The sequence below is a fragment of the Pelophylax lessonae genome (genome assembly GCF_965119305.1).
Source record: "Pelophylax lessonae genome assembly, chromosome: 7".
Taxonomy (NCBI): domain Eukaryota; kingdom Metazoa; phylum Chordata; class Amphibia; order Anura; family Ranidae; genus Pelophylax; species Pelophylax lessonae.
In genome coordinates, this window is record NC_138774.1 from 202,280,816 (window position 1) to 202,352,687 (window position 71,872).

General features: G+C 44.5%; 3 protein-coding genes across 4 annotated transcripts in view; 2 read left to right on the forward strand and 1 right to left on the reverse strand.

The window, feature by feature from the left end:
* Positions 1 to 16,326, forward strand: part of CDK16 (cyclin dependent kinase 16) — a 74,487-nt gene extending 58,161 nt beyond the window's left edge. For both annotated transcript variants that reach the window (XM_082262992.1, XM_082262991.1), the window contains 5 exons: positions 5,805 to 5,910; positions 5,995 to 6,037; positions 8,751 to 8,841; positions 12,235 to 12,306; positions 15,810 to 16,326. In XM_082262992.1, the coding sequence (XP_082119118.1) occupies positions 5,805 to 5,910; positions 5,995 to 6,037; positions 8,751 to 8,841; positions 12,235 to 12,306; positions 15,810 to 15,850 (353 nt within the window). In that variant the 3' untranslated portion in view covers positions 15,851 to 16,326. The remainder of the gene's footprint in view (positions 1 to 5,804; positions 5,911 to 5,994; positions 6,038 to 8,750; positions 8,842 to 12,234; positions 12,307 to 15,809) is intronic.
* A 9,285-nt stretch (positions 16,327 to 25,611) lies between these two features.
* LOC309559649 (ER membrane protein complex subunit 3-like) lies at positions 25,612 to 40,805 on the reverse strand. The gene is made up of 8 exons (XM_082262998.1): positions 40,565 to 40,805; positions 35,994 to 36,051; positions 33,403 to 33,496; positions 32,589 to 32,693; positions 32,305 to 32,386; positions 32,133 to 32,212; positions 30,334 to 30,416; positions 25,612 to 25,806 (listed from the first exon to the last, which is right to left on the reverse strand). The coding sequence occupies exons 1-8, from the start codon at positions 40,717 to 40,719 to the stop codon at positions 25,705 to 25,707; spliced, it is 759 nt and encodes a 252-aa protein (XP_082119124.1). The 5' UTR covers positions 40,720 to 40,805; the 3' UTR covers positions 25,612 to 25,704.
* On the forward strand, positions 40,761 to 54,809 carry UXT (ubiquitously expressed prefoldin like chaperone). Its single transcript, XM_082263001.1, has 6 exons — positions 40,761 to 40,942; positions 43,130 to 43,211; positions 46,087 to 46,154; positions 50,663 to 50,770; positions 50,855 to 50,918; positions 54,579 to 54,809. Exons 1-6 carry the CDS (start codon positions 40,881 to 40,883, stop codon positions 54,612 to 54,614), a joined length of 420 nt encoding a protein of 139 aa, XP_082119127.1. The 5' UTR covers positions 40,761 to 40,880; the 3' UTR covers positions 54,615 to 54,809.
* Positions 54,810 to 71,872: the final 17,063 nt, after the last annotated feature.

Genomic DNA, 71,872 nt, shown 5'->3' on the forward strand with positions numbered 1-71,872 from the left:
TTTTTTTTTTACCAAAAATATATAGCAGAAAACAAATTGGCCTACAATGTTAAAAAATTTAGATTTTTTTTAAATTTTTTTTTTAAATGTCATACAGCAGAATGTGAAAAATGTTTTTTTTTTTGTTTTTCAAAATTGACGCTCTTTTTTTGTTTATAGCGCAAAAAATAAAACTCACAAAGGTGATCAAATAACACCAAAATAAAGCTCTATTTGTGGGAAAAAAAGGACATCAATTTTATTTGGGTACAGCGTCGCACGACCGCGCAATTGTTAAAGTAACGCAGTGCCGAATCGCATAATAGGGCCTGGTCATTAAGGGGGCAAATTCTTCCAGTCTTAAAGTGGTTAACTGACAATTGCGCGGTCAAGCGACGCTGTACCCAAATAAAATTTATGTCCTTTCTTTCTCACAAATGGCTTTCTTTTGATCATCTCTGAGGTTTTTATTTTTTGTGCTATAAACAAAAAAAAAAAGTGATAATCTTGGGGGGGGGGGGGGGTGGGGAGGATATATATATATATATATATATATATATATATATATATATATATATATATATATATATATATATATATATATATATATATATATATATATATATATATATATATATATATATATATATATATCTTTTTTTTTTTTAAAAAATCTAAGTTTTTTTTCATTTCGGTCAATATTTATTCTGCTACATATTTTTGTAAAAAAAAATCCCAATAAGTATAGATTGATTGATTGCGCAAATATTAGAGCGTTTACAAACGATGCAACATTTTTATGGAATTTTTTTTTTTTACTAGTAATGGCAGTGATCTGAGATTTTCAGCGGGACTGTGATATTGTGGTGGACGAATCAGACTTTTGACACTTTTTGGGGACCAGTGACACTAATACAGTGATCAGAGCTAAAAAAAAAAAAATTATACTGTCACTGTACTAATGACACTGGAAGGAAAGGGGTTATCAGGGGTGATCAAAGGGTTAAGTGTGTCCCTTGGGGGTGCTGACTAACTGTGGGGGTTACACTGACTAGGGAAAGACAGAGATCCTGGTTCCTGCTTAGCAGGAACAGAAGATCTTCATCTTGTCCCCTTGTAGATCGCCGTTCTGCCTCTCCCGGGGATGATCGCGCGATGTCGGCCTGACCCATTGATTGACATCCCCACTAGCCAATCACGATGTGATTGCTCCTCCAGCGGCGTGATGGCTCCATCTAGTGGCTATTGAACTAAATGACGTATAGGTAGTTTATATGCGGCGGCCAGTCGGCAAATGGTTAAGTAAACTGAGCATGTATGTCGCATATTACTGCAGCCCTATAATGAGATTGTATTCTTGGGAACCAAAGTGTAAAGATCAGAGTAGCATTAGGAGCAGTAAGCTGTTTAGATTTATATGCCTAATATTGCAGTTAGGACATGCAGATATAATAAACTCTAAAATATGTATATTCCTAATTTTATATTTATCTTTCGTTCATTGACGTACACAGCTCCTGATCTTCTTAACCATTGGGTTATACTATATAATTGTTCCTGTGCTTGAGACTTAAAGATAGAGAACGCAGCTGCAACTGCGATGGAGGCGCAGGTTCCCGTTGGCACTTACAAACCATCCAGAGCGGCAAAGGTGTAACCTTTCCCCTCCTATTTTGACAGAATTGTCACTACAGAGTGGTAATGACTAAAGCGTCCTCTATGGGTCCCTAACCGCTTTGCTAGGCGATACCCCTATAAGGAGTCCCTTCTTAAGAAATGGACTGTTCCACCGGTGGTGGACCCTCCTGTTTCCAGATTAAACAAAGCGATTGAAGAGCCCCCAACCTTTAAGGACCCGGCTGACAGGAAGACGGAGGCTGTGGCCCGCAATGTGTATACCCTGGCTGGTTCGGCACTAAGGCCGATATTCACCCTTGCCCTGGTGTCGCAGACTCTAATCGAATGGGCTAAGCTTTTGTGCAGTGACCTGGAGGGGGAGTAGCTCCCCCCCGCCTTTGCTGAGCTGGTGGACCAGCTGATCCAGGGGCTGCAGTTTATCTGTGATGCCTCTTTGGCGGCTCCCCTAGTGGCTCAGCTCTCTGTTTCGGCAGTGGTCCTTTGGCGTGTCTTTTGGCTCAAATGCTGGTCTGCGGATCAGACTTCTCAAAAGGCCTTGAGTGATCTTCCCTTTCAAGGAGATCGCCTGTTTGGTGCTACTCTGGATGACATCATTAAAGGACTCACAGGAGGGAAGAGTACCTTTCTTCCGCAGGCTACTAAGGGCAAGGACCCTTGTCGTAGACATGGGCCCTCCTTCTCGGTTCATAAGAAGTTTTTTTCATCCCTCATTGTCGACTGAAAAGGGACCGAAGCCCTCCTCAAGAGGATCCAAGTGAACTTAGTCTGGCAAGTCAAGAGCGGGCTTCTCCAGACCCAAGGACAAGGCCCCTTCAGCAGGAAGGTGTGCCCTCACCCGTCTCTGAGGTGGGGGGACGTCTTCGCTGGTTCCCAGACCCGTGGATTTCCCTGATACAAGACAAGTGGGTCCATGAGGTCATACGGTCTGGCTACAAGATCGGGTTTCGTTCTTACCCTCCGGTAAGGTTCTTCCTTCCAACGTGCCACTGTCCCCGGTCTGCTTACAGGCTCTTTTTGGGGCGGTGCAAGACATTTTACTTCAAAGGGTGATTGTCCTGGTTCTGACTTCCGAACGTTTTCAGGGGTTTCTACTCAAACCTGTTTACAGTCCCCAGGAAGGAAGGCAAGGAGTGTCCAATTCTGGACCTCAAGGCGCTGAACTGCTTTGTGCAGAAGTTCAGAATGGAGTCCATTCGCACGGTGGTGGCTTCCATGCATCAGGAATTTTCTTGTCTCCATCGACATCAAGGACGCTTACCTTCACATTCCAATATGTGTCAGTCACCAGCGCTTCCTCCGCTTTTCCGTGGGAGAGGAGCATTATCAGTTTTGTGGCGTTACCTTTTGGTCTCGCCTCCGCTCCTTGGGTTTTCACGAAAGTGTTGGCCCCGGTGCTAGCATTGTTACGCCAATGGAGTATCGTGGTACTGGGCTACTTGGACAACTTCCTTCTGCAAGTGGAATCTCTTACTGCTCTGGTGGAAAACCAGGAAATCACCTTACGAACTTTGAGGGAGTTTGGCTGTATTCAGAATTTTCAGGAGTCTGCTCTGGTTCCGCCCACAAAGCTGGACTATCTGGGTCTGACTCTGAACTCGGCCTTAGCCAGAGTGCTCCTTTCTCTGGATAAACTCCAGAAACTGCAGGCTGTAATTTTTCTCCTGCAGTCCAGCAGATGGTCATCCCTCCGGACTTGCATGCGGGTGGTGGGCCTGATGGTGTCTACCTTTTTAGGCGGTTCCGTTTGCACAGTTCGACAAGGTCCCTGCAAGGGAGATTCTGGCCAAATGGGACAAGAATCTGCAATCTCTGGACAATCGTATCCGGTGCTTCAGCTGGGCAAATCCTTCTTCCTCTTGTATTGGACAATGATCACCACAAATGCCAGCCTAACCGGCTGGGGAGGCCTCCTCGGCAAAAATTTTGCTCAGGGGATCTGGTCACTGGAAGAGTCCAGAATACTGATCAATGTTTTGGAACTCAGTGATCAGACTGTGCCTAAAACATTGGACGGATCATCTTCAGGGATGTCCAGTGCACATTCAATCGGACAATGCCATAGCCGTGGCTTCTGTCAATCACCAGGGGGGCACAAGAAGTGTCCCGGCTCTGGAGGTAGCCGGCATTCTAAGGTGGGCAGAATAGTTCTTTCCAGCCCTCTCCGCCGTACACATTCCAGTGGTGGAAAACTGGCAGGTGGATTACTTCAGTCGGCAGGCATTGGACCAAGGGGAGTGGTCCCTTCATCCGGATGTGTTTCATCAGTTGTGTCTCAGGTGGGACATCACTGAGGTGGATCTGTTGGTGTCTCGTCTCAACAGAAAGGTGCAGAGGTTTGTGACTCAGTCACGGGATCCTCTGGCGGATGCCACAGATGCGCTGGTGGCCCTATAGGGTCAGTATCTTCTGATTTACACCTTCTATACAGGATCGAGGCAGAAGGGATTCCTGTAATGTTAGTGGCCCTGGACTGGCCTCGTGAGGCTTGGCATGCTGATCTGGTGCAGCTGGTTGCCGACGTTCCTTGGAAGCTTTCTCTCAGGGAGGATCTGCTGTCCTAAGGACCAATCTTCCATTCCTCTTTACAGTTGACGGCTTGGCTGTTGAACGCCAGATGCTGATGAATAGAGGTTTTGTCTGAGTCTGTGATTCCAACGCTGTTAAAAGCTAGGAAACCTACTTCTAGGAAGATCTACCATCGTGTGTGGGAGACGTTCATTGCATGGTGTGAGTCTCTTGGGGTTCATCCTTGCTCTCTTTTTCGGTGGCTCGGATCTTGACCATCCTTCAACAGGGGGTTGAGCAGAAACTGGCCTTGAGTACTATCAAGGGTTGGGTGTCGGCCTTAGCGGTCGTCTTTCAACGTCCCTTGGCCACATACTCCCTGGTACGTGCTTTTCTTCAGGGAGTTGGGCACTTGACCCCTCCAATGCGATCTCTGTTGCCGCCTTGGGACCTCAACTTGGTGCTCTGTCTTCCAGAAGCCTCCTTTTGAGAATATTCAGGAGATTTCCCTGCTTACGCTGTTCCAGAAGGTGGCCTTTTTGGTGACTATCACCTCTGCGTGCAGGGTGTTGGAATCGGCAGTGTTATTCTGTTGTTCACCTTACCTGGTGGTTCACAGAGATAAGGTGGTTCTTCGCCTCTGTCCGTTGTTCCTTCCTCAGGTTGTCTCTGATTTTCATTTGAATGAGGACATTGTGTTGCCTTCCCTGTGTCCCAGGCCAAAACTTCAGAAGGAAAGTGCTTTGCATGCCTTGGATGTGGTCCGGGCAATTAGGGTGTACCTGGCAGCTACGGAGTCATTTAGGAAGTCAGACTCCCTATTTGTGCTCACAGATGGGCCTCGGAAAGGATTGACCGCATCCTCTGTGACCATTTCCAGATGGATCACACAGACGGAGGTTCAGGTCTATTCCATCAAGGGTCAGGTTCCTCCTTTCCCTGTCAAGGCGCATTCTACTAGGGCCCTCAGTGCCTCCTGGGCTTTGCATCATCGGGCGTCAGTGACGCAGGTTTGCAAGGTGGCTACCTGGTCATCGGTGAACACTTTCACAAAGTTCTATAAAGTGGATGTGTTGGCACCTGCAGATGCTTCCTTTGGCCGCAAAGTTTTTGCAGTCTGCTGTTTAGAGGAATTGGTCCTCTTTGAGGGTGTATTGTTTTTTTCAGGTGAGCTCCAGTTTTGGTTGAACTCCTGTTTACCTGGTTGGCTATAGATAGCCTTGGGAGTTTATTTTTTGCTGGTCCCACCCCTCATGTTTTAATACTGCTTTGGGACGTCCCAATGGATAGGAAGATCGGGAGCTGTGTCTGTCAATGAATGAAAGAGAAAATAGGATATTTGACTTACGGTAAAATCAATTTCTCTGATGTTCATTGACAAACACAACATCCACCCCTCTGTGGAGTTGTATTTCTTCTGACACTGCTTGTAACAAAACTGAGTACTCATAGCAGAGAGAGGGAGTATACCTCCTGGGACTGCAAAAGGCGTGGCCAGAGTTTTTTTCTGCCTAGTGTCCTACTCTTGTATGGGGCAGTATAACCCAATGGTTAAGAAGACCAGGAGCTGTGTACGTCAGTGAATATCAGACAAATGGATTTTACGTTAAGTCAAAAATCCCATTATTTGGACTATTCAGATAGAGCCTTCATTTAACGAGCGACCCTATGTTCTTTTTCAGGGACACCCACTGAAGAAACGTGGCCCGGTATCCTATCTAATGAAGAATTTAAATCCTACAGTTATCCCAAATATTTTCCAGATCCTATCCAGAAGCACGCACCCAGGTATGGGCTGCAAAGATCCACATTTTTTCATTATTCCATTTGACACTTACTGCCATCTAAATTCACTTTCCTTTATCTCCATAGGCTGGATTCAGATGGGGCAAATCTTGTCTCTAAGCTCTTACAGGTCAGTAATAGAGAGGAGAAGGGACTAACTATAAGTGGTAATGATCATTTGAACAATGAATACACCATTGTAATTTAAATAACCATCAACTGTTATCCTGCTGCTCATACTAAATTGAACCATGCCCAACAGCCTGCAATCTTAAAATCATTATCTTTGTAATCTAAAACTTCCCTAAAAATAGCAGTGGCTGGCAGCTGAATGGTTAACAGAGTTGTCTTGAGGACAGACTGACAGCATGTGTTCCTACTGTTGTGTGATTGAGAGCATGCCCACAAAGCTGGCATAATATATAAAGGTGATATGACGCAATATATGGGGTTTACTGTAAATAGAAAATAAATAAAATTGCATAATCTCCCCAAAAAAGTCCATATGATAGCCCAATATGTCCATAGGCTAATCCATCAAGAGTCTGTATGCATGTCCAAAGAAGCACATATAGTAGGCAGCTCCACCAGAGAGTCAGGAATCAATCTCTGAAATATTGTGAAAAGACACAAAGGGGGGCGCCAACTAAGTGCAGTATTAATAGTAAACTTTAATAAAACAGCCAAATAGAAACTTGCATCAGATGGAAAGCGCTTGTCAGTAGATTAAAAGATGTTACAGAGATTAGTCAGCCCGGGGGGAAACTTCAAGCGGAGTTCCGGGCACAAAATCGACCTAATCGATTTTGTGGCCATCCGCCTCCTTTGCTTCACCTGAAAAGGAATTGGATAGTTAGGATTATTTTTTTTTTTTTACTTACCTTGTAATTGTAGAAAGAAATACTCACCTTTTTTCACTTCCTCCCTCTGTGGCCTCGGCCCGCGCCGTCTCTTCCGGCTTGCATTGATTCCTGGGAGCTGAACATCATCGCTCCCAGGAATCAATGCGACGGCACCGACCCCGCTCGTCACTTCCGGTGCGACGCCGCATTCCCTGCTTAACAGCTTCTGGGCATGCCCAGAAGCTGTGTAGGAATGCGGCGCCACGCCGGAAGTGATGAGAGGGGCCGGCGAAGGCGCATTCTGGGAGAAGAAGACGCAAAAGAGGATCGCGCTGGCTTCAGCTGCCCACAACAGAGATGGCAACGCTGTGGAAGAAATTTTATAAGTGAGTATTTCTTCTTGCAGGTAAATGCGAACCGGGACAGATGAGAGGCTAGCCATTGTGGAATGTACTAGCCCTGACTGTCCCGGGGGTATGTTCATTTAAAAAATGTTTTTGTGCCCGGAATTCCGCTTTAAGTAGCCGCTGGCGTAGTGGAGAGAGCCGTGAAGCCACTTATCAGCCAAAGCAGGAAGTCTCAGAAACCACCATGGAGCGCGGCACTGGAAGTGATGTCACATCGGGAGAAAGCCTGGTTGGCCTGTGACCATGGTTACAGGCCGCCCCCCTGGTGTGATGTCACTTCCAATTCTGCGCTCTACAGTGGTTTCCAGAAATCCCTGTTTTGGCTGGTGAGCGGCTCCACGTCTCTCTCCACCATACCAGCTGCTATTGAAGTGTCTCTCCTGGCTGACTGATCCATGCAATGACAAACTCATTGCATCTGATCTATGCGAGTTTTCATTTGGCTGTTTTATTAAAGCTAACTATTTATACTGAACTTAGTTGGCGCCCCCTTGTGTCCTTTTGCCACAAAGCTGGCATGTAGCAGCTCTATATAAACACAGATTTCAAGTCCTTACATTAGCTGAAATGGAAATACATTTTTATGCCTTGTGAAAAAATGCATTCATGAATAACCCTGAAGGTGCTAAGATGTGGCAGACAGCTATACGATGTAGTGTTGAAGCTCATTTTCTTTGATGGTAATGGGCTGCCTCTGCTGTTCTTGCTTGAAGCAGTTGCACATGCTCAGGTACAAGGGAGCACATGGAAAGCAACCCGGAAATACTGTGGAGAAGTGTGTAGAAATTAAACTTATATCTTTCTTAAGGGAAGTGGGGGAGGGTATATTTTGCTGTCTTTTAGGACCAGTTCACACCACTTGCAGTGCAGGAAATGCGTTTCCACAAGCATTTCCAGCACAGAAACACACTGCCTATTGCAGACACATGAGGGTGCCATTAATTGTTAATGCCACCCCCTGGCACCTAGCAAATCATCTAGGGAGGAAACACAGGCGCCACTCTGAGTGCAGTAACTTGAGATTTATTGAATAAAATCAATGGAACAAGGGGTACTCACAAATTAGATGAAAATAAAAGCTCATGACAACACTCCGGTCGGATCAGGATGGCTGGAGCGGTAACGGTCGACAGGCTGTAAGCGGTAGCTGGCCGTTCTTCCTGGTCCCGGGGACACTCAGAAGCCGATCCGTCGTCACTTCCGGTAGCGTGATGACGTCAAGGCACCGGCGACGCGTTCTCGGAGCATGCGCTCCTTCCTCAGACCGATCAGATCATCATTTGTATTGGTTGTTGTGTTTAGTGACACTTGTGAAGTCCCTGGTGATACTTTCATTGCCCGTTGTGCGCCAGCTGTTTTTATTTTTATTTTATTACCTAGCAAATCATGCCTGCTGTACTTTTTGCTCACATTTGGTAGCCCATTGAAATAATGGGCTGTCTTAAATACATTGTGTGGGAGCCAGCAAAACCACGCCTTTTATGTTGTGAACCGGCCCTAAATCTTTGCATGACAGATCCTCTTTAGCCAAAGAAAGTAGAATGCAGATCTATTAGCACTGTGTGTGAGTTAATGCTTTATTTCTGTGTTACAGTTGGAGGGAAGAAGGAGGATCTCTGCGGATGAAGCCATGAAACATTCATACTTCCAGGAACTGGGCGAACGTATTCACAAATTGCCAGACAGTAAGAGCTCTATCCTGCTCATGGTTGTCCATTTCTTTTTTTGCACATTCTAAGTAATTAGCAGTGGGAAGAAAAGCAAAGCAGTTTGGACATTTTTCCTTTAAGTGCCGATCCACACTAGCACGACTTGTCAGCCTGACAAGTCGCGCTCCCTCGCGGTCCATTGACTGCTACAGGACCTGTTTTAATAGGAGCGACACAAGTCACTCCGACTTAGAAAAAGGGTCCTGTACTACTTCGGGGCGACCTCGGAACGACTTGCATAGACATTCATTATAGGAAGTCCCTGCAAGTCGCTCTGAAGTCGTGGTGCATGGGAAAGCACAAGTCGCCCCTGAAGTAGTACAGAGTCGTGTCGCCTTAATGTGAACCGACTCTAAATCTCTAACTGTAGCCAGAAGCTGCCTGGAATTGGGAGCTTTGGATTACTCTGTGCCTAGGCACTGCAGAGAGGTGTTCCATGTGGCAATATAATCCTTACATTATCAAAATATATATTTTAATCGTACAGAACAGGACACAAGTTATATGCTTCTACCTTAGGTGATTGCTTTGGTAAACAGCAGTTAGTTTTTTTTTTGTTTTTTTTTTTTATGTTAGCCACTTGCCTACCCCGGCCAACTTTCAGCTTTCAGCAGTGTCTCGCTTTGAATGACAATTGCGCGATCATGCAACATTGTACCCATAAGGACTTTCTTTTCTTTTTTTTTTTTCTTTTTTTGAGGCGGCTGGAGCTTTTTTTTTTTTTTTTTTGGTGGCATTTATTCACCACTGGGTTTTTTAATTTTTGGTAAACAAATAAAAATATACCTATAAAATTTTGTGAAAAAGTAATTTTTCTTCTTCACTGATAGGCGCTGATGAGGAGGCACTGATAAGGGGACACTGATGTGCACTGGTAGGCAGCACTGATAGATGCACCGATGGGTTGGACTGATAGGCACTGATGAGCCACTGATGGGTGGCACTGATATTCAGGGCACTGATTATCAGTGTAAATGTGCCTGTCAGAATTGCCAGTTACCGCCTCTCCTTTTCCCACGCTGTGACAACGTGTAAGGAAAAGACTGCCAATAACTGGGAAGTCTGATAACAATGTAATCAGCTGTGATTGGCCACAGCTGGTCACATGGTAAAGGGCTGCTGTGATTGGCCCTTTACCTCTATCTGTGATTAGTTGTGCCCAAAGGACACAACGACCACAGAGGGCACCTGATGCGCTCCGAAGGGTTCTGGGAGGACGTCAATGGACACCATCATAGTTGGACTGGGATTTGTTGAGCCCTGCCATAGCCAGAACAGGGAGTGGGAGTATTTACCTGCAAATAAATCTCTTGGGGTTCCCCATGTCATCAGAACTAGTGTCCCCTTTGTAAGATTTCGCCTCTATTACTTTTCCAGGGACAACCCAACATATGGGACAGCAATAAACATCTAATCTGATTTAATCATCTACAATCTGTCCCAAACTAAAAAGTTTTGCACTTTAAAGCTTGGTCAGCAGCACCCTAGTGAAATTTGCCTTTTGGGCATGTTCTTTTGAAGGTAAGCTCCGCTTTGGAAATTCTCTTGAGATGGCTACTCAGGGAAGGGAGTTGTTGTATTATGTGAGGTAGTTCTCAGTGTGACAGATAGGAACTCAATCCTAGCAATTGTTCCAATTTCTTATCCTGCAACTTCATCTGTTTAGATTTGCAAAAGCCTAGGCCTTGATATCTGGCAGGTCTTGGTTAGGCCTTGTATATCCTCTTCCTAATACCTTAACTTTGCACTCTTGGCGCACTCCATTTTGCAAGAAGTAGCATTTCTTCATCACCGTTGCGATTTTCTGTGCACCTCTTGGGACATACTCAGATGCTTTTGCCCACGCAGAGCCCTTTTTTTGTGCTTAAAGGGTAAAGTTAGTTCCTTGTAAGGGCCTCTGTAGGAATGAAACCACCTTCTATCCATCAGCCCTAATAGTTGTTTGGACTTCTGCTGGTCTCTGCTTGGGCTACAACTTGCTTCTGCTGTCTTCTTCTGTCTGTTCATGTATGTTGACCCTTCTTGTTCTTTCTGTGGGCCTGTTGCTGCAAATTTGGCTGTTTTTGCTGCCCACCCCTCAATTTATTTCTTGATGAAGAATCAGCTCCTGTGTCCTGTACTGTAAATTATAGCAGTTGTAAAGTCACTGATCGCAAATTCCCTCTGACGTCAGATGGGAGAAGAGCGGCAGAAGGTCACGTGACCGCACAGTGGCGCTCTAAAACACAGTACTGCTGCATACGTTTTAAAAAACACAGACCCTGCTCTGTATATTGTGCTGTAACGGGGGATTTAAGAATTTGTGATCAGTGACTTTGCAGACACAGGGGAATAGTGGCGAGAGGGGCGGGGAAGAGATGGCTCTCACATACAGAAAGGGAGAGACTGCTGGATGACGGAGGCACGTAAACTGACCATGGTATCATGGTAGCCATGATTACTGTGGTCAGTTCACATAGGGGGACATAGGAACAGGCAGGATCAACTGGGTATTTTACAGCATAGAGAGGGACAAATTACACAGCACAAGCACTATGCTATATATCGTGCTTTAAAGGAACTTTTTTTTTTCTTTTGCGTTGCATAACTGTAAATTTCATATCTCGGAGAACAATATAGAACTCAGGTCCCTCCCACCTTCCTTTGTGATCTCCTTAGTGCTTTTAAAATACTGGAAAATCACAGAGTGGGTGGGATTATATGGATAAACTGGGGGTGTTCCCATCAAAGATTTTGCCAGTATCCAATCGCCTGAAGGTAGCATTAGTATAACCCATGGTCTAGGAATAACCACCTGTGTCCTGACTGTACTTTAAGATATGGAATTTACAGGTGCATCAGAATTTGAATTTTTGGCAGTAGATACAATAAGCAGGCTGTACTTACCTACCTTGTGCTCCTCCCGCTGCCCTCATCCAAGGGGATGACCCAGTATTCCCCAGTGGTGCAGGTGTGCTTGGCATGTTAAAATGTACGCCTAAATGCACGCAACAGAGCCTTGCTATTGGCCACTTAGATACTAAGCATTGCATTATGGGGAGGTACCGGGAAGTGTCACAAGTTGCTCCATAGGCAGAAGCAACTTGTATTTCTCTAGTCATCCAATGATGGTGCAAAGTGGTCTTTGGGAAGTATTAACTCTTTATGGTCTCTCCTTTTAATATGAGCCTTCTACTTTAGGAAAAGAACAGGTTCACTTGTAGTCTTTGTATAGTCCGAGGAAGCAGAATTTATGGCTCTTTGCCTTCTCTGATTTTGGTCAATGTATCCTCTAAATATTGTTCTTGCCTGTCCTGCCTGTGCAGAAAAATTCATTTCTGGCAAAGCCCTCGTAATGGTTGGTAACTAGTATTTTTTTCTCTTTTGCAGCTACTTCCATCTTTGCACTGAAAGAGATTAGTCTGGAGCCAGAGAACAAGCACAGGGCAGTCCCAGACCCAGGTAAGATGATTCAACTTCAAGTAAGCCTCTGCTTTGCCCATGATTCCCACTCTCAGCACATGTTCATCAGCATGGGGAAGCATGTGACTGGGCCCATCACCAAGCATCGGTGCTCTTGCATGGAGAGAGTCCATAGCCCTGTGTAACCTAGAACTTAAGCAAAACATAACTAGGTTGCATCTCCTGTTCCTGGCAGCCAAACACAGGGGTGGGGAGCAAAGGAAAGGTGAGTATATGCTCCTGCGGAGGAAGGGGGATTAAAATGAACCTTTCGCTTTGCCCTGCATAGAAAGGACACACGTTTTTTTCTTAAAGGGGGCCTTGTAAAAATTGGATTTTTGACTTGCTGTAAAATCCATTTCTCTGACGGAAACAACTCCTGATATTCTTAACCATTGGGTTATACTGCCCCCTACAGGAGTAGGACACTAGGCAGAAAAAAAGTCTGGCTATGCCTATGGGCAGTCCCAGTGGGTATACGCCCTCTCTCTGCTATAGGTACTCAGTTTTGTTATAAGCAGTGTCAGGAGAATTATAACCCCACAGAGGGGTGGGTGCTGTGTCCGTCAATGAACACCATTTTCTCTTTCGTTCATTGACAGACCTAGCTCCTGATATTTTTACCATTTGGACGTCCCAAAGCAGTGTTAAACATGAGGGGTGGGAACAACAAAAAATCCCCAATCGCAACCAAAACAACTGCAGCCCACCTGAAAGAAACAATACACCCTCAAAGAGGACCAAGTCCTCTTAAAAGCAGCCTGCAACATCCTTGGGGCCAAAAGAGGCATCCGCAGATGCCAACACATCCACTTTATAGAACTTTGTGAAAGTGTGCACCGACGACCAAGTGGCCGCCTTGCAAACCTGCATCACTGACGCCTGATGACAGAAGGCCCAGGAGGCACTGAGTGCCCAAGTAGAGTGCGCCTTGATAGGGAAAGAAGGAACCTGACCCCTGATGGAATAGCCCTGAATCACGTCTGTCTGACTGTATTACCTGTCATTTTTTGGAATAAAGAATTATTTCTCAGTATCCTAAGAGTCGTCAGCATTTATCCTGGACCAGCTCATATTGTGGGTCTTTTCAGTGGGCATAGCTGATTACCTTCTCACTAGTTCAGGTTTGAAGTGGAGTCCTTCCATATGGTGGTGACCTTTTTTTAAGTCTTGAGCATGAGGTTGATTTTCCAGGCCCTCCCTCTGATTGTCTTGGCAGCTTTTCCCTGTTGGTCAAGGTGTAGGCCTCATCCAGTTCAGATTCAATGTTTTGGCCTTTCAGGTACCTCCTGGGCTGCTGACAGTCATCAGTTTTCTCTTATGCCGGTTAGCAATTGAGGCTATGTTTTCCACCCCTCAGTTGTGTTGCTTTTAGACACTCTGACAGTATCTGAACTCCTGGGTCCCTCAATGGATGAGACGCAAAACAGGATTTTTGTAGTCACTACAAATACTTTTCTTGGAGTCTATTGAGGGGCACAGGTCTTGTCCTTGTGTGTTTATGTTCATGCTTATGTTACTGCTTTCTACAGATTGAGGTATGCTGGGTAATGGAGGTGTCATCCTGAGGCTGACCTAGAGTTTTGTTTGCCATTGTCCAATTCTACCTGTAGGCCGCAGTATAACCAACAGTATCCAAATCCCTGTGTTCCTCAATATACACCAAAAAAGGATTTTACAGCAAGTAGAAAAATTACATTTTTTGATTGCTTGTTTTATTGAAGTGATACTAAACACACACTGTTTAGATTACATTGTCCCTTCTCTTTCTGTATGTATCCCTAATCGATATATAGCTGTCACATGACCCAGATCTTTCCCAGGCTGTCTGCAGGGAAACATAAGCAGGAGGAGCTTCTAGTCCTCTACTGCTGGTCACATGTTAAAAAAAATAAAAAAAACACCCTTTGGAATACAGAGTAAAAATAAATATTATCAAAAAACTGTTTTAAATTGTCAAATATATATTAGAAATCAAATCTTTATTATTTTTTTGGCAATAACAACATTGTGTGGGCAGATTTCTGCCAGTCACAGGCTGAGTCATGGTTAGTGGGCATTGAGGAGGAGGGAGGGAGTGGGCTGTCATTTACCACTGTCAGGGTTCGTACGGTCATGAAAAACCTGGAAAAGTCATAGAATTTTAAAATGGCAATTTCCAGGCCTGGAAAAGTTTTCAAAAATAATTTAACCCACAAAGTTTTGGAAAAGTCATGGAAATTTGTTTCACAATCACTGTATATTCGAATATGCAGAAAAGAGAGAAAGGCGCCACTCAGTGTAGCAGATGTAAATCATTTTATTGACACACATTAAAAACTTACATGGAGGTAAGCGTCTATCTTCATAGCTTGGCGTCCTTCCGGGTCCGTGGTGTTTCCGTCCCTGATTCTGGCCAGCACCCGGGAGATGACACTAGGGGAGAACCAAACAGGGGACTCAGTCAGATCGAGGCAGCGGTAAAGCGCATACCTCACTGGAGGGCCGCACGAACGTGATGACGCAGGGGGGGGGGGTGGTAACCGGTTTCGGAGCATGCGTGACCTGCTCCTTAGAAGCAGTTCACGCACCTTAGAGGCGGTAACTTAGGAGCGGTTCACGCATGCTCCGAAACCGGTTAACGCCCCCCCTGCATCATCACGTTCGTCCCCTGATTGGTTCTCCCCTAGTGTCATCTCCCGGCTGCTGGCCAGCCTCAGGGACGGAAAAACCGCAGACCTGGAAGGACGCTGAGCTATGAAGATAGGCACTTAACTCCATGTAAGTTTTTAATATGTGTCAATAAAATTATTTACATCTGCTACACTGAGTGGCATCTTTCTCTCTTTTCTGCCTGTTCGTGGAACTGTTGATTCGGCCTAACAAAGAGCTGCCCTCGATGTAAGCGCTGCATTTGTGCATCTGTGGCATCCATACCAGTCCGGCTGCACCTTATCCATCATGACTGTACACTACAAAGCTTTTCATTTATTTTAGTAAAAATATGCTGGGTGTAACATGGATTTTCTTCTTATTTAACATGTATGCATAGACATTTCATGAAACATTAGGTCATGAATATTTACTTGAAGTCATGGAAAAGTCCTGGAATTTTATTGGTAAAAATGTGTACGAACCCTGCTATGTATAATCCCACAAGTGTGACTCTATAGTCACATGGGCTGCTCAGATGTGATAGGGAGAAAATGCTCAGCATAGAAACTCATTAAAAATTGAATTTTCAATGAGTTGCCACCACAGCTGCAAAATCCTTAGCTGAATTGGGGACATGAACAGAAGGGTGAGATAGAGAGCAGCAGGATCAACCAGGTTCTTTGCCAAATTCAGAAAACAAATCTCATAGTAACGGAGTTTGAACAGCATGCAATACACCATTTAGTGATAGTTTTTTATGATGTGGGTTTAGTGACACTTTAAATATTTTTTATGAATGATCTTTATGTCAAGGAATGTGATAGTTTAGCCTCCATACAGTAAACCTGTTTTTGTTTTGTTTTTTGCAGTTAATGTACAGTCTCGTAGACTCAGCCTTGTTCTCGGGTGAATGCTTGGAGTCCCATCTTCAACCAGAAGAGTGTTGACCCTACAGCTGGAAACAGACTTAGGCCAGGCAGAGGCCTGAAGGACTGCAATTTGTGCCCGCAGTTGGAGGACAAGTAAAAACGTGGAATTTAGGCTGTGCCAGCATGTGGCACCTGCAGTACCCATATAATCTTTCCCGTTGCCGTGCGGACACTCTGTGCCGATCTGCTGCTGTTCCTCCGGGTATTTTTTTGCCACACTCCCTGCCGTGTGTCAACCCATACCCTCTTCCCTCCCAGCCTCCATGGTCTACCCAGTTATTGTTTCCTTTTTGTTCTTGGGAGTTCTAGAATGTGCTTAGTTCTTCAACCCCCAAAAATTGACATACAATCCTAATACCAAGAACTTTTGGAACCTTAACAGAGATCTTCTCTGTCAAGTCAGCTAACGACTCAATACATGACGTAGAAGACTCAAATACTATACTGGAGGACGGATTTCCAAAAAAAAACCTGGCATCTTGCAGGAGCTGTGAAGACCACAGTGAGCAGGGGAGAGGCTTTTGGAATTATTTTAGGAAGGCTACACTTTGCTGTGAGCTGATAAGGAGCGGTCATGAATACGAAGGGAGCGTTTTGCTGCGATCCTAGTTTTTTAAGGGCTGGTCTAGGCCTGGACCCAGTTGATCGGTAAAGGGCTTCTTGTTATTATTTTTGTAAACCCTTGTTTACTATTGAGTAAGTTATATTGTGGGTGAATCGTATCTCTCGTCCTCGTTGGTGAGCTGAAGGCCTCAACGGTGGTCGCTCTGGCGGCAAATGGGTCTCTGGTTAAGTCACTTTACTTTTCTCAGGAATAAAGAAGCAGGGCTGTGCCTGAGGCAGAAATACTCAGTATTATAAGAGAACGTCTTGTTTACTATGGTCTCCAGTAACGTGCAGGTACCAAAGCTTTGTAGGAGTCTAGATGCGGAAGGATATGTAAGAACAAAAAAAAAAAAAAACTACAGTTTTAAGTTGTGCGTAGAATCCTATTTTACCTTCCCTGTAATAATACCTTTTAGTTTGACACCCAGGGGAGGAGCAAGGCAGAGGCTCCACTTCTCTTCCTGCAACATATCGGATGTATGAACAACCAATAAAACAGTGAAACTCAAAATCAGCATTTAGTCATGCATTCCTTTATTGACCACTGTTTCTCTTATTTATGTGATACTGAATGATACCCAGTACATCATAATTTTACATCAGGGCTTCCGCTTTGCTGGGTCTATGGGTCTAACAGTCGTACTCATTCACGGCAAATCTAGAGGTAATCAAAGCAGCTGGAGGAACCTGTATGACCTCTAGGTTCGGGGACTTAAGCAAGGATGGAGTCCCTGTGGAAAACCAAACCTCTAGCTTGGCAACCAGGATCCAGCATATATTGAATAGTGTAGGCCGATGGTCCAAGCATTAGAGTAATTTGCACAAGAGACACCGTGGAGGCCATTTCTGATCTACTTTTGAAAATGCTGTGGTTTGAATCGTATGGATTCAATATATTTGATCTCATACTTCGTTTTTATCACAAACCAGGAGTACTGACATCACTTGCTGCAGGCTCGTTATTGGTCAACCAACTAGTTTTAGTTCCCACAGTGCACTGTGAAAACTTATAAAGGAGTTTGTAATAACATTTACAAACTTACAAGGATAAACCACTCCAAAAAATTAGGTGGATTACAGTGTCCAATGAAGCTTATAGTATGTGGTTGTGGTGGTCAACTCAAAAAATATAAGGGCCGAAACATGCCCGGAGGGCTACACAATAGCATTAATTGTCACAAATTTGCTAATTTAATTACTTTACGTTGCGATGCACCCAGGAAAAATGTTTGTGCAAAACAGTGAAGTGGAACTTGCAAACAAAAAAATTCCCCTATAAAATCCTGATACTAGCACATTATGAAATACTTCCCTTAGAACAAAGCCCTCCATCTGCATGCCGTCACCGCTTCCATCTTCAGCTGGTCTTCCTTCCGGGTTTATAGGCTCCAGCTGAGAGTGGCCGGGGCCGCTATGACGTCACTCCAGCGCATGTGTGGGGGAGCCCCGCAGGCTCCAGCACAGTATGCCGAACCTTCAGAGTAGGGATAAACCAATATGGGTTTTTTTCAGGGCCGATACTGATATTTTGGTCACTAAGTATTGGTATCGGCCGATATTTTGTACATTTAAAGTTTTAAAAAATAAAGACAATTTTTGACAAAAATCTGGTACTGAACATGTGGGGTAGGTCTTTTAGCTGTAATGTGCGGTCTTCCCTTCCCTCCCTGCCAGGAATCCCGTGTGAACCTAGTTTAGTATCATTAAAATCCTAGAATCCACTTTATTAGTGTTTTATATAATGTCCAGTGTGTGTTTTTGTAATAGAATAGTAGGAAATACCTTCATTACATCGCTGCTCCGGGCTCTCCTCGCTAATCTTCCACTCTGCTGTTTTCTCCTCTCATAGCTGTCAGAGGAGGATCTCATCCTCTCCCCTCTGCAGTGTACATAGAAGCGCCGGGTATTAGATTAGAATAGTGTGAAATACCTTTGTTACATCTCCCGCTCTGCTGACCTTCTCTCCTCCCCCACTGATAGCTGGGGGTCATGGAAGGGCCGAGCGGTGAGGTAATGAAGGTATTTCACACTATCAGATTACAAAAACACACACTGGACATTATATAATACACTAATAAAGTGGATGCTAGGATTTTACGTACATTAATATCGGTAATATAGGCCAGTTCCAGGGCCGATACCGATATACTGGTTGATCCCTACACCGGCTGCATCAAGTATGAATATCTCCTAAACACGACACGTTTAGGAGATATTCAATGTACCTACAGGTAAGCTTTATTATAGGCTTACCTGTAGGTACAAGTCAAAAAATGCCTTTACTACAACTTTATTCAGACAGTTGAGGTTGATCTGCTGACAGCCTTAAAGTGGAATTAACCCCTCCTATCCTTTAGTCGAGGAAGCTGCTTCTGTTTGATCTGCAATTAACATGCTGCACATGTAATCAGTTATGACACCAGACATTTTACGGTATGACAGTTTGGTTGAGGACACAAGCAAATGTGACAGTTAGCAATCCCAGTATTCCAGGAATGTAACTTTTTTGATTGGTTTAGATCCACTTTATGATTTACTGCTGTTCAGGGGCTCTAGACTTCACCAAATGGCAGCCTCCAGCAAGGAAAAACAGGAGCAATGCTGGAGGCAACTTACATCACAGTGATTTTGGTAGCATGATTATTAATGTGGAATGTTTGTTCCTTGCTAAAGAACATTGTTTTTTATCAAGTTGTTTTGGTTAAAATTCTGCTTTAACAAACTAGCAGGACTTAAAGGATAAGTTCACCTTTGGTAACGTGATTCCAAGGCTGCAGCCGCTACCATGCCTGCCCACATGACCTCATCATATACACACTGCTCAGTGTGTGAATGAAGTACAAGTACCGACATCCTTTGCGGTTGTCAGCTTGTAGTTTTCAATAAACTACCAGGGGGAGCTGTGGAGCGCTGTGGTAGTTTGATTTCTTCCTGTCAGTGTATCTGTGTACGGGTACACAGATCTACTGACAGATATGGAGACGACCTGCATGACACCAGTGATCTGCTAATCACTGGTGTAATGTTTTCCAGGCTCCAAAAGAAAAAAATGCACATTTTATTTTTTTTCTTTACCTGCAATAAAAATGTGGATTTACTATTTTTTTTTTTTTTTTTCATAAAAAGGTGAACTTAGCCTTTCAATTTTCTGACTAAAGTTCCACGTTAAGTTGCTCTGCCAGCCCAATCAAAACTAAGAAGACTTAATGAAAAAAATGAGTAGTCTGTCTTAACACAACATATCCTAAGGCCCCTTTCACACAGGCAGGCTGTTCAGATCCGCCTGTCCGTTTTTTGGCGGATCTGAATGGATGCCCTATGCATCTCTATGCGCTAACATCCGATCCGATCCGTCAAATCTGGACAGATGGAAACCCAAATCGGATGAGAAAGGACAGACGGTCTGTTCTTATCCGATTCCCCCATAGAGAACAGTGGGACCTGACAGCTCTGTCTCCGCACACAGCACGGAGACAGAGCTGCCATCCGCCTGCTCACCCGGGGATCAGCGGATCGATTCCCCCGCTGAGAAAAACTGAGTCCGCCGACTGACTCCCCTGTGTGAAAGGGGCCTAACTCTTGGTACCCCACTGCATTTGAGCAACACATTGGGGTTGACTTACTGCACCTGGAGAGTGCACAATCAGCTTCTAGCTTTAGCTTGTTCAATTTAACCACTTAAGCCCCGGAAGATTTTACCCCCATTCCGACCAGGGGGTATTTTGCGATTCGGCACTGCGTGACTTTAACGGAGAATTGCGCGGTCGTGCGACGATGTACCTAAACGAATTTGGCGTCCTTTTTTTCCCACAAACAGAGCTTTCTTTTGGCGGTATTTGATCACCTGTGCGATTTTTTGATCACGCGCTATAAACAAAAAAAGAGCGTCCATTTTGCAAAAATAGCAATATTTTTCCCTTTTTTTTATATGAAATTCCCCCCCAAAAAAATGTAAAAATCAAAATTTTTTAAAATTTTCGGCCAATTTGTTTTATGCTACCTATGTTTGGTAAAAAAAATCGCAAAAAGCGTATTTTGATTGGTTTGCGCAAAAGTTATTGTGTTTACTAACTAAGGGAAAGATTTTTGTCATTTTTGTTGTTTTTTTTTTTAACGCGTAATGGCGGCGATCTGCGATTTTTTTTGCGGTACTGCGACATTGCGGCGGACAGATCGGACCCTTGACTGACATTTTTGACACTTTTGGGGTTACCAGTGACATTTCTACAGTAATCAGTGCTATATATATGCACTGTTACTGTAAAAATACACTGGTAGTGAAGGGGTTAACTTTATTTGAGAGGGAGGGGCTGTGTGTGTCCCTAGGGGCGTGATTCTAACTGTGATTGGCTGGGGCTTCAGCTGTATGCAGACTGATCAACGGATCTACATAGTAGATCCAGATGATCAGCTCTCATACAGCGAGGAGAATGACAGGCAGCTTGTTTACACAAGCTGCCTGACATTCTCCCTCTCCCCCGCCGATCGCAGAGTGGCCGGCGGACATCGGGTCCGCCGGTCACACGCGCGGGGGGGTCCGTGACCACTCGGGAGCGGGAGCGCGCGCTCGCTCCCTAGACCCTCACAAGCTAGTGACGTAGCCCTACGTCACTTTGCCTGTGAGGGGCTGACCGCCGACGTAGATAGTCGTGCAGCGGTCGGCAAGTGGTTAAGCTTTGATTAAAAAAAAAAAAAAACGGAAACTGCTTGGTTTTTCTGCAGAGCTTCACCCGATTTTGCACTCTTCAGTTTTAGTAAATCAACCCCATTGTGTTACTAGGCCCTCAGATAAGGGCAGAAATTTGCACCTCAGTGACAGTTTGCAAATTTTAAGTCCCCTTTCACACATACGGACCGTTCGTCTGTTTTTCATCCATCTGTTGACGGATGAAAACAGACATCAATGCATTCCTATAAAAAAACGGATGTAAAAGGATGATCATTCATTTAACCTTCCTAGCGGTATTCCCGAGCGTGACTCGGGGTCAGATTTTAGAGCCAAAATCGGTATCCCCGAGCCACACTCGGGGTAGCGCTAGGAAGATCGCTGGATCCTGGTAGAGGTTTTACTTACCTCTTTTCCGGGATCCAGCGAAAAATGCGGGCGGTATGCGGCGGCGGAGCTTCCTCTGCGAACCCCGACTTCCGTCTCCGGCGACGTGACGTCCGCCGGGGGGTGGAACCGGCGGCAAATTCAAATGTAAAAACACCCAAACACACTGATACCATTCAAATAAAGAAAAATCACATTACATTGCCCCCCAGTGCCCTTTCCTGCAGTATTACTGTACTATTTATGTAAATATATATATACACATATACGTAATTCTTGTGAAGGAGCAGCCCAAACCAACTGTATACATTATATATATATATATATATATATACACAATATATGTATACATACATATTATATGTATATATATAATATATATAATAAATGTATACAGTTGGTTTGGGCTGATCATTCACAAGAATTACATGCAAAATAATGGTACCGCTTTCAGCACCTAAAATCCAAAAGAATCATACCGCCAGGAAGGTTAAATCGGTTTTCATCCGCTTCTGTTTTTTTTGAAGGGACGAAATCCAAATTTTTCATCTGTTAAAAAAACGGATCGGATGACAACATGGATAACAAACTGATGTCAAAGGATGAAAAACTGATGACAAAAAAGTGTGACTGAACTGATGAAATGAACGGGTCCGTATGTGTGAAAGAGTCCTAAAGGACATTGTGCTTGTTTTTACACATAACACCGATCAGCCATAAAATTTTGACCACACACAGTAACCTGTCCAGGTATGGAAACCACTAGACCACTGAAGGTATACTGTGGTATCTGGTGCCAAGCCATCAATAGCTGATACTTTAAGTCCTGTAAAGTGTGGGATGGGGCCTCCATGGATCAGACTTGTTTTTCCAGCACATCCCAGAGATGCTTGATTGAACTGAGATCTGGAGATCAAGTCAACACCTTATATTCGTTCCCTGGAATTCATAAAGACTGGGGCAGGCAGATTTTGCAAAAGTGTCGCCAAATTTCTATACCGGTCTAGAACTTGTACTTGAATTTCAAATGACTAGTGTCTTGTCTATACAGACAAGTAATAACACCGCCACGCATTCTGTATATAGATTTTTGCACTTATTGATCTTGTACAACATTCTGCACTTAGTCCACAATTAGGTTTTCATTGTGCTCACAGAGCAGTGGATGAATACAGGACATCATTGTCTGCCTGAAATGTACAGCCATCACCAATAACAGACAGGTATGGCTAATTCCCTGACTGGGATACTATGTGAAAATTCTTCCTCTTCTTTATCCTGACAATCCACAGGATGTAGCTAATAGCTGATAAGAGCCAGTAGTTTCAAAGGTGGATTGAACATAGACAGAATTTATACAAGGGGTTATTCATTTCTCAGGGTACATGAAGTATATGGCTATTTAGTTTCACTGAGTACTTCTAGGGTAATATTTCAACTTAGTTTGGATTAATGGGGAGTTTAAAAGAAGTATGGCCAAAGCTTTTTTGGCCATACTTTTCTTCTGGGTCACAGATGTGCACTTACCTTTGCTCTCTTGCCCTAGAATCAGCCGACAGCAGATTGGCATCCCAGTGATCAATGGAGGGAGAGAGTGGTGACTGACAGTCACTTCTCCCGGAAGACTGAGAACTCAGCAATTACCAGTCATGTGATTGCTCAGATCACAGGCTTAGAGCCAGCAGGGAACATTCTAGGTGAAAATTATTTGAGCAGTATTTGGGGGATTCAGGGACCACTTTATGTCTACCAGGCAAGGCCAAGTATTGCTAGTCTGTGGGCCTAACCTTTTTGACAAGAGCTCCTCTCTGGCACTAACCAACAACATCACTTCCCCCACTGTGGGATAAGTTGTGTGTGCCTGACACTGTCCAGTCAGGAGCAATTATAATGCAGAGCACACCCCCCCCCCCCCCAACTGAAGAAATAGGCTGAATAGCACTGTTCTGGCCCAGCAAGAGAGAAAATGTCATGTCAGAGGGGACAGCGACAGCCATACACTCCACACAACCAGACCTGCAGATACTCCAAACACGGCACAAATCGAGCCATAGTTCACCAACTTATCAGAGTTAATGTCACAGTGACAGCCAGTGCTGTCACCCCTTTTATCCCGCTATGGTCATTTCCTATGTAAACAATGCAGAAGAAGTTTATAGTGCTCTGCTCACACAGCACTCCCTGTGCAGAAGCTGACCGATTCACTGACAGCTCACCTGATTGCAGGTGGCTGCTAGTTGGGCACCATGGCTATAAGGTATGTCAGTTGGCAATGTTTAGCTACATGGTGAGTGGAAAAGAAAGGAGGGGGGTGCACCATCTAAGTGTATCTGTATGAATATTTAGAATATATCAGGATAAATGCACTCGCATGAGTCGGGATCAGCATGTGGCTGTGGCCCTCTGAGATATGCAGAGGTTGGCAGGTAAGTGGTTGTATCGGCAGAGCTCAGCTGGGAAGCGTCTGGAAGGTAGATGGAAAGGATCGCTGCTGTGTTTGGAGAGCAAGCTGTCACAGAGTGCTTCTGGCTTCCTGAGGTCCTCAGCTGGCTTTGCTGCATCTGGAGGTGAAAGGGGTGGTAGATGGAAAGGATTGCTGCTGTGCTTACAGAGCAAGCGGTCATGCAATGCTTCCTGACATCCTCGGCGAAGATCGGCTGCATCCGGAGGTGAAAAGGGGGGGTAGATGGAAAGGATCGCTACTGTGTAAGCTGTCACACATTGCTTCCGGCTTCCTGAGGTTATCGGCTGCATGCGGAGGTGGAAGGGATGACATCAGTACGTCCAGTTGATGCGTCAGAATGCTGATCCCGACTCATGTGAGTGCATTTATCCTGATCTATTCCAATTAATAATACAGGTACACTTAGATCAGGCATGTCCAACTTGCGGCCCACTGACCCCTGACAATTTATTTTTTTGCTGGGGAGGAAGGAAGTCGGGTTGGGGGCACAGCCAGAGTGGCTTCCAACTAACAGTAGGCAGAGGCTGCCTCGGTGGGGAGGGAGAGAGGCGAGCATGTGCAGTGTTTCTGACTCCTACCACCATGACCACTTCAAATCACTGAGGGGGGCACGGCAGCATTTTATTACTTATATACCTAAACTATAGTACATATTTTATATGCAGCCCGAGAACATTTCTCTACACTCAATGTGGCCCAGAGAAGCCAAAAGGTTGGACACCCATGACTTATATGGTGCGCCCCTTTTATTTCATATGTGTATTAGGTTATCTCAGGACCTATCCAGGGGAGCTGCTGTCATCACCCTTCCTTAATGTACTTTTTTTTCCCCCCTAGGGTCACAGTTGCACCATTATTTCTTTAATATTATACATGGCAAATGGAGGCTCTTCTGTCATGTACACAGAGTATATATGCACATAACCGAAATACGATGTAAGAAAGAAAGAAAAAAAAACACTTTGCCACAAGGCCCTGATTAACTCTGCACACACAATTAGGTATGGCGCCTTAAAAATACAGTGCCATTTGTTGCATCTTTGGTACTGCGTGTAAAATTAAAAAAAACATCAAACCACATCGTCATGAGAAAGCAGGTCTGAACTAGGTAAAGTAAGTTGTGCTTTCAGTATGATAGGTTAGAGAATTACAATTTAATAAAGTGTCAACACCTAGACTGCAGTCGTATGAGGTCAAGCCAAATCTCTCAAGATGATGCAAGAGTTGGGGTCCACTGCATTCCCAGGATTTCACCAGAAGACCTTTGCCACCCTTCTTGACAAAGTGGTAAGTTAAATATATATATATTGTTTATTGATAGACACAAGAAACCTTTAGGTCCTCAACCAACTTCTTCTGTCCTTTTGGCTCCAGTTCACCAAAAGGAAATCTCCTCCATCGCCTGAATTAGGTGGAGGCTATGAGAATCCATCTCTCAACTATTGTTTTTTCAGGATTTTCATTTTGACATACTGAATACCGTTTCACTGGCTTCTCATTCTATTATCTCTAGATAGCTCAGGCAGACCATCATCCATGTTTATTGTCTCAAGGATTGAGACTTGCTGTAAAATATTTAATAGTAAATGGATTGTTTTGGAACAAATAAGAGCAGCAGCTTATTGCTTATAAAATATTATTTATTCGCTTATGGCACTAGTCCGTAAGAAAAATACTCTGGATAAAGAATCTCTTTTGGCTGTGTGAAGTGATCACTGGCTGTAGTCCAAAACCAAGTCCTTTGAAATCAGCTCTTCCTCCACATTCTCTAAGGCCCACTGATGCTCCGTTATCTCCATGGCTTCCCATTCAGCCTAAAAGTAAAAGTTGGTAAATAAATAAAATGACACAAAAAATAAGTCATACAGTGCTTTGAAATTTTCCACATTTTGTAATGTTACAACCAAAAAAATAAACTTATTTTGTTTGGATTTTATGTGATTGACCAACACAAAGTGGCACATAATTGTGAAGTAGAAGGAAAATAATAAATGGTTTTCAAAATTCTTTACAAATATCTGAAAAGTGTGGCGTGCATTTGTATTCAGCCCCCTTTACTCAGATACCCCTAACTAAAATCTAGTTGAACCTGCCCGGTGATAGCGCGATACTGGGTGCAGATTTTTGATGTTATAAATCGTAGACTAGACCTTACTCTTCGGCTCTCGCCGGCGATGGCCCTGCTGGGCATTGTGGATGATGATGCTGAGAGGGAAATAATTTTGTAATGGATTGCCCCTTCCCCCCCCTCGGTAATCTCCTGGGAACACTCCATTGATGCTTTCCTGCCGCTGTATAAATTAACATATATGTTGCGAAACTGTCCTAAGAAGTTTGACAGGGTCTGGCAGCCTTGGATGGCATCTATGAGTTAGGTGCGGTGGCTGACCCTGAGTCTGCATGGGGTGTTCCCGGGTGGAGGTGTGGAGGGAGGGCTGAATGTTTATCTCTCCTACATGACTGTCTTGAGTTGCTGAGGATTATTTGCACGATACTGTATTTCTTGTTGACCTGTTCTGTGTTGTGTTATATTTGTACATGTGTCCTTCCACTTTATTCCATAAAGGAACCGTTTGTATTGTAAAAAATCTAGTGGAACCAATTGCCTTCAGAAGCAACCTAATTAGTAAATAGACTACACCTATGTGTAATTTAATCTCAGTATAAATACAAGTGTTCTATGAAGCCCTCAGAGGTTTGTTAGAGAACCTTTAGTGAACAAACCGCATCATGAAGGCCAAGGAACACACCAGACAGGTCAGGGATAAAGTTGCAGAGAAGTTTAAAGCAGGGTTAGGTTATAAAAAAAAAATACCCCAAGCTTTGAACATCTCATGGAGCACTGTTCAATCCATCATCTGAAAAAGTATGGCACAACTGCAACCCTACCAAGACCTGGCCGTCCACCTAAACTGACAGGCTGGGCAAGGAGAGCATTAATCAGAGAAGCAGCCAAGAGGCCCATGGTAACTCTGGAGGAGCTGCAGTGATCCACAGCTCAGGTGGGAGAATCTGTCCACAGGACAACTATTAGTCGTGCACTCCACAAATCTGATATTAATGGAAGAGTGGCAAGAAGAAAGCCATTGCTGAAAGAAACCAATAAGAAGTCCCGTTGACAGTTTGCAAAAAGCCATGTGGGGGATACACCAAACATGTGGAAGAAGGTCAGAGGAGATCAAAATTGAACTTTTTTGCCTAAACGCAAAACACTATCACACTGAACACACCATCCCCATCGTGAAACATGATGATGGTGGTGGTGGAGTCATGGAGTGGGAATTCTTTTCTTCAGCAGGGAGAGGGAAGCTGGTCAGATTTGAAAGGAAGATGGATGGAGCCCAATATAGAGCAATCTTAGAAGAAAACCAGTTAGTCTGCAAAAGACTTGAGAATGGGGCAGAGGTTCACCTTCCAGCAGGACGACCCTAAACACAGCCAGAGCTGCAATGGAATGGTTTTAGATCAAAGCATATTCATGAGTTAGAATGGCCCAAACCTAAATCCAATTGAGACTCTGTGGTAAGACTTGAAAATTATTGTTCACAGATGCTCTCCATCCAATCTGACAGAGCTTGAGCAAAAATCTCACTGTCTAGATGTGCAAAGCTGGTAGAGACATCCCCAAAATGACTTGCAGCTGTAATTGCAGTGAAAGGTGGTTCTACAAAGTATTGATTCAGGGGGGCTACTACAAATGCACACCACACTTTTCACATATTTGTAAAAAATTATGAACACCATTTTCCTTCCATCTCACCATTATGTGCCACTTGCCCATAATCCCAATAAAATACATTTACGTTTTTGGTTGTAACATGACAAAATGTGGAAACTTTCAAGGGGTGTGAATACTTTTTCAAGGCACTATTTCAGTCTGCAGCTGTTGTGATTTTCTAAGGCTGCTTTCACACTGAGGAATTTTTGCGTTAAAAAAAAAAAAAAAAGCTCAAGAAAAAGGCTTCCCTCTATGCATGTCTTCACACTGGGGCATTGCACTTCCGTTGCGGTGTACAAAATCCTTCTTGCCACATTTTTGAAACATGTTTGGTAAGTCATAAAAAAAAAAAAAAAAACACACCTCCCCATTGAAAGCAATGAAAAACGTAGCAAAAATGCACCCGCGATGCCCTTTTGATTCATCTGTCCTTAAACACTCCCCAAACGTGGTAAAATTACAGCAAAAACATGGAAAAATGCATATCAATGTAAAAGTTGCCTTAAAGTGGAACTTCACATATTGTGAAGTTCCCTCCTCTCCCTCTCCATCCCCCCCCCCCAATAAAGCACACTTTTTTTTGTTGAAAAAGGCTCTGTCCCGCCATCTAATGCCCATCATTTGCCTAGGCAAATTATGGACGGCATGCCTGCTATGGCTCCTGGGATATGCACATAACATATTCCGGGAGGCATAGTGCTTGATAGAGAATGGAGGAGGAGTGGCAGGCTTAGTGGCCTGTCATCTGGAGACCCGCTGGCTAAACCCGGAAGAGCTGGCAAGTATCAAGATGACGACGCGGGACCAGAATTCTGACAGGGTTCTGCAAGACACCGCTGAATCGCTGGCCAGGTGAGTAATTGAAACATTCAGTACCCACCACAGGGTATGCAGGGGTTTAATAAAAAATGGGGAGTAAGGGGGGAGCCCGGAGAACTGCTTTAAGCTGACAAAATGTTCATAATTCCATAGTACACATGACAAGAGGATCTCAGGGCGATGTCACACAAATCTGACTTACTTTGGCTTCTCTTTGCAGCCTCAAGTCACTAGTTCAGTTATAACAAATGTTATTCTGTAGCTAAGTTTCAGCAGTAGATCTGCAAAATGCTGTGCATCTCACTCAGATTTATTTTTTCAGAAGCCTGCACTGAACTTTGGGTAAAGTTTCAGACATTGCCAGCTCTACCCTTAATTTTCCAACAGTTAGCCTTTCATGTTTGGTAATCTACTGGCCATATGCGTGCTACATAGTGTACTGGGCATACAGCATTTCTCTTGATTTGCTACACAACTGAGATGATCATAGCAAGCATGCTATTCCCAAATCATTCTTTTTGGCTATGGCCAGCTCAGTGCCCCTTTGGGGCATGATGTATGAGCAGGATAAGGCGAGTACACAGAACTAGATTACTTTACTTTTAGGTAGAAAACTAAACTTAAAAATGCTCCATTCCAGAGGGGGTCCGGTGCGGGAGGACGTTTGGTTCGTTTGTCCTTTTCTTCTGCTCTTTTTCCCTTTCTTTCTTTGCCAACCATGGTGTGGGATATTCTCCTTTACCCTTTTTTTTGTCTCTTTCTTTGTGTTTTCTTTCTTTCTTGGGGGCTGGGCGGCAGGAGAAACGATATCTGCTCTGGGCAGCGGAGCTTTAGTATAGGTTCCCAGACATGGGTCTATGCCTTATTGGCCACTGAAGGGTGACCACCGGTTTCCTTTATTGTTAATACACAAACCCATGTTCATTGGTACTGTTTGTTTACTAGTTCTTCTTCTGGGGGGGGGGGGGGGGGGGGCTGCGCCCTATCGCGGACACAGTTTGTGCCCATTTGGGGTGTCTGGGGTGGGGCGGGGTCTCTGCTCGCCCGGCTGTCCTCCGGCTTAGTTGGTCCTTTGGACTCTGTCTATACCTCCTTTGGAGAAGATCAGCTATGGGACCTTGTGTATCATAATGTTATGTACATTCTTTGCTGCCCACATGTCATTGTTTTATATATTTACACTGTTGTGGTGCGCGGTACTTTTCTGTATGCTACCCCTTTTGTTTTACTATTTGCTGTTTTTTGTATAAACTCAATAAAAATTGCATACTAAAAATGCTCCATCCCCCTCCTAGCACCTATTCTGACTAACCTGTGTAAGAAAGCTCTGTCTACTTACCTATTTTCAGGCCGCTCTGGTCACATGAACTCCACTGCGTCAGCTGCAGGGGAGAGGAGAATGCTCGTCAATGACTGGCAATGCTTGTGAGCGATGAGGTCACCCATAGGCTTACTATCCTCATCCATTGTAGGTGCTTCCTCCTCTCTCCTGCAGCCACCACTGGCTGACACATGGGAGCTGGTGGCCTGATTACATGACCAGTCAGTTACAACATGAAGCCCCAGCAACTAGCATTTCAGAAAGAGATCAGCAATGACAAGCTCCTCATTTTTCGTATGACAGTATTACTTTAAGCAATATGGAGTATGTTTCAGCATCCTAATGGATGATAGCCTTAAGCAAGTGAATAAAATGTATCAGTCTACATACCTAGGGAACAAAAGTGAAGTGTTCATTTTTTTTTTTTATTTCTCTCAACAAAACTGGAGCTTCACTACACAAGTTCAAACTGATGGTACTCACTTTAAAAGCTTTATTAGTATCAGGGGGCACAGCCATGGCTGCTCCAGTCATCTGGTCTTGCATTATCCGACTTTGATCAGCAGCTGTGAAGACAACAGAACTGTAAAGGCAGTTTTCAGTATGCTATAAAGCAAGACCAGAAATCCACAACTTTCCTGGCAACGACAGAATTTGGTATTAAATAAAGTTCATGTGACCCGATACATGGGTTTCAAGATCATATACCTATCAAATATAATGTGGTGTGGTACAACTGTTCCTGAAGCAAGCCACGTGAACAATGGTTACAAAGCAGGAGACATTCATTGTGGACAATTTCCAATAGCCTCTCTTATAACCACTTGACCCCTGGAAGGTTTTACCCCCTTCATAACCAGGGTATTTTTTGCTATTCAGCACTGTGCTACTTTAACTGACAATTGCTCGGTCAACACTGTACACAAATAACATTTCTTTTTCTTTACACAAATCCATGGTATTTAATCACCACTGGGTTTTTTATATTTTGCAATATAAAACGGAAAAAACATGTTTTTCTTTGTTTATGTTATAATATGTTGCAAATAAAGCTCTTAATTTTAGACCAAAATGTAATCTACTACATTTCTTTGGCAACAAAAAACTCCTCAAATCAGTGTACCGTATATACTTGAGTATAAGCCGAACTGAGTATAAGCCGAGGCCCCTAATTTTACCACAAAAAAAATGGGAAAAATGATTGACTCGGGTATAAGCCTAAGGTACAATGCAGGGCTGCGGGCATGGTACAGGACAATGCTGCGGGCATGGTACAGGACAATACAGGGCTGTGGGAATAGTACAAGAGAATGCGGGGCTGCGGGCAAACTACAGGAGATGCAGTGCTGCGGGCATGGCACAGGTGTACCATGCCCGCAGCACTGCATCCCTTGTAGTATGCCCGCAGCCCCACATAATGGCAGGTAGTGCGCGGCTGTGTTTCACTTACATGTTCTAGAAGAGCTTTAAATTTAAAAATGCCGCCGCCCGGTGCCAACGCGTCATTGCACATGCTCCGTTCGGGAAAGCTCGTATACGTTCGGCTATTCCCGGAAATAGCCGAATGTGTACGGCCTGTCCCGAGCAGCGGTGGAGCATGCGCGGTGACACGTTGGCGCCGGACGGTGCCATTTTTAAATGTACAGCACTTAGGGCTGGCCGGGGAAATCAAGGATTCATTTTTTTTACAGTTATTGCTTATAACAGTGATGATCAAGCAATACGCAACTGCCATGAATACCTTTTACATTCATGACAGCTTGCTTACAGTTGACATGCTGTTATTGGCTACAGCCAATCACAAGGTACAGGTTGCTGTGATTGGCCCAGGTACCATGAGATAGCTGTAGGCCAAACACGGCATCACAAAACAGCCATTCCTGACTGTTTTTGGACATTGTAATCATGTGATCGCTATGACAGATCATAGCGATCACACACCCCAGCAGCTCACACTGAGCACCGAAATCCGCTGTGTCCCCAGGGGGCGTACTAGTGCGAACATGCTAGGTGACGTACCAATACTCAGCCTACCCTGGCTTTGCCGCTATCTGGAGTAAGTGTACTGCGGGTGGGCGGCAAGGGGTTACTAGGCAGGGTAAATTGAATCAGTCACTAAACAAAAGGTTATTTTTGTTTAAAGATTTACATGGTCATTTGAATAAATAATTTAAGGGATATATAACTGTTCATCCACATATTACTTTTAATACTTAATTAAGCAAAATACATTTTAATCTGGTCAAATCTGTTATTTACCTCCCTCGTCTTCCTCTACTCACCATTGTCCTGTCCCAAAATGAGCGTGTACATACTACGCAAACCAAATACATTAAGGAAATACCAGGATGCAGAACTGACCCTACAAGCAAAAAACAGGTCACATTCAATGTGAAAAGAAAAAAGAAGAAAAAAAAAAAAAAAATGGAGATAATATAATGTATATGCCCTTACCAAGAAGCATCCAGAGAGACCAGCTCAATTCCACGCTGTAACATTGGCTTGAATCGTAATGTTAAGGGAAATGGAACTTTGGCTAAAAAAAAAAATAGGTACACAAAAATATTTTTAAGGACTTCCTTGGTAAAGTTTACAAAATGGACTAAAATGCCTTTACCCAAATTAGAATTCATCTTGCACTGATACAGAAAATGTGGTTGCCTTTGATTATTATAGTAGTTCTTTACTGATAAAATAAGAATGCTCCCCCACTATAGGAAAGAATGTATAGTACTTACTTGTGAGAAAGCCAGAGAAAGCCCAGTTGATCCAGCCTCCAATGACGATCATAGGTAAAACGTTGGTCAAATTACCTTTCATCATTTCTGTCATCATTGTGGGGTCTGTAAAGAGAGAGAGTGATCATATGGGACAGGGCAAAGAAAAAGCTTCATTTTAATGCCTGGCATCCCCCCTGCATACACATTTCTTCTTGGCTCCCTCCACCAGGTACTTCTGAAATTTCAGGTGACTCACTCCCATGTGGCAGCACTGGTGGATGGTCAGCTGGTCTAGTGCCGTCACATGAAGGTGGGGGAAAGTCCTCAGGTTGCCCTGTGTAAGGTCCAAATGGTGGAAACACAGGGCTACTCCTGGCAGCAAACAGAGCAGCAGGGAACAAAGGTTAATGGGCCATACACACTATAAGATTTTCTGAAGACTTTTTCCTTTAGACTTACCAAAACCATATAATATGAGGTCAAACCTAAACACTTTCAATTTGTATGCAATCTGGAAGGCCCTTGCACTACATAGAAAAGGTAAATCTGAAGGAAATCTAACCACAAAAGTTGGATAGTGTGTATCCAGCTTAAGTTATAAATGTTGCAGGAAAATTAATCAGGAGTGCAGGCCAGGGACCCGAGAAGAGGAGGATCAGGGCTGTTCTGAGCAAAACCACTGCACAGAGGAGGCAAGTATAACATGTTTATTATTTTAATTTTAAAAAAAATAGGAGGCTTTAATATTTTAAGCATCTGATCAAATACCTTGAACAATCTTACATCGATCCCCCTATGTTTCCCAAAGAGTTAAATGTGCCTAGATAATTACCAGTCATTGGGTTCTTGGGAGTTACTTTCCTTTTGGTTTTCTTAAAAAAGCCAGTTTCACCGTCATTAAAATAGAATTTCCTCATGAGAAAGGACTGTGGAGAGAATTTCAAACAGGTTACTTACACCGCTTGTATCAGCTCTATCTACAAATTCACATTTGAGTTATTGGGCTACAAATCTAAAAAATAAAAATTATCCACTTGCTGACTGCAGTACAAATATATACACGTTACGGTTTGCAAGTGGTTTACCGGAATTATGGCTGAAGAGATCAGCCATAATCCCAGTATCGTTTTTTTGCAGCCGGCTTTCTCATGAATGGCTCATTTCCGAAGCCCCCCCCTCCTGCCGGTGTTTATCGGGCTTACCATTTCCACCGGTTCGCCTGAGAAACGATCCGATGGTGCAGCCAGGCGCTTCTATAGGCTATCAAAGAGTTAATACTCTTTGATCGACTCTATGGCCTTGGAGGACCGGAGTGCCATCAAGACGTCACTTCCAGTCAAGGCTTGAAGTAAATAATTTTAAGCGAAAGATCAAATAAAAAAAATAAAAAATTTTTGAAATAAAAATAGAATAAAACTTCGGAAGTGATGCCATGTGTTGTAGTGTATTTTTATAGTATTTTCGGACGCAAGCCTCGTACACACGCAACGATTGTTGGCCGACCGATCGGCCGTCTTTTGTCCAGTGTTGTTGTATTGGTTGAAATGTGCCTAGACTGCACACAAATTTTTTCGGCCAACAACAACCAACTTCAGAAGTGATGTCATGTGATGGTTGACTTTCCGTGTGTTTTTTCTTCTCTGAGCATGCCCAGTCTTGCTCATCTGATTTTTGTCTGCCGAAATCTGTACTGACTGACGAACAATTGGCCGTTCTGTTGATGGCCAACAAAAATTTTATAGTCTGCACACCAGATTTTGTTCGGCCGAAAAGTCGCAGTCAGTTGTCGGAAGCATCATACTAACAAGCCTACAATCGGCCGACAATTCACGGCCAACATTAGTTGCGTGTGTACGAGGCTTAAATCTGTGCTGATCAAAAATCTGGTATCGTACGAGAAAAAATTTAATATTCTTGGTCCCATCGGATAATTTCGCATGACCTCTCCTGATCGGCTGGTAAAAGCTGTGTACTAACGATCAGATTATCGTACCATCGCTTCGAAAGCAGTATTTTCTAACGCTTTTCGGATCGTGTGTACTAGGCTAAAGAATGCGTAGCTCACTGTAAAAATTCAGTACGCCTTGCTGCCAGAATGAATTAATGCAGTATTAAACCCAATACCAAAAATGTAAAATATTGCAGCTTACCAATCATTAGATGTGATGGCTGCATTCATTTTTTAGGCTTTTTCCCTCGGTTTTCACCTGATGATCTGATCTGTAACACCTCCTGTATTAGAGTGATCCCACTCTGACTTTAGGAGCACCTTTGGACAGCAACATTGTTAAGGCCCGTACACACGCACCGATTGTTGGCCGTAAATTGTCGGCCAACGTCCGATCGGCTGGTTGTCGGCTTGTTAGTATGATGCTTCCGACAACCGACTGCGACTTTTCGGCCGAACAAAATCTGGTGTGCATGCTATAAAATTTTTGTTGGCCAAAAAAGAAAGGCCGATTGTTCCTCAGTCAGTACAGATTTCAGCCGACAAAAATGTGATGATCAAGACTGGGCATGCTCAGAGAAGAAAAAACACACGAAAAGTAGACCAGAACATGACATCACTTCTGAAGTTGGTTTTTGTTGGCCGACAAAATTTGTGTGCAGTCTAGAACACATTTCAACCAACACAACAACACTGGACAAAAGACGGCCGATCGGTCGGCCGACAATCGGTACGGGGCTTTAATCTAGGGGGGAGGGGAGTGTTCGGTATAACAGCAGATTTCAATACACTAACTAATTGACGCCAAACTCACACTGCAGTTAGAGCAACAGGTTTTTGTATTTTTTTAAAGATGATTAAATAAAAGCTGATTATTGTAAGCACCCGACTCAACACTTAAACTGCTACATTTACAATACAGCTTGCACTGTTGTTAAAAAACAACAGACTTACTGGCTGCATCACCTGTTAAAAAAAATAAATGCAGCCATCACATCTAAGAATTTGTAAGCTGCAATAAAATAAATGTTTGCTTTTGGGCTTAATACTGCTTTAAAGTGAAACTATAGGCAAAACTTTTGTTTTATTCACTTTGGATAGAGTAAGGGAGGGTTATAACCACTGCCATATTTTTTTGCCATCTGTGTCCCATTGGGGAGATTTCCCTTTACTTCCTGTCCCATAGCCAAAACAGGAAGCGACAGGAAATCCCTCTAAAGCATGGGTGTCCAACCTGCAGCCCTCCAGCTGTTGCAAAACTACAAGTCCCATCATGCCTCTGCCTTTGGGAGTCATGCTTGCAACTGTTAGCCTTGCAATGCCTTATGGGATTTTTAGTTCTGCAGCAGTTGGACACTCAAGTGAACGAATCACAGCATGTCACTAGCAGAACTAATGTCCCCATTGGAAGATTTCCCCCCTCTATTAGTGTTCTGACGTCACCCCAAATTTGGGTGGATTTGGGTAACACTGACCTGTCGAGGGATGTATTTGCCATTTTCCCTGAGGATGCGGCTTCTTATCAGCACCTGACTGAAAAATCAGAAAGAATACAAGGATTTTACAAAGGCTGAACAGAGTTTTTAAAAGATATATATTCAAGACATGTCCACAGCTCACAAAAATTAGCCTTAACCACTTGACCTCCAGAGGATTTACCCCCCCTCCACCCCCCTTCATGACCAGGTCATTTTTTTTGCGATGCAGCACTGCGTTACTTTAACGACACTGTACCCAAATAAAATGTTATCATTATTTCCCACAAATAGAGCTTTCTTTTGGTGGCATTTAAGACCCACAATTTGGAAAAAAAATTAATATTTTTTACTTTTTGCTATAAAACACATCCAATAAAAAAAATAAAGATCAAATGCCTTCATGCCTTAGGCCAATATGTATTTTTGGTAAAAAAAAAAAAATCCCATTAAGTCTCTATTGTTTGGTTTGCGCATAAGTTATAGCATCTACAAACTATGGGATATTTTTATTTACACTTTGCTACAATGTAAAGTAGTGATGTACAGCTTGTATAACAGTGTAAATTTGCTGTCTCCTCAAAATAACTCAACACACAGCCATTAATGTCTAAACCACTGGCCACAAACGTGAGTAAACCTTTAAGTAAAAACGTCCAAATTGGGCCCAATTAGCCATTTTCCCCGGTGTCATGTGCCTGGTTGGCGTTACAAGGTCTCAGGTGTAAATGGAGGGAGCAGGTGTGTTAAATTTGGTGTTATAGCTCTCACATTGGTCACTGGAAGTTCAACATGGCACCTCATGGCAAAGAACTCTCTGAGGATCTGAAAAAAAAGAATTGTTGCTCTACATAAAGATGGCCTAGGCTATAAGAAGATTGCCAAGACCCTGAAACTGAGCTGCAGCACGGTGGCCAAGACCATACAGCGATTTAACAGGAGAGGTTCCACTCATAACAGGCCTCGCCATGGTCGACCAAAGAAGTTAAGTGTACGTGCTCAGCGTCATATCCAGAGGTTGCCTTTGGGAAATAGACGCACGATTGCTGTAGACTGAGGTTGAAGGAGTGGGGTGGGGATCAGCCTATCAGTGCTCAGACCATACGCCGCACACTGCATCAAATTGGTCTGCATGGCTGTCGTTCCAGAGGAAAGCCTCTTCTAAAGATGATGCGCAAGAAAGCCTGCAAACAGTTTGCTGAAGACAAGCAGACTGAGGACATGGATTACTGGAACCATGTCCTGTGGTCTGATGAGACCAAGATAAAACTTATTTGGTTCAGATGGTGTCAAGCGTATGTGGCGGCAGCCAGGTGAGGAGTTCAAAGACAAGTGTGTCTTGCCTACAGTAAAGCATGGTGGTGGGAATGTCATGGTCTGGGGCTGCATGAGTGCTGCCGGACCTGGGGAGCTACATTTCATTGAGGGAACTATGAATGCCAACATGTCCTGTGACATACTGAAGCAGAGCATGATCCCCTCTCTTCGGAGATTGGGCCACAGGACAGTATTCCAACATGATAATGACCCCAAAAACACCTCCAAGACAACCACTGCCTTGCTAAAGAAGCTGATGGTAAAGATGATGGACTGGCCAAGCATGTCTCCAGACCTAAACCCTATTGAGCATCTGTGGGGCATCCTCCAACAGAAGATGGAGGCGCGCAAGGTCTCTAACATCCACCAGCTCCGTGATGTCATCATGGAGGAGTGGAAGAGGTCTCCAGTGGCAACCTGTGAAGCTCTGGTGAACTCCATGCCAACAGGGTTAAGGCAGTGCTGGAAAATAATGGTGGCCACACAAAATATTGACACTTTACACCCAATTTGGACATTTCCCCTTAGGGGTGTACTCACTTTTGTTGCCAGCGGTTTAGACATTAATGGCTGTGTGTGGAGTTATTTTGAGGGGGACATCAAATTTACACTGTTATACAAGCTGTACACTCACTACTTTACATTGTAGCAAAGTATAATTTCTTCAGTGTTGTCACATGAAAAGATAAAATAAATGTTTACAAAAATGTGAGGGGTGTACTCACTTTTGTGAGGTACTGTATTTTTTACTAGTAATGATGGCGATCAGCGACTTATAGCAGGACTGGGATATTGCTGTGGACAAATCAGACGCTGACACTTTTTTGGAAACCAGTGCTTAAAAATTTGCACTGTACCAAAGACACTGGCTGAGAAGGGGTTAACATCAGAGGCGATCAAAAGAGTTAATTGTGTGCCTAGCCTGTGCTTACTCACTGTGTGGGAGGCGATTTGACAATGGGAAGGCAAAGGTTCCTGCTTTGTAGGAACACAGGATCAATACCTTCCCTTCTGACAGAACAGTGACCTGCCTTGTTTACATAGGCAGTCTGTACTGTGTAATCGGCGGGTGCCAGGGGACAAAGAGTCCGCAGTTACCGCCAATGGGCTCCCGCTGTGTGTGTGTGAACTGCAGCCATGATCCTGATATCGTTTTTTTTAGAGCAGACGATTGGCTTTCATGAAAAAGAGATTAGAGTTTCTCTACAGTCACCTGAACACTTTTACAAGCAGCAAAAAGGGGTGTCCCCCTCTCGCCACCTTTCCCGGGCTCCCCCACCCCATGGGGGTGCCTGGCACTGATGCAACTTGTTGCATTTACATAGACCAGAAAGCGTAGGAAGAACTTCTGCTGTTCCTCCCCCTCTGATGTCAGAAACAGGAAGTGACAAAGATTTTGACATTTCTGGTTTGTTTGTAACAGCTTGTAAAGCAGCCAATCTCAATTTGATTGGCTGCCTTGGAGGGCAGAGGAGAGATTTCCAATCACTTCCTTTGGCACAAATGGTCTCCTTCTTACTCCACGGTGTGCGCACCCCTTTGACCCTCTCCCGCGGGGCGTGCGCACCCCTGCGACCCTCTAACCTCCAGCACCCTCTCCTGTCATTGCGCATTCCCTCCAACCCTCTCCCGTGGGGCGTGCGCATCCCTATGACCCTCTCCCGCGGGGCGTGCGCATCCTTGCAACCCTCTAACCTCCAGCACCCTCTCCTGTCATTGCGCATTCCCTCAAACCCTCTCCCGTGGGGTGTGTGCATCCCTATGACCCTCTCCCCCGGGGCGTGCGCATCCTTGCAACCCTCTAACCTCCAGCACCCTCTCCTGTCATTGCGCATTCCCTCCAACCCTCTCCTGCAGGGCGTGCGCATCCCTACGACCCTCTAACTTTCAGCACCCTCTCCTGTCATTGCGCACCCCTACGACCCTCTCCCGCGGGGCGTGCGCATCCTTACGACCCTCTAACCTCCAGCACCCTCTCCTGTCATTGTGCATCCCTCCAACCCTCTCCCGCGGGGCGTGCACACCCCTACGATCCTCAGCCGTGGGGCGTGCACATCCCTACGACCCTCTAACCTCCAGCACCCTCTCCTGTCATTACGCATTCCCTCCAACCCTCTCCTGCGGGGCTTGCACATCCCTACGACCCTCTAACTTTCAGCACCCAGTCCTGTCATTGTGCACCCCTACAACTCTCTCCCGCGGGACGTGCGCACCCCTACGACCCTCTCCCGCGGGGCGTGCGCATCCTTACGACCCTCTAACCTCCAGCACCCTCTCCTGTCATTGCGCATCCCTCCAACCCTCTCCCGCGGGGCGTGCGCATCCCTACGACCCTCTAACCTCCAGCACCCTCTCCTGTCATTACGCATTCCCTCCAACCCTCTCCCGCGGGGCGTGCGCACCCCTACGACCCTCTCCCGCGGGGCGTGCGCACCCCTACGACCCTCTAACCTCCAGCACCCTCTCCTGTCATTGCGCATTCCCTCCAACCATCTCCCGCGGGGCGTGCGCATCCTTACGACCCTCTCCCGCGGGGCGTGCGCATCCTTACGACCCTCTAACCTCCAGCACCCTCTCCTGTCATTGCGCATCCCTCCAACCCTCTCCCGCGGGGCGTGCGCATCCCTACGATCCTCAGCCGTGGGGCGTGCGCATCCCTACGACCCTCTAACCTCCAGCACCCTCTCCTGTCATTACGCATTCCCTCCAACCCTCTCCCGCGGGGCGTGCGCACCCCTACGACCCTCTCCCGCGGGGAGTGCGCACCCCTACGACCCTCTAACCTCCAGCACCCTCTCCTGTCATTACGCATTCCCTCCAACCATCTCCCGCGGGGCGTGCGCACCCCTACGACCCTCTCCAGCGGGGTGTGCGCATCCCTACGACCCTCTAACTTCCAGCACCCTCTCCTGTCATTGCGCACCCCTACGACCCTCTCCCACGGGGTGTGCGCATCCCTACGACCCTCTGACCTCCAGCACCCTCTCCTGTCATTGCGCATCCCTACGACCCTCTGACCTCCACCACCCTCTCCTGTCGCTGTGGCATATATGTGACCATCAGAAGGAAGAGACAGTTGAGGGACATTGATCAGAGTCTCAGGCACACAATCAGGGGCCACACCAGTGAGTCAGGGGCCCAAGGTGCACACTCCATGAGCCACATATGGTAAGAAGAGCTCTCCCCTGGCCACGTGTGGCCCCTGAGCCTATTAGAGAGCAGCTGTGACACCTCAGCTATCTAAGGGCCCCCACCTGTCGCTGAGTGGCTCCAGCTCAGTCTTCTTCTCCCCCTGTAGCAGACGGGTGACATGGTGGCGGAGGAGCCCGCTGAAGAAGGTGATGAAGACGATGGGCAGCACCACCCACAGCCGAATGCTGGAATCCAGCAGCAACTCCGGCGTCGCCATCTTGTCCTGGCCGAGACACCGGAAACCGGACAGTAGCTTTTCCCTAGCACTTCCGATCCCTCCGCCGCGCTTCCGCCAGGCACCAACATGGCCGCCCGGGGCGCCTTGCGTGACTTGCGCCCCACGCGACGTCCGGAAGTGGCCCGGGGGCTGCTCGTGCCATGGAGGAGAAGGTGCTGCGATACGAAGCCTTCGTGACTGACACCCTGCAGCGAGACCTAAGGTGTGAAGCACGTGACCTGCCTCCCTTACCATGTGATCTCTCCTTTTTACCCCTTTCCACAGAGAACCACGTGACCCCCTCCCCAACCTCTGCTTGTCACCTGACCTCATTCTGCCTATACAAAGTAGGGTTCAACACCCCTACTCACCCCTGTCACTAGGGTTACCACCTCATCCCTTTAAACCAGAACACATATTAATTACACAGGTTCTGTGGCTGATTATGGTGGTAATTAAACTCACTTAGTGCCTTATGTGTATCATATCAGCCTCAGAACCTGGGTAATTCATATGTGTCCTGGTTTAAAGGGATGAGGTAGCAATCCTAATACAAAATGGGCTCAACAGCCCTACTCATCCCTGTGACCCCCCAGGTCATCCAATAATTGGGTGCCCCCTCCAACCTCCCAGCCCCCAATGATTGCAGATCTCCCCTGGGTAATATGAACCCGCAACTGCTCAGCTCTTATCACTTCCAGGTTCAGGTGTCAAACCCCCAGCCCCTGTTGAAGAAGCTAATGGAGTACAGTCAAAATTATTCAACCCCCACTGAAATTTATTGTTTTGGCCAGTTTGACATTGATTTTGATCATTCAGTCATCCTGCTTACAATTAAATCAAAGAGGCACGTGTAGGTCAGACAAATATAACACAACATTTATAATGAAATAACCACAAATGTCTTTTCTGTGCTCACATCATTATCAGTTTTATTCAACCCCCAAGTGACATTCAATCTTAGTACAACATCCTTTTACAGTTATAACAGCTTTTAAACGTGAAGCATAGCTTGACACAAGTGTCTTGCCGCGATCTACGGGTATCTTCGCCCATTCGTCATGGGCAAAAGCCTCCAGTTCAGTCACATTCTTAGACTTGTGCACTGCAACTGCTTTCTTTAAGTCCCACCAGAGGCTCTCAATCGGATTTAAGTCTGGTGACTGTGATGGCCACTCCAAAATGTTCCAGCCTTTAATCTGCAACCATGCTCTAGTGGACTTGGAGGTATGCTTGGGATCATTGTCCTGTTGAAAGGTCCAACGTCTCCCAAGCCTCAGGTTTGTGACGGACTGCATCACATTGTCATCCAATATCTCCTGGTACTGAAGAGAATTCATGGTACCTTGCACACGCTGAAGCTTCCCTGTACCTGCAGAAGCAAAACAGCCCCAAAGCATGATTGACCCCCCGCCATGCTTCACAGTAGGCAAGGTGTTCTTTTCTTCATAGGCCTTGTTCTTCCTCCTCCAAACATAGCGTTGATCCATGGGCCCAAACAGTTCTAATTTTGTTTCATCAGTCCAGAACACTATCCCAAATCTTCTGTGGTTTGTCCACATGACCTTTGGCATACTGCAGTCGACTCTTCTTATTCTTTGGAGACAGCAAGGGGGTGCGCCTGGGAGTTCTGGCATGGAGGCCTTCATTACGCAGTGTGCGCCGTATTGTCTGAGCAGAAACTTCAGTACCCACATCTGACAAATCTTTTCTTAGTTCCTCTGCAGTCACACAGGGACTTTTCTCCACTCTACGCTTCAGGTAGCGCACAGCAGTCAAAGTCAGCATCTTCTTTCTGCTACGACCAGGTAGCGTTTCAACGGTGCCCTTTGCCTTGAATTTACGAATGATGCTTCCTATGGTGTCTCTTGGTATGTTTAACATCTTTGCAATCTTCTTATAGCCATTGCCCTTCCTGTGAAGAGTAATCACCTCTTCACTTGTCTTCCTGGACCATTCTCTTGACTTCACCATGTTTGTAACCACACCAGTAAATGTCTAGAAGGAGCTGAGTATCACAGTCATTTTAAAGCTGCTTAATTGGTGCTTATTAGGCTTTATTGCTGCTCCCTGACATCCACAGGTGTTTTCAATACCTGATTGAAAACACTTCAATGAACCTCTGTTCTTCTGAGTGGTAGTCTTTAAGGGGTTGAATAATTGTGTCAATGAAGAATTCACAAAATAAACTTTTACTACTGTATTACAAAACCAATTGATGTCATTTTAGTTGCATATGGTTCTTTAAGAAGTCCTTGTAGGATTTCATTCTGAATACAATTACAAATGTACACTAAATTCCCTAAAACCCTTTACAGCATTGGGGGTTGAATAATTTTGAACACAACTGTAAATATCTGGGAATTTTCATTGCCACATTACAATTACGATCAAATTATTTTCATCACAGGAGAGTGTTGGTGAACCGGGACAGCGTCTATGAGAAGATCAGCCAGTATTTGCAGCTGAAGAACGTCATTGAGAGATTGCAGGTAACGCGCTGGTACCGGCATGATGGTGTACATTGTACAAGGAGTTCAGTCCGCTCACAACTAGGTGTTCATAGGAATTTTTATTAAAGAATAAGTGCACATTTAAACAAAATGCATTTTTCCCTCCTCCCCATCCACTCACTTTGGGAGGCATACTTACCTAGGGTTGCAACTAACGATTATTTTCATAATCAATTAGTTGGCCGATTATTGTTTCGATTAATCGAATAATAACCTTAAAAAAAGTGTGGTGTATAAATTAGTTAATATGTAAACTTTACAAAAAAAGGCAATTTATTCTTAAAAAACTATATGCAGTACAGGGGTGTATCATGAAATCAGTGGGCCAGCGTTCAAGATAAAAAGTGGGCCCTAGGCAAAAAAAAAAAGAACTGTAGTGCGTTTCTGAAAAAAGCACCAAAAAACACATAGGTGTGAACCAAGCCTAAGATGTTTAGTGGCAGCAGCATGCTTTTTTTTTTTTTTTATTACCTGCCATAATGGGGTTAAAAGAAATACAATTATCCCTTTAGTTCCGGTTCACATTAATGCAATGTCAGACATCGCATGTGATTCGGAGCGCACATCTCTGAAAATCGCATGCGATGTCTGTGCGATGCAAATTCAGCCATACAGGTTGTATGGCTGAATTCACATCGCATTCAGACACAACTCACACAGGACCCTTTTTTGGGTCCGCAGCAGAATCGGATCGCATAGTGATTCACACCTATGTGATCTGATTTATGTCCGAACTGACAGTTCGCACTGCGATATGCGAACTTATCTGGGGGTGTCCTTAACTCTGCATTGACACCCCCAGCGATTCGCATCCCTGCACAGCTTCTGGGCATGCCCAGAAGCTGTTTAGCAGTGAATGCCGCGCCTGCACCGGAAGTGACAAGCGGGGCCCGTGCAGGCGCATTGACTCCTGGGAGCGATGATGTCCCAGGAGTTATCGCAAACCGGAAGAGACGGCGCAGGCCACGGCCGCAGAGGGAGGAAGTGAAAGGAAGGTGAGTATATTTTCTTCTATAATAAGGTAAGTGACCAAAAAAAAAAATCCATTTATTTTTCAGGTTGCACTCAGCAAGCGGATAGCGATTTTGAGGCCGGAACTCCTCTTTAATAGTGCTCTAAAAATTATTTTCCATGAATTAAATGTTTGGGGTTTTTTTTTTTTTTTTTAATAGTTTTTATTGAAATAAGAAAAACATAGGGTACAAAATTAGAGTGGAGGCAGAGGCATCCACTCAGAGCATGGGTGTACACAAATATACATTGTTACAACAATAGCTTATGAAACTGAAGATGCATAAAATCATTAGAGTCGGTTCACACTGATCCGACTCGAAGTCGCCCCGACTTCGGGCGACTAATGAAGTCGCCCGTGCAGCGCGACTTCAGCGCGGCTTGCAACGACTTCTCATAATGGAAGTCAATGCAAGTCGCTTCGACTTTGCAAAAAAATAGTGCAGGAACCTTTTTCTAAGTCGGAGCGACTTGAGTCGCTCTGATTAGAACGGTTCCATTGCACAGCATTGGAAGCTACTTGTCAGGCGACCAAGTCGTCTGACAAGTCGGAGTAGTGTGAACTGGCACTTAAATGTTTGTTTGTTAAACAAAGATTGTATATAATATAAAACATCAGTTTAAACACTTTAAAATGATGGGTGGTAAAATAAGTAAAATTGACCCCAAACCAATAAAGTTTCTCCATAAAGCAGAACTTCACCCATAAAAATATATTTGGCGTTCCTCATTCCTCTCCCCTCTGTCTTAAAAGAATTGGTTGCTGTTTGCTACCTTTTCTGTGCTGCAGCGGCTTAATCCAGAATGGCGTTGTGCTGTACTTCCTTTTGGGATTCTCTACAATTTTGATGCAGAGTATAAGCATGATGTGAGATCTGTGGCACATTTGCGTATATATATATATATATGGGGCATTTCTGTGCATGGGCAAAGAAACAACAAACACCATAAGGGTCTCTGCTAGGACTCGGCATGGCGGATCCGCACATGTGCAGAAATGGCACATGCGCAGAAATGTTACACAGCTTAAAGCGGAGTTCCACCCAGTGAACGTCTTTTTAAATAAAAATACCCCCGGTACAGTCAGGGTTAGTGCATTCCACAATGGATAGCCTCTGATCTGTCCCGGGTCGCACTTACCTGAAAGAAGAAATACTTACCTTGAAAATGTGTTCTCCAGCGCTGCCATCTCAGGTGTGGGCAGCTTGAAGCCAGCGCGATCCTCTTCTGTGTCCTCTTCCATCTTCTTCGGTCCCATGATGCACTGCGCCGGCCCCGCCGTCACTTCTGGGGCCGCAGCGTCATCCCTGCACAGCTTCTTGGGCATGCCCAGAAGCTGTTTAGAAGGGAATGACGCGCGCGCACCGGAACTGACGTCATGGCCGGTACGGGCGCATTGATTCCTGGGAGCGATTACGTTCAGCTCCCAGGAATCATTGCAAAGCCAGGAAGTGACGAATCGCCGTGGCCGCAGAGGGAGGAAGAGGAAGTAAGGTAAGTATATTTTCTTCTAAACGAGGTAAGTAAAAAAAAAAAAAAAATGCGATTATCCATTTGTTTTACAGGTGACCCGGAGCGAGAAGATGAAGGTAAGTATAATTTTAGGGTGGAACTCCACTTTAAATTAACATGTGCCAGATAATGAAAGACGGTGGCACCCAAGGGTGAGCAAAGGATAGCGGCATCCCTGGGTGAAGTTCCTTATTTAAGTGGACTTTATGTAAAAAAAACTAACTTCACATGAATCGACTCCAGCATGTACCAAACACTGAAATACCAAATCTGTAGACTTGTGATCATTTCTGATGTAGTAATTGACTTTTAACTATTTTTCTCATCACAGGAATTAGACTCCGGACCTTTAAAAACACAGGTCGATTTGGGCTGTAACTTCTATGTGAATGCGGAAGTGTAGGTATTCTTTACTGTTGTGAAAGTAAAGGACTTGTGTATGAATGCTAGAGTGATGGAAAACGATATGTGTTTCCCATAGCAACACATTCAATTTTAATAATGGGCTGGTGAAAAATCATTATTTCTTCACTGAGTACGTGTCACTAGGGGTGCACCGAAATTTCGTCTGCCGAAAATAGTGTTTTTAGCGTTGTGCCTAAAGCAAAAAAGATGCCGATAATGGATGCCAAAAAAGGCCTGCGATTTTGCCGCAATTTTACTGTGCTTATTGTGTGTTTTTCATAGGTCATGTGACTTGAAAAATGCATCAAAAACACAACACAGGTGCATTTGCGATGCATTCTTGCTGCATCTTTAATGCATTTCAATGGGGGGGGGGGGGGGGGGCTGATTAAATATACACCAAAAATGTAGCAAGCAGAATTTTTAACACCGATAATGGCCGACAATAAATTCATATTCATTTAAATTCATGATATTAGATTACAAAGTTGACTATATTACAATTATTTAAAAAAAAAGAAAAAAAATATATATATATATTCTAAAACCTGTCAATTTCTGTTTCAGCCAAGTGCATCCTGAATTTTCAGGTTTTGGCACCCAAATTTTAATTTCGGTTCACCGCTACCTGTCACTTCTAGCAAAGTTTCTCAGCCAGGTCCCCAAGGTTCTCCAGGGGGCCAGATGATCCTTTGGGGACTCACATACTACTCTCACATACTACTGCGGCTTTGCGTCTTAGTGTGTTTTTTATATTGTTTTTTGATGCTTTTTTTCCAACCTACCTCTGGGCCAACATTTAATCTTAAACTCTGTAGGAACACATCACAGCTCAGCTAAATGTTTTGTGCTGTGTGTGAAAAATATATTGTGAGATATATATTGGATTGCATTCTGGGAGCCAAGCTGTGTTCTCTGATTTCATTTCACGTGACTAACCCAGCATAGGAAATATTCTAACATACTGGAAAACGCATGGGTTTAAAGCTGAACTCCAAGCAGCCAGCTAAATCCACCATTGAAATATACTGTCGGAGACTCAGCGGTGTGTAGCCATCCCCTCTCAACAGAAATCAATCACTTGATCGACTCTGCCGAAAGGACACGCTGGAAAACTTTTGTCGATCGGGGTCTTCAGCAGGAGGTGCAGCTGTCGAAATGCTATGTCCCGGCAGGGGGGAATCCTCCATCTACCTCGTTTCTGTTCAGCCCCCTGACCGAATGAAAAAATGACCCATCTATGGCCAGCTTTACACAACACTTGAAGGGGAAAAATAAAATCGCCCGATTCCCCCATCAACATAGTCAGTGTTGATGGGGGAATCCCTCCCGCAGCATTATTGTATTCTGACAGTGGGAGGTTTCCCAGCCATCAGATTACAATAATCACTACTGCCGGCTATAGCCAGCGGCTGTGATTATAGGGAAAAAAAAAACAGATGGTGGGTGTACTGAAGTCGATCGATAGATTGACTTCAGTACAACCAGCATGCCTATAGACAGATTGCAATTCATGCAGGCTCCTGTTGAATGGGTCGAATTTTGATTCATCAATGACCGGCTTAACCTCTTCCCGACCACCCGCGGCCTATTTACTGCGGCAGGGTGGCCCTCCTGCGCAAACCGGCGTAGATCTACGTCAGTTGCGCGCAGAAGCTAGGTGATCGAGCGCCCGGCGGCGTGCTCCTGCCCCCGCTAGTCAGCAGGGAAGCCAATGCGTGTGTCAGGCAGCTCCGATTGCCCCCTGACACCTGCGATCATTCCCCACTGAGAGAGAAGAACGGTTGGCTGTTGTAAACACAGCTGACCGTTATTCTCCCTGCAATGACCATAGAGCCCATGTGATCCTTCTATATAGGATCACATGTCTCTATTGTAATTTCAGAAGCCACATCCCCCCCCACAGTTAGAATCACTCCCCTAGGCTTATATTTAACCTCTTAATCACCCACAGTGTTAACCCCTTCCCTGCCAATGTCATTAGTACAGTAACAGTGCATATTTTTAGCACTGATTACTGTAGTAATGTCACTGGTCCCCCCAAAAGTGTAAAAAATGTCAGTTAGGGGTCCGATCTGTCTGCCACAATGTCGCAGTCCCGCTAAAAATCGCAGATCGCCACCATTACTATTTAAAAAAAAAAACAATAAAAATGACATAAATCTTTCCCGTAGTTAGTAGACGCAATAACTTTTGCGCAAACAAATCAAAATACACTTTTTGTGATTTTTTTTTTTTACCAAAAATATGTAACAAAAAACAAATTGGCCTAAAATGTTAAAAAAATTTTGATTTTTAATTTTTTTTTTGAGAATGTCTTATAGCAGAATGTGAAAAATATTGTTTTTGTTTTTTTTTTTTTTTTCAAAATTGTCGCTCTTTTTTTGTTTATAGCGCAAAAAGTATAAATTGCACAGGTGATCAAATACCACCAAAAGAAAACTATATTTGTAGGTAAAAAAAGGCGTCAATTTTATTTGGGTACAGCGTCGCACGACCGCGCAATTGTCCATTAAAATAACGCAGTGCCGAATCGCAAAATAGGGCCTGGTCATTAAGGGGGCAAATCCTTCCGGTCTTAAAGTGGTTAAATCCTCTGGAATTCAGGATCCTAGTCAATCAACTTCCTTTGGCCTAATTTCATACAGACAAAAATATGCTCAATGCACAAAACTAACACAAGGATGATTTTCAAAATAGTTACAGATACTTTTACTGGGGTCTTTCCTGTTTTCCCCTTAGCTATAATTTTCCTGTAGACTTCTTTTATTTCTACTTTAACAACCATTCAGTGCCGGTTCGCATATGTGCGATGACAGACATCGCATGTAATTCGGAGCGCACTGCTCTGCAAATCACATGTGATGTCTGTGCGATGCAAATTTAGCCATACAGATTGTATGGCTGAATTGGCATCGCATTCGGACACAACTGTCACAGGACCCTTTTTTGGGTCCGCACCAGAATCGGATCGCTTGGGTGTTCACACCATTGCGATCTGATTTATGTCCGAACTGACAGTTCGCACTGTGATATGCGAACTGATCTGGGGGTGTTGTTAACTCTGTATTGAGACCCCCAGCAATTCGCATTTGGCAGTGTGAACTTCCTGCAAGTTGAATGCGATGTGGGAACCCGCAGTGGATTCGCAGTGTTCTTGCATCGCATATAGGTGAACTGGGACTCATACTTAAAGCGGTTGTATCCTGAAAAAAAAAAAAACCTGCACGACAAAGACATAATGAGCTAGTATGTATTATGAAATACCTTTGAACGAAGGCCGACACGGTTGCCCAGACACCGCTGAGGCAGCCAACATCTTTGATCAGTGTCTCTTCGGGGTTTTGGCTGCTCCAGCAATGTGAGTGGCCGGAGCCACGATGACGTCACTCCCGCGCGCATCACTTTCCGGCAAGGAGCTCTGAAGGTCCATCGGACCTTCAGAGCGCATGCGCCACTGGTCTCAGCGGCTGCATGCAGGGCGAATATCTCCTAAACCATGCAGGTTTAGGAGATATTAATTCTACCTACAGGTAAGCCTTATTATAGGCTTACCTGTAGGTAAAAGTTAAAAAGCGGAGTATACTACCGCTTTAAATGTTTTTTTTTTTTTATTCATATATTCATTTTTTAGTGTTACATTAAAAGAGGGCAGTATCAGGAAAAAAAAAAACATTTTAGTAATTTTGTAAATAATTTTAGAAGGCTATGTAGGGAGGTGATCAGGCTGTATTGCTCAAAGGGTAACTCTACTTTTGTGGGAAAAAATGTGCAAATAAAAAATAAAATATAATAGCGTAAACAACTGCAACACAAGTCAATATTCTAAATGAAAGTTTTTTTTAAAAATGTACCTTTCCTTTTCAATCTACAGCTCTGTAATTTTCTGTAAAATGCAATATGGCAGCCTGGAGATGTTCTGTACACAGAGAAATGTAATTTCCTGCTTGTGTGATTGGTTTACTGATTTTCCCAGAAGTCTGCACTAAGATACAAATCATATTTTGGCCATCCCCTGCAACAAAAATGTCATTTTTGGTGTGATACTCCCAAAAATAAATCACATCTCAAGGGATGCATACGCCAACATTTTCCTCATTAGAACCCTGCAAGTGCAACAGCTGATTGATAGTTATGAAACCACTCCCATGCAGATTTACTCCACCCATGGACACAGACAAACAAACAGGGATTTCTTCAGAATAACAATAGGTAGGAATCTGCAATAAAGTTTGTTAAAATCCTTGCAATGTGGAGAGGTCACCCAAAGGGGAATGTTATTTTCTCAACAAATGTGTAGTTACTCTTTAACTATAGCTGAAAAAAGTCAGGCCACCAGCCTGGCTGGGTTGTATTCATTTTAGGACTGCATGGATAAAAATACAAATTATTTGGGAGGTAAACCCTTCCCATTTATCTATTTCTTCCATGGATTTCACCATTTGCCTGGAGTTTAGTTTTAAATGCACAATGCCAATTTTTTTCTCTTTATATCTTGCCAGTCCTGACTCATCGAAGATATTCCTGGCTTTGGGTTTTGGATTTTATGCCGAACTGACGCTGGATGAAGCGCTAAAATTTATCGAAAAGAAAAACAAAATGCTGACTCAGTAAGAAAATCTGTGACAGGGCTCTTTATGCAAAACGATGTGCTCTGTAACTTTGTGCTTTTTAATTATTACTTTACTTTCCAGAATTAGTGAAAATCTGACCAAGGATGCTGCAAATATAAAGGCCCACATCCGACTGGTCCTGGAGGTAAGAAATAATTACCCGCTGAGTATTTTTCTGTTTAAAGCTCCAAGATATTGGAATGTGTGTCAGATAATAAAGGGGTGTAGATTACAGATTCAGTAAGTAAAGAAACAAGACACATAAGATAGAAATCTGTTCCAAGAAGCTTAGACTTCAGAGTATCTACAGTATATGGAAGAAATTAGTCAAATATACAGTGAACTTCAAAGGATAAAAGCACATTTGTACACTTTTTATTTATAACTGTAATATATTCATAAGAGAACATTCTATATACTGCTCTTTTAGTTTTTTTTTTTTTGTTTTGTTTTTTTTTTTCTTGTTAAAGTGGATGTAAAGTCAGAAAGTATGCATTAAGATAAAAAGCCTTCTGTGTGCAGCAGCCCCCCTCAGCACCCCTAATACTTACCTGAGCCCCATCTAGATCCACTGATGGTGTAGGAGTGTCTCAGCTGCCCGGGACTTCCCTCCTCGTTAGCTGGGACAGCAGTGCCGGCACCATTGGCTCCCGCTGCTGTCAATCAGTCAGTCACCCAATGAGGAGAGAAAGGGGGCAGGGGCGGGCCACAGCTCCTTGTTTGAATGTACACAGGGAGCTGTGACTCGGCACGGGTGCCCCCATAGCAAGCTGCTTACTGTGGGGGCACTGAACAGGAGGGAGGGGCCAGGAGCAGCAAAAGGGACCCAAGGAGAAGAGGATCTGGGCTGCTCTGTGCAAAACCAACTGCACAGAGCAGGTAAGTAGAACATGTTTGTTATTTTTAATTAACAAAAACAAGACTTCAGTATCACTTTAAGACCGCATTCACACTGAAGCGGCACGACTTCGGGGGCGACCTCACAAGTCGCATGCACCGCGACTTCGGCACGACTTTGGCGCGACTTGCACGGACTTCATATAATGAATGTCTATGCAAGTCGCTCGGAGGTCGCCCCGAAGTAGTACAGGACCCTTTTTCTAAGTCGGAACGACTTGTGTCGCTCCTATTAGAACCGGTCCTGTAGCACTGCATGGACCGCGATGGACTGCGACTTGTCAGTCGCGGTAGTGTGAATGGAGACTAAAGCCTTTAGCAAGGGCTGACACCCTGTGCTGGCAGCAACATGGAAGAGTTGGACCACTGCTTTCACGCACAACACAGCCGTTCAACACTTTCTCCATGCACACTGCTTTAATCAACAGCAGTGATCAGAGATGAAAAGTTGACCGAAGCAGTTTGTTTGGGAGGTGTCAGACCACTGAAAACCTGGCCTGCTGCCCTTTGAGAGAGTAGGGGGTCCGACTCTCCTATGTGTTGTAAACACAGGCTTTTCTAACTCTACAGGACTTTAACTGAAATCAATATATGTATTTTAACCCTGTAATCAATACATCTTTGAAATACTTACCCAGGTTCCTCCAAGTGGAACAGGAGCTAAAAGTATCTTTTTATTTGGAGTTTTGACAATTGTTAGAACTGCCTGTCTGTGCTCCTATTGTGGAGATTCACTTTCTCAATTCATCTTAGTAAATGTTGTCTTCAAGATGGAAAGTGATGGGAGACCCAGAATTTTACAGTTGTCACCAGAACAGGAGTTGGAGGGAAATCTTCAAATGGGGGGTACATGTTTCAGTGTTTATTGTCTAAGAGCCCGTGTCAGTCTGACATAAAACTGAGATGATTTTGAGATCATTCAAAATTCATTGACAGGTGCATTTAACCTGCAGGTAACCTCCTTCTGACCTGCATTTGAGCTGCTTTAAATGGGGTTTGCATTACCAAAAGCTTTTTGGGAATGCAAAACCTGTTGAAGCAAACAAAAGCACCCTGACACAGTCCCTGTGAGACTATTTGTTTGTATGAATAAGGCATTTGTTTATGCATGTGGAGCCACCTGGAGCTTTGCACATGCAGCCGCCGCACGGACTACAGCGCACAGCCAGTTTCGCAGCCATCCATTAGGATGATCCACACAGCCAATTGTTGTTACATAGTTACATAGTAGGTGAGGTTGAATAAAGACCATAGTCCATCCAGTTCAACGTGTGTAGGTGTGTGTGGCCGTAATCATCTCTCATACCCCTGAATGTTCTGATCCTTGAGATGTAAGTCTAAGAGTCTTTTGAAAGCCACCATACTTCCCGCAGAAACCACCTCTCGTGGTAGAGAATTCCACAATCTTGTAGCCCTAACAGTAAAGAACCCCCCACGTTGCCTGAGGTTAAAACGCTTCTCCTCCAATCGTATTGTATGCCCTCGAGTCCTCATGCAATCCTTGCGACTGAATAGCTTTTTTTCTATGCTGAGATCACCATTGAAATATTTATAAATTGCTATCATGTCCCCTCTCAGGCGTCTCTTCTCCAGGGAGAATAAATCAAGCGATTGCAGACACTCTTCATAATTAAGGTCCTCCAATCCCCTAATTAGTTTAGTTGCCCTTCTCTGGACTCTCTCCAGCTCCAACACATCCCTTCTGAGGACTGGTGACCAGAACTGGACAGAATACTCCAGATGCGGTCGGACCAGAGTTTTATAAAGTGGAAGGATTATAGTCTTATCTCTGGAATACATCCCTTTTTTATGCATGCTAATATTCTGACGGCTTTGGCTTAGTCTATCCTCTACCAAGACTCCCAGATCTTTCTCCATTTTTAAATCCCCCAAAGGTTCCCCCCTAAAGTGTATTGTGCTTTTATGTTTTTAGTCCCCAAGTGCAAAACCTTACACTTCTCCACATTAAACCTCATTTGCCATGTCGTTGCCCACTCTGTTATTTTGTCCAGGTCATTGTTCTTAAAAATATTCATGTTTATTGAAAAACCTCTTTACAAACACAGATAAAACCAGTTGACGTGTTTCAACCTACAAGGCCTTAGTCATAACTAAGTTTTGCAGCCATCTACTCTTGCAGACCTGACAAAATCAGCTGTTTGCAGGAGTCCATGCAGCCATGTAATTCATTAACACAGACTGCCTGCATACTTCACCAGATGGACGGTGGACTCACATACATAAACAAACACCTCACTCACACTATACAGCAGTGTTAATTTTGGCAGCAAATTTCAATTTAGTTTTAGTCTTAGTCTTAGGACTAAAATGGCATTTTAGTTTTAGTCCTATTTTAGTCTTCTGCAAGTGTTTTCGTTTTAGTCGTATTTAGTCGACTAAAACTCCAGTATATTTTAGTCGACTAAAACGCCCTACATTTTAGTCGACTAAAACTCATTTTAGTCATCTATAATCAAATGGGTGTAGTTCAATTGTAATTTGGAATGCATTATTTAAGCATTTCTCTACAATTTCCAAACTCATTATATACTACTGCTGGTCCTGGAGTGAAAAATCGAATATGTTATTATTTATGCTTTGAGCATGCACCAGTGTTAATTTTTGGCAGCAAATTTCGATTTAGTTTTAGTTATAGTCTTTTGACTAAAATGCCATTTTAGTTTTAGTTGTATTTTAGTCATCTGAATTGTGTTAGTCGACGAAAACGTTTTAGTCGGTTTTAGTCGACAAAATTAACACTGCTATACAGGCCTCTGTGCGTGTGAATGAGGCCTTACATGTATAGTCAGCATTAGCCTCCTGTTTATAATAACATGCACACAGAGTTCATATGTATGTACTTCTTGTAAGGCCTTTAACTCATAAAAGATTTCCTAAATATTTCCAGGGTCTGCGGGAACTACAGGAACTGCCTAATGAGTGAGTCAGGACCATAACAATGAGGGATCAGAAGTCTTGTGTCATTTTGCTGGATGATGGCGACTCGGTGATCTCCCTGCAGGAACCAAGGAGGCTCCTTTATTAGTGTGTTTGTTTACAGTCCGTTTACAAGTACAGTTTTTCTGTTGTATTTTCTTTAGAGACCTGTGTTATAGGGTAATAAATGCAAGAAAAAAGAGGATTTGATTGGCTTGATGGTAATTTTTTTTTTTTTTTGTGGCCTTCTTACAAGCCGAGTATAACCACTTACTAATTGCAGTCTATTTGGCAAAACTGATGCAAAATGTATTTTTAAACTACCAGATTGAAATTTACTGACACGACACCCAAAATTTACTTGGCATTTCCAAAAGTTACATAATATACGTTTTTTACCTTAAAATCTACCTTAAGGCCCCTTTCACACAGGCGGACCGTTCAGATCCGCCTGTCCGTTTTTTTGGCGGATCTGAACGGTCCCCCCATGCATTCCTATGGGGCATCGGATCTCAGCGGAGACATGTCCGCTGACATCCGACCCGATCCGATCCGTCAAATCTGGACGGATGGAAACCCTATTTTCCATCCGTCCAGCGGATCGGATCGGGTGAGAACGGACTGACGGTCCGTTGACATCCGATTTCCCCCATAGAGATGCATGGGGAACTGTCAGCTGTGTTTCCGCACACAGCGTGGAGACACAGCTGTCCTCCTGCTGAGAAAAACGGACTCCGTCCAACGGACGGAGTGTGTGAAAGGAGCCTTAGTCACATTGCTAATTGCATATTGTATTTGTTTGTAGCCCAATTACTAAAAATTGGCACCTAAAACTGTATTCCTTTTTTATTTTAATATAGTAAGTAAGTGGCTCAGGGACAGAAGGGCAAGAACTTACAATGGGCAGACACGCACACACATGAAATTGACTGTCATACTGACAGCAGTGTGCAGCAGCACAGATGATGATGACACCTCACCGACATGACACGTCCCCTCCTGAGTCACAGTGACAATCTCTCCTCACACCAGGTGGTTCCTTCAGTCCATTTTAGTCCAAACAGCACTTACAGTCCTGACCCCGACTTGCCTTGCTCCCATCCCGCGGATCCACACAAGCAGCTCCAGCCGCTCTGCTCGGCTCGCTTGCACCATAACATCACACAATACGCTCTGACACTGCCGGGGCTGCCCAAGCAACCACTCGGATGGTCTTAACTGGCTCCGAGCGTCAAAGCCATATTTTTTACTGGCAACTGGCTGCACTGTTAGGCACTGATGAGGCAACACTGCTGGGCACTGATAAGCTGTACTGATGGACACTGATGAGGAGGCACTGGCAAGGCTGCGTTGATGATGCAGGACTGAAGGGCGTTGATAAGCTGCACTGATTGGCACTAATGGGGCTGCACTAATAATCAGGGTACTGATGATCAGTGCCCTGATTAACAGTGTAAATGTGCCCTGTCAGCCTTGCCGGTTAACGGCTCTCCATTCCTCATACAGTGACAGCACACGAGGAAAGGAATGCCGATAATCAGCAAGTTTGTTTACATGTGATCAGCTGTGATTGGACACAGCTGATCACTAGGGAAAGGGCTTCTGTGATTGACCCCTTACCTCCATCTGTGATCAGCTGTGCCCAAAGGTCACAGATCACGCTTCAATGAGTGGGAGTCGTGTTTTGGGAGGGCGTCCATGGATGCTTTCCCAGAACTAGAAAGCCGCACTGTAGCCGTCTTTCGGATATGGCGCAGTATTGAGGTGGCTGACAATTGAATTTCAGAGATGCCCCAAATTGTACTCTGGATTATTAGAACCGTACTTTCTTTGCATTTGGCTAGTTCAGTAAATGTCTGCTTACATTTTGTCACGTTGCAATAACCTAAAGCGGAACTTCACTCTCTCAATCAACACTGACTAGTTTTAATCCTTATGCTGCTAGCATTAGCAAATAGATATTAAAGTAGATCATATATACTTATTTTACATTTTTTTTTTTTACATTTCTTCAGTTACTTTCTGGTTTCTAGGCTTAGGCAAATGCCCCAGGAGTCAGCTTCCTAGTAGGGGAGGAGGAGTTTTCTAAGCTAAACACACCCTCCAGTCTACATGCCTGAGCAAAAGGCAGATGAATTCCAAGGAGTAAATGCTACATGAATCATCTGCTCTTACTCAAAATGGCCAGGGCCATAAAGGCTGGGGGGGTCAAAGTGATTTCTAAGCAAAGTAAAGCATGGAGATATGGGTGGGGGAGTTTACTCTGAATATTCAAAAATTAATTAAATTGTGTTTTTGGTTTGTAGAGCTCAGATGCAATGCAAAGAACATGCTAAATGTTATAAAGTTTCTTCTTTTATTCAATGACTGCATTGTTAATCCTCTAAATCCGGGTGTCAAGCTCAATTTCATTCAGGGCCGCATTAGTATTATGGTTGCCCTCAAAGGGCCAGTTGTATCTGTAAGAATATGTATGCAGAGTTCAGGGATGTGCTACATACAAAGTGCTGGGTTCAGTAAGTATGCTCTGTACAGAGTGCAAAGTTCAGCAGTGCGCTACGTACAGAGTGCAGAGTTAAGAAGTGTACTATGTACAGAGTGTAGAGTTAGGGAGTGTACTATGTGCAGAGTTTAGAGTTAGGGAGTGTACAGTGTATAGAGTGCGGAGTTAAAGAGTGCACTGTGTACAGAGTGCAGGGTTGAGGAGTGTGCTACACACAGAGTGCAGGGTTTAAGGGTGCAGGGTTCAAGTCTCTTTCAAAGGCTGTCCACATCTCATTTCCTCCTCTGTTCTGACCTCTGTACCACTCTCCCCCATACTCAACCTCTGCACACAGATCCGTCTACAGCCCTCATCTCTCCCCCCCACACCCAAAAGCTGCATCGCTTCTTGTCCACCTAGCCCAGCTCTAGTACCACCCGGCAGTGTAGGTGGCTCCACCTCTCTCTCTCTCTCACTTACAAGGAGATCATTGGTTATCATCTGTCCCCGTCATGAGTGCATGCAGGGCAGGCAGGTATATGTGAGAGTCCCGAGCCACCAAGGGGAAAGCTGTCCTTGTAAACACAGAAGGCTTCCGTGTTTACAAGTGATAGTGGTGAGCGGTGAGCAGAGGGTGAAAGCCAGAGGCAGCGGAATGGAGTTCTGCCACGTTCTGGCTGAAAAAAAAGCCATGGCTGCAAGGGCAACATGAAATGGCCTGGAGGGACAGGTTCGGCCCCTGGGTCTTGTGTTTGACACGTGCTCTAAATGTTATGGTGGGGTTTTTTTTTTGTTTTTTTTTCTTTTATTGCTGAGGCCTGGCCTGCTTAGGACTTCTGTGGCCAATTATAAAGACCCCTAATGATATTCAGCCCCCCTTAGCTTAAAGGAGACACTTTAGTATGATACAATTTTTCAATAGATATTTTTACAATAGTTTTTTATGCAAAGGTGAAGTTGTCTTGTGTTGGAATTACAAGAGTTTTCTGTATTGGTTTTAAAAGTCCTCGGAAAGTACTGAGGCCAGGAGGTCAGCATAACAGCCAGTCAACAAGCATTTTCAGAATATCAGCAATAGCACATTCTATTCTCTGATCCAGAGGCTTCATTAAATTCTAAGTCATAACTTGGAGCAAGTAAGCAAATCATACGCTGTGACTTCCCTGGTTGTATGCTTCTGATACAAAGCAATTTATTTAGTAAACACATATCAGTAGCGCCATCTAGTGACTATTATGAAGAAGATTTCAAGCTCTAGGCATGATTTAGATGTCCACGCTCTGTTGCATCAATAAGTGCATGTACACGTGCAATAACATGCCTGGGGTTAGGACAGCTCAGTCATTTGAATGGGCTGTCATCGCACCACAATGCAGCAAAATAATGTAATACTGAAACTAATACCTAACCGAGCTTTGTGGTGTGTTGTAACACAGATGCATTGATGGTGCATTGGATTTGTGCCATTTAAAATGAATGCCGTTGCACGCAAGATGCCTTGAGTTGCAATAACGCACATTAAAATGAGTATCGCCGCCATGTATACAGCTGATGGGGCTCTTAAATTGTACCTAATCCAAAGAACAAAAGTGCGCTATATTGCAGTTTACCAATCCTTAAGCTGACTATACACTATACAAGCTGGTTGTACAATCACGGTTAAGCCCCGTACACAGGCCGAATGCCTGGCGGCAAATAAAAATCGTCCAACATTTGGCCTGTGTGTAAGGAACTCAGTCTGGCAGAAGCTAGAAAACCAGCAGCTAGTCCGGTTAGAAAGCTAGCAATCAAGCGGCTCCCGGGGGGGGTGGGGATCATTTGTACAGCGACTCCGACTGGAGCTGACAGTTTTTTTGTTCGACCTGCAGGGTTGAATGGAAAAACAAATAGTGTGTACCAGGCTTTAGATTTCTCAAAGCTATTTAATAGGAGGATAGGAGGACACACCTAAACAACCCATTTGATTTGTATCAAATCAGACAGGCCCTTGCACTACACAATAGATGATCGATCTAAAGAAGAGTGTTCAATCATATTGTATGAAAACAAAGTATACCTGTGCTTAAATCCCAATAGCTTGTACTTGTATATAATCTATTAGATGCTAAAGGGGTGTGACCACATGTTAACACTACAAATTCTGAGTGAACCCTCTGCAAACTGCTATATACCCTCTCCAGCAAATGTTGCAATGAAAAACAGCAAAATTTAGTTCCCACATATTGCAATACATGTTTAAGCTGGCCAAGTGCGTCAATGTAACCCCTCTTATGTCCAGTCCTACTCTGTTGCATTGCAGGTCAGTGACCAGACCTGAACTTAGTGGCTCTTAGGGTTGCCACCTCATCCCTTTAAACCAGGACACACATTAATTACACAGGTTCTGTGGCATATTAAAGTGGAGTTCCACCCATTTTAGTAACTTTAGATGTATGTAATCCCCTTTAAAACTACTTTTACCAATAGAAACTTTTTTTTTTTTTTCTTGCTAGGAAATACCTTTGTTTCTTCTTTATTCATCCTCTCCTCACTTCCGGGTCCGGCCGCCGATCGGCGATTACGTCATTCGCCAGGGCTGCTGGGATGTATCTCATGGCATGAAATCTTGCATTATTACACAGGTGTCCTGAGCTGTACTGTATGTATTGGATTGAGGCCGTGCTCTGCCCCGCCTCCTCTCAGTGAGCTCTACGGGATATATAGTGCTTTCAGTCCGCGCTCACTGAGAGGAGGCGGGGCGGAGCACGGACTCAATCCAATACATCCGAGTACAACTCACTGAGAGGAGGCGGGGCAGAGCAGGTTAGGTTACAGACCGTTAGTCCATTTTGAATCCATCCGTTCATGGATGAAAAACAGACATCAATGCATCTCTGTGGAAAAATGGATGTAAATAGATGATCATCCATTTACATCCGTTTCTGTCTACATCCATTTTTTTAAATGGATGAAAGCCCTATTTTTCATTCGTTAAAAAAAACAGATTGGACGAAAAACAGATGTAAACAGGCAAACGGTCCGTTTTTGCATGAAAAAATAGCCCGGGAACTCGAGTTGTTAAGGACTCTAGCTGGCAGATGTAATAAACTGATGAAAAACGGATAACAAACAAATGTAAACTTCATTCCTTTTTTCTTTGGAAAAATAGAGACTGAACTGATCAAATGAACAGGCTGAAATTAGAAGCTGATTTGGTTACTATGCACAGGTGCACCAGATTCTGTGTGCACCAGGTTTAGTAAATCTCCCCCACTGTGTGCTGCAATGTCATGTTTTGCAAGATTAATTGGCCATACACACTATAAGATTTTCTGAAGACTTTTTCCTTTAGACTTACCAAAATCATATAATATGAGGTCAAACCTAAACACTTTCAATTTGTATGCAATCCGGCAGGCCCTTGCACTACATAGAAAAGGTAAATCTGAAGGAAATCTAACCCCAAAAGTTGGATAGTGTGTATCCAGCTTAAGTCTCCTTTCACACACTCCGTCCGTCGGACAGAGTCCGTTTTTCTCAGCGGGGAATCGATCTGCCGATCCCCTGCCGAGCAGGAGGATGACAGCTGTGTCTCCGCGCTGTGTGCGGAGACACAGCTGTCAGTTCCCCATGCATCTCTATGGGGGAAATCGGATGGGAGCGGACTGTCGGTCCCTTCTCATCCGATCCGCTGGACGGATGGAAAATAGGGTTTCCATCCGTCCAGATTTGATGGATCGGATGTCAGCGGACATGTCTCAGATCCGCCCAAAAAACGGACAGGCGGATCTGAAAGGGGTCTGCCTGTGTGAAAGAGCCCTAAGGCCCCTTTCATACACTCCGTCCGTCGGACGGAGTCCGTTTTTCTCAGCGGGGGATGGATCCGCCGGTCCCCCGCTGAGCAGGAGGATGACAGCTGTGTCTCCGCGCTGTGTGCGGAGACACAGCTGTCAGTTCCCCATGCATCTCTATGGGGGAAATCGGATGGGAGCGGACCTTCAGTAGGGTTTCCATCCGTCCAGATTTGACGGATCGGATGTCAGCGGACATGTCTCCGCTGGCATCCGATGCCCCTCAGGAATGCATGGGGGGGACCGTTCAGATCCGCCAAAAAAAACGGACAGGCGGATCTGAACGGTCCGCCTGTGTGAAAGAGCCCTTACTCTCCGCCTTGACTCTTTTCCATGTCCTATAAATAGGCTCAGCTGGGTCCTCTTAAAACAGTAGGGTACCTATGTCTCATTTCCATCACAAATCCCTAAAAAAGAAGTGGACTATGTATAATTTTAGAAAAGTAGGCAAAGCATTCCGTTATGCTCCACAATAGAAGCCATGGTTTTCATACACTGCACCAGGGATGAGCTTGGGAGTGTTCTGATGCTCTTAACATACCTGGCTGAGACCACCAGGAAGCTGTCACCATTTAATAAGCCCATTATCTGCAGCGGAGGCATTCTTGACCTGCTTGTACACATATGACTGCAGAGCGAGGATTGTCCCCTCGTCCACAGATGATTGGCCCATTACAGCTGACAGCTTTCTGGCAGGCTCGGCCACATGGGTTCAGAGGAGCATCCATACTTGCCTAAATTCATCTCTAATGGGTAACGAGCCTGAATGAGCTTTATGCATTTCGGAACTAATTGCCTGTGTACAGCCATTGATTTTATGGGCAACTGTATGCAGCATTTGTTGCTCCTGGGCAGCGAAATATGCCTGATTTTTATACTGTACAGCCTCAGGCACCCATGTGCATGAGCGTGTGTTTAATTTCTCATCATCAGGACAAAATAAGCGGGTGTGTCTCCCAAGCGAGGAAACAGACGGGCAATAAAAACTTGAGGTTTTTATGCCTTCCAATTCTATTAGGAAAAATAGTTAAATGTTTTTAACCCCTTCACCCCCAGCCTCCGCATCCCTTTAATAGGGTCTTTACTCCCAGGAGGCAGGAAGGGCCTGCCGATTGTGTGACCACTGTGATTGGCTGTCACAGTGGCCACTTAACCACTTGCCGACCAGCCGCCGCAGATATACGGCAGCAGGTCGGCAGGTTCCCACGAAACATCGTACCCGTACGTCACTTCACAGAAGCGATCGTGGGGGCCCACTGGAGGCGCGCGCCTATTCGCCAGGGGGGAGGCTGATCTGCGGGTTCGGTGGCCGCGATAATGGAATCCAGGACAAGGGGTGGGAGGGACGGTTGCTCTGGGCGCAATGGTTTACTGAGTGTAGGACCCTCTAAAATTGCACATCATGAATGGGGACGCCGTTTGGCATCTTTGCACTGGACGCCGGATGATCTTGTCCCGGCACTGATGGAATCTGATAGCATAGTTTCAGTTCTCGCAGAGATGCCGGAGGCCGTAAACGAGCCTGAACATTGTTCTTCAAAATTGACTATACTGACTCTATGATATTAAGGTCCAGTGACTGCAGCGCCCTCTTGTCAAACCACGATTTGACAACACTAGCTGTGTAAATCAGAGCATTATCATCTTGGTAAATAGTGGTGTCTTCGGGAAGCAACGCCTGCACCATGGGGTGCACATGGTGGGCAATAATTTGTGCATAGTCGCTGGCAGTGACTCTACCTGTCAAGGTGATGATGGGGCCTGCAGAATACAAGATATGGCTGCCCAAACCATGATTGTGCCACCACCATGCTTTTAAGTTGACAGAAGACAGTCCTGGTCTTAAGCTTGGGATGGTGTTAGCAACATGTAAACATTACCTGGGGGGGGGGGGTTCTCTAGGATAGGTAATTTAGGGTAATCTGACCACCCCCCTCCCCCCCAGAACATTCTATAAATTGTCAGGACCCCTATTTAAGCAGGAGGCTGGGGGGAGGGGGTCTTTGCCAGTCGCCAGAGGCATATTTAAAGATTTTGGCTGATTTTGGTTACAGTTTTAAAGTATTTATTGAATAAAAGAGTTATGGTGAATTATTTTTTGGGGGAAAACCATTAAATAAGGCTACGACTGTTATTAACCCATTTTGGTATGTCTAGTGTTCTTTGTAGGTTTATGCTGCCCACCATCCCATGTTACATCTCTTCCGCTTTCAACGTCAAACAACGTCACTTTCACACCTAAAAACCATGTAGTGTTTCCATTTTTTTGTCCAACCCCCCTATGTGCGGCATGCAGGCATTAAAGCATTACGTGGGTGGCAAGAGATTAAATAAATGGAGTATACGTTAGATGAACATTGCAAGCAACTTCCAAAAAATTAACGAGCTAACTAGCTATCCGAGTCTAAAATTCTGAAGGTGCTAGTTTTCGGTCTATCTTTGGTTCCAATCATTTCTGAGCTTCTAACCTAGAACAGGCATGCCAGAAATACTGATCTGTTCACATGTTCCTGGTCACTGACTCAGAAAGTATTGCAGCCAGGGGCTCGTTGTGACCGGGAGGCGATTGGCATTTTCAGAAATTGAGGTTAGCAGTGGCAAAGTCCATATTTCTAGCACAGTCTCCTTTAAAAATAGCTTTCTGGTGATTTTTCTGTGTCGCATTGCCCTAAATCGCCCAGTAGCACAAGATTAAGGGCTTAGGTACAGGTAAGAGTTTAATCTCACAGTTTAGGAGATTTAACCCCAAAAGATTTAAATCAGTGTATAACAGCCATTGATTAACCTCTTCCCACCAAAGTAACGCTAATATGCAGCCTCGGCTTCAAGGGGTTGTACCGGAGTGATGCCTGCAGCTAGAGGCATCACCACAGTACCGCTTTTTTTAGAGCCGACCATCAGATTTTTTGTAACAACAACCGATGCGTCTAAGCAGCCGCTCAATTGTTATTACAAGGAGCAGGAGGGGACACCCCCTCCCGCGGCTCGCCCGGATCTCCCGGTGGGGACACCCCCTCCCGTCGCTCGGTGGGAGACCCGAGCGACCAGCCGGCATGTCTGCTGGCTGGCCGAAGACCAGAACAAAGCCAGATTGGGCTTTGATCGGGTCTCTAAGGTAGTAACCCGGATGCGTTGTCATGACATCACTTCTGATTACTGGAGCCTTAAAGGCGCCAGATTTAAAAAAAATTACCGTATTCAAAACAGCCAAACTTTGCGTTTTTAATGCTTTTAAGTGCAGAGGAGGGGTTGGGTGTCCTTTAGACCCCCCAGATCCCTCCATAAACAGTACCTGTCACTGCCTATTACTTTCACAAGGGATGTTTACATTACTTGTGACAGCAATAAAAGTGATAACATTTTTTTTAAAGGAACAGTGTAAAAAAAAAGAAATAGGAAAAAAAAAATATTAAAGCTGCTTGGATTGCCTAGATCCCCCCCCCCCCCCAAAAAAAAAAAAAGAAATTCTAAATATGGTAGAGGAGAGAAGGAGGAAGAGTGGAATTTCCTTTTGGGTAAAGTTTTGCTTTAAGTGATGCTGTGCTGGACACAAGGGCCAATGAGAGTAAAATGATGTTGTACAGGGCACAGGAGCAAAAGGAATAAATAATTCTGGGTACAGGGCCACATGCATTAGTACAGGGCCACATGCATTAGATAATACTATAAAGTAGGATTGCACAGATATTGGTATTGGTGATGGTACGAAGCATTTGCATGAGCACTCATACTCATGTGTAGCACCCTCCTAGGTAGGTGCTAGTGAGAGAGTATAGTTTTGAGCTCTGTCTACTTACCAGAAGAGCTGCAGGTAAATCTATATTGTTCTTTGCCTACCAGAGAGCAGGATCTGTTGCTGGTCCAATAGGGAGGTATGGTGGACAGTAGGAGGAAACCTGACGAATGGGTGCATAGGCTTTTGATACAGTCCTGATGATTGGCAGAGGGCAGGTCGCCTTGGTGCATGCTGGGACACTGTATAAAAACCAGGAGCACATGTGCTCGAGGTCTTTCGTTGGAGAGCGGAGTCCCAGGGGGAGGGGGCGGCTGCCTCCTCCTCTGTAGAGGTACCATGCGGTCTCAGGAGGTTGTTCTGAGGACCGGAGGAGTGGTCGACAGGAGCTGAATCCAGAGGTCCAGGGAAGCTGACTGAGAAGGGAGACACTGGAGATCCTGTTTCTGCAGTATCGTGAGTACAGAAACTCGTGCCAAGGGGCCTGACCTGAGGGGGGCCATCCCTGCTCATAGGATAGTCAGTGAACGGGTGTCAGTGTGGAAGAGGGTGCTAGGGAGAGTATCCTGAAGATAAGATATTGTTCATTTAGTCATCTTGTGAGAGAGGATAAAGAAAGCAAGAGACTTAACTCCATTCATCCAAAGTGGCAGGATGAATTAACAGCCTGGCTGTTCCATATCTACAAGCAGAGTTGTGAGGATAGAAGTCCTCAGATATTGTGAATAGTTAAATTCGAGTATCCCACTATTCCCTTCTCCTATCCCCTTTACAAAATAAACAACAAAAAAAATACCCCTTGACTGTTTATTGGAGTGAAGAGCCAAGAGGAATGTAGGAACTGTATTTATTTATAACCATGTGTTAGTAATCAGGGGAGCCCGCAGAGTTAATATTCAGCAGTCCCTGCGGGTGCAGTGCTACACGTGCAAATGCTCAGATACCTGAAACTGATACCTCTGCAGTGCAATTTGAGTCCATACAAAACATGGGCTCAAATCGCAGTGCAAAGAATCGTATGCAATTTTAACAGGAATGCGGTGTGATTCCTGCCTGAATTACATACGGTTTCCTCCACCGCTCCTGTGTGAACCCAGGCTTGTCATAGTGACTTCAGCCTAGGTTCACACAGGAGCAGTGCGGGAAACCGCATGCGATTCCAAAAGGAATTGCACCGCATTCCTGTTCAAATCACATGCAATTATTTGCAGTGCGATTTATGCGCATTCATTTAGTATGGGCTCAAATGGCACCGCAAAAGTAGTTAGCGAGTACTTGACCAAATGTATCGATGCTCGTACTCTGCGGTAAAAAAAATGCAACCCTACTGTGAAGGGCCCCGGAGCCCAAATGTAAAGTGAATGCTGTGCAAGCACTGGAGTCAAAGGAGTTTAAAGTGACAATAAACTATATTCTTATTCTCCAAAAATAATCCATGCACATCCACTATATAGTGACCCTGTAACCTGTTTTTCATGAAATTGTTTCTAGGTTTTTCTGCTGCCTTGTAACATTCTACCTCTCCTTTCCCACCTCACTTCCCTTTGTTTATGTGTGAAAGTTGTGGTCCTGTGCAGTGCTCCATGCACACTACAAATCCCACAGTCTACAGTCTATCTCGAGAGAAATCAAGAGGAGGTGGCTACATTCTTGCATACAGTGAGACCATGGAGAAGGAATGTAGCCACCCTTCTAACAGGAAATCAGATCACGGCAGCAAAAAAAAAAAATTCCATATTTGTAGGAGGCTGAGAGCAACAGAAGGTGCTTTTTTGGGCTAGAGGTATGTACTTGAATTTAGTTTTTTTAAACCAAAGTCTAGTGTCACTTAGGCTCCATTCACATTTGTACGAATCAAAAGTTGCGCCAACTTTGGAGTGCAACTTTGACGCAACTTTAAATGGGTGCAACTTGGATACGACTTTGGTTTTAACCATTGATAAATAATGGACAACTGTTGCACACAAGTTGCATTTTATAACATTCAGGTACGACTTTCACATTGAAGTCTATGGCCCTCAAGTTGCATGAGATTTGGACCAAAGTAGTACATGAAATACTCTGAAGTTGCTGCAACTTTAAGGTCCGGTTCACACTTATGCGATGCGGGAAGGCTGCGAATCCGCAGCCTGTTCCCGCATCGCACACGCACCCCCGGCAGTTCACACTGCCATATGCGATACGCTGGGGGTGTCAATGTAATCTTAACGACACCCCCAGTTTGATCGCATATCGCAGTGCGATCTTGCAGTTCGCACAGGATCGGATCGCACAAGTGTGAACCACTGTGCGATCCGATCCTGATGCGGCTGCCAAAAAGGGTCCTGTGCGAGTTTGCTGCGGGTGCGGTGCGAATTTAGCCATACAAAGTGTATGGCTAAACTCGCACCGCACAGCCGATCGCATGTAATGAAGGAGCAGTGCGCTCCGACATTACATGCGAGCCCCGCACACGCACAAGTGTGAACCGGGGCTTAGTCACGCATATATAAATGATTATCATTGGAAAACATGGGGAACGCCTTGTCATGCAACTTTGATGTCCAATATTGTATGGCAAATCACACAAGTGTGAATGAATCCTCAGTACAGCGATTTTTTTTTTTTTCTCACTGATCTAAAATGCGGCCCATTGTTTACAATGAGCCTGTACACACAGACGCGTAAGCAAGCGCTGCATATTCTAGAGTAAAAAAAAAAAAAATTTGAAAAATCTGCATTTCTGGTCAATATTTTGCTCCACAAGTACACATATGATCATAAATATCAATGAATATTCCCTAGGAATGTATTTTGTGCGCGAATGTGCATACACGTGCAAATATGCACATAAATCCGCGCAAAATAAACACTTGAAAATTATGTCCAAAAAAAACAGATGCTCAAACATCAGTACCGTGTGCAAGAGGCTAAACTGAGAGCATGCATGGGAACTGGTGAAGGCGGTGGTGCTGAAAGAGTTAACCATTTGCCGACCGCCTACTGCATATTTATTGCGGCAGGACGGCTTTGTTGCGTGCAACCACGTACCTGTATGTCATTTCGTGTAATAGCCACTGGGTGGCACGTTTCGGGATCGCGCACTGCTTGGACACAGGGAATGCCAACCAGTGGGTCTGGCGGACCCGATGTCTGCCGGCCACCTGTGGTCATTCCCCAGAGGCAGAACGGTGGTCTGCCTATGTACAGTAAATAAGGCAGATTGTCGTTCTGACAGGGGAGAAGATGGAGATCTTGTGTTCCTGCTAAGCAACGTCTTCATCCAGTCCAGGTAATTCCCACACAGTTAGAAAGCACCCCCCAGGGACACACTTAATCCATTGATTGCCCCTGATGTTTACCTCTTCCCTGCCAGTATCATTAGTACAGTAACAGTGCATATTTTTAGCATTGATCACTGTATTGGTGTCACTGGTCCCCCAAAAAAAGTGTTGAAAGTGTCAGTTAGGTGTCCAATTTGTTCACCGCAAAGTCCTGCTAAAAATTGCTGATCGTCGCCATTATTAGTAAAAAAATAAATAAATAAATAAAAAATTCCATAAAAATATCCCATAGTTTGTAGACGCAATAAATTTTGCGCAAACCAATCAATATACACCTACTGGGATTTTTTTGGTGATCAAATACCACCAAAATAAATCTCTATTTGTGGGGGGAAAAAAGGACATCAATTTTATTTGGGTACAGTGTCGCACGATCGCGCAATTGTCAGTTAAAATAAAGCAGTCCTATATCGCAAAAAATGGCCTGGTCATTAAGGGGGTAAAACCTTCCGAGGCTGAAGTGGTAATTTATACTACGGGGCTCAGTATTGTACAGAGTGCTGGGATCCTTGTAGTAATACTGCTCAGGGCACTGGACCTAAAGAGGTTCAAATGATACCGAGTGTAGCACTGGGATTAAAGGGTTAATGATGTGCGGAGTGCCAAATGTGTGAATCAGTACTGTGCAGGGAAATTATTATTATTATACAGGATTTATATAGCGCCAATGGTTTGTGCAGCGCTTTACAAAATGAAGGCAGACATTACAGTTACAATACAATTTGGTACAAAAGGAATCGTTAGAGCTTACAATCTAAAAGCTAAAATATGGCTGAAGGGGTTAAATGCGTGCAGTCAGATCAACGTTCCTAAAGGTGCTTGGAAGGTTTGGTGGTTCGGCAGACATGTTAATCCAATAAGTGAATAAAGGGTTAAAGAACGCAGCGTAGAGCTTGCGGCAATGAAGCGATTAAAGGAAGCCCCCTGGATGCTGCAGGCTTGCCACTGGCAGTAAAACAGTTAAAGTGCCCCCCCCTGTTATAAAATTTGTAAGTCCAGGGTGGGGGGGGCATAATGGGAGTGAAAGCGTTAAAAGCCGTCATGCGGTGAAAAACAGTTAATCCCTGCCTGTCTTTCCATTGGCAGCTGCTGTCTCTCTTTTTGTTACCATGGTGACGAGGCCTTGTCACTGCGCCTGTAACGGGGTGCCTGCATAGAGTCACCTCCACACAAACAATCCTCATTGTAATGCTGAATGTGCGTGGAGCCCAGGTCCCCGCCCCGCACAGATCCACATCCTTGACATACAGCATGGCCCCCAATCCTCACACCCCCATTGTCCTTCTCCTGGAAATCCAGAGCGCCATTTCTATATCATATATACAGTATAAATAGAATGTTCCATGGCGTTATATTGCGGCTCCTACACCCTCACAGTCCCCTGAGAGACATCAAAAGGGATCATTGTTTACCCGAGCGGCCTTGTTACAACCTTGTCGGCTAATTAACAGGCTAACGAAACGCAGTAAATAGAAAAAGGAACACATTACCGCGCCTGCCGCCACACAAAGCTGCTCTATGGATTCCGTTGGCAGCTAATATCCAATTAATACCCAATACTCCATTTAAATAAAGACTTTGGCGTTGTCATTTCTCGCCATATTGTGATAAATATTTATGTGAAGAGTGTCATGAATTTCCTATTCAGTCATGTATTTTGTATTTAGCAGAGACGGTAGAACGGCGTTACACTGACCACGCACAACCGATAGAACAACGGTTTCTAGAAAGGAATATCAATTGCGGTTCCATCAATAAGTGGTCGTCGTCGTGATAAAAAAAACAAATCTCCTTTGACTGAATTGATCTTTGGTTGTGTCAAATGATCTTTCTTGAGCAAAGAATGGTTTATTAGGCCTGGTTCACACTCATGCGATCCGATTCCTGTCCGAAAATCACAGTTCGCACTGCGATCTGCGAACCGACCTGGGGGTGTCATTAACTTTGTATCAACACCCGCAGCGGATCGCAGAGGGCAAAATTCCAGGTGCATTTTGTGTTTTTCAATACACATTTTTGATCCATTGAAGTCTATGCAACCAAAAACCAGAAAAAAGTCCCTGGCTCTTTCCATAAGGCCCCATTCACACTTGTACCACTCCAGAGTTGCGCCGACTTTGGAGTGCAACTTTGATGCAACTTTGGATGGGTGCAACTTGGATATGACTTTGGACTTGGCCAGTTTTCATGGACAACTGTTGCACACAAGTTGCATTGTATAACATTCAGGTATGACTTTCATGCAACTTCTGAGGGTTAACATGGAAGTCTATGGCCCTCAAGTTGCATGAAAGAAATTCTGAGGGTTAACATTGAAGTCTATGGCCCTCAAGTTGCATGAAAGAACTTCTGAGGGTTAACATTGAAGTCTATAGAAAAAAATGAGGTTGAAGGATTATAAGAGTTGCATGAATGTCAGCCAGCCCCCAGTCTGATGTACTCACCCACCAGTCTGTCACCAACCAAGTAGACCTGTCTCATGATACAAAGAACAGGGGTTTAGTTGACACACATTTGCAAACGCATGTGTAAGCTGCAGAGCCACGACACGGCACCCTGTTTTATCTGCAGTCCTAACACTCCTAATTTAGTGTCTCCACACTGGGAGCACATGGCTGCCAATGGATGGATGGGGGAACAGGTGGGAGGGAGACAGCCCAACCTCCTCCAACCCACCCCCATCCATGACTGGTCTATTGTCTAAAAACTCAAATAACTAAGTTGTAACGATGGTACAAACTGGAAAGGACCAGCTGAGAAGCATTACACCTCCATCCCCTTGGTGGATGCAGTATAAAGACAGATAGGGATTTTATATATGGGGCATGGCCTGTAAAGCACAATGCCTTTCACTCCCTAATTTCCTTGGGACTTTGTGTGAGACAAGCAGGTCATGCTATTGGTCTCCATCCCTGTTTACGGAAAAAAATAAGGTCAAATCAGACTGCATCCACCAAAAACGCACGAAAATCGCATGGTGGGACTTTATATGAGGCACCAAGCTGTAGGCAAGGCGTCTCCATCCCTGGTTGCTTAAACACAATAGGCTTGGTGGGACTTTAAGTGAGACCCCAGCAGGTAGTGCCCAGCGTCTCCATCCCTGTATCAAGAAAAAAATGAGGTTGAAGGATTATAAGAGGTCCATGAAAGTCAGCCAGCCCCCAGTCTGATGTACTCACCCTCCAGTCTGTCACCAACCAAGTAGACCTGTCTCATGGTACAAAGAACAGGGGATTAGTTGACACACATTTGCAAACGCATGTGTAAGCTGCAGAGCCACTTCACGGCACCCTGTTTTATCTGCAGTCCTAACACTTTCTAATTTAGTGTCTCCACACTGGGAGCACATGGCTGCCAATGGATGGATGGGGGAACAGGTGGGAGGGAGACAGCCCAACCTCCCCCAACCCACCCCCATCCATGACTGGTCTATTGTCTAAAAACTCAAATAACTAAGTTGTAACGATGTTGTCCAAAGTCGCATGGCAAGTTGCACAAGTGTAAAAGGGGCCTAAAATGCACAGATGTAAACGTGACCTATAGGAAACTGGACTGTAGTGTGTTTCTGCAAAATTGAAAACGCACTAAAAAATGCATAGGTGAGCACCAGGCCTAAACCTGGGTTCACAGATATGCGATGCGGCAACCAGCGCGATTCTAGTGCGGGTTCCCGCATCGCCTCTCCCACGGCAGGCAGTTCACACTGCCCTCTGCGAACCACTATGGGTGTCAATACAAAGTTAATGACACCCCCAGATCGGTTCGCAGATCGCAGTGCGAAATGTGATTTCGGTCAGGAATCGGATGCGATCCAAATCCAGTGCAGGAAAAAAAAAGGTTTCTGTGCGAATACAACTGTATGGCTGAATTCGCATTTCCACAGACATCGCATATGTG

Coding starts and splice junctions, on each gene's coding strand:
- LOC309559649 (XM_082262998.1), bottom strand. CDS start 40,719: ATGGCGACGCCGGAGTTGCTGCTGGATTCCAGCATTCGGCTGTGGGTG. Junction 36,052..40,564: donor CTGGAGCCACTCAGCGACAG/GTGGGGGCCCTT, acceptor CTGATTTTTCAG/TCAGGTGCTGATAAGAAGCC. Junction 33,497..35,993: donor GCAAATACATCCCTCGACAG/GTCAGTGTTACC, acceptor TTCTCTCCACAG/TCCTTTCTCATGAGGAAATT.
- UXT (XM_082263001.1), top strand. CDS start 40,881: ATGGAGGAGAAGGTGCTGCGATACGAAGCCTTCGTGACTGACACCCTG. Junction 46,155..50,662: donor TTCTATGTGAATGCGGAAGT/GTAGGTATTCTT, acceptor ATATCTTGCCAG/TCCTGACTCATCGAAGATAT. Junction 50,919..54,578: donor ACATCCGACTGGTCCTGGAG/GTAAGAAATAAT, acceptor AAATATTTCCAG/GGTCTGCGGGAACTACAGGA.